Source organism: Lipophrys pholis (assembly GCF_963383615.2).
Source record: "Lipophrys pholis genome assembly, contig: SCAFFOLD_57, whole genome shotgun sequence".
Taxonomy (NCBI): domain Eukaryota; kingdom Metazoa; phylum Chordata; class Actinopteri; order Blenniiformes; family Blenniidae; genus Lipophrys; species Lipophrys pholis.
The window spans coordinates 95001-157500 of NW_028291938.1; the positions used below are offsets into that span (position 1 = coordinate 95001).

A 62500-nucleotide genomic window follows, 5' to 3' on the forward strand; every position below is an offset into this window, starting at 1 on the left:
CACCTGAAACCTGACGCCCTACACCTGAAACCTGACGCCCTACACCTGAAACCTGACGCCTGACACGTGATCCAGCCCACAATTCCGAGGCCCCATTTCCACGACTTGTTTTTCTATTTACGTAATTTTTGTGTTTATGTTTCCAAAAAGTTTCACATCCACGCCGAAATATTTTATGCATTTAAAAAAAAAAAAAAAGCGAAAGTGAAAGTGGAATATTTTTCCTTTGGTTCTAAAACCATCCTGCGTGTGCAGCACAACGTTTCAAAGAAGAACAAGTCACTGGTTTCTGAAAACTTTTGCATTTACACAACATTTCCCACAAATTGGTCATTTTGTTTTTTTTTAATCCAAAAGTTTTTATGCAACCGGGCGGCGCGGGCAAAGGCGACTCAGCAGAATCCTCGGCCTCAACACCTGGTGTCAGTCCGCCTGCGGAGTCCAGGACTTGGTTTTTATCGACAATTTGAATCTGTTTTGGACCGTCCGTCTCTTTTGGGGAGACATGGGGTCCTCCTGGATCGGCTGGGCAGCCGGATGCTGGTGGACAACATCCAGCACGCTGTCCAGACGGCTCCTCGGGCTGACTGTTGACCTTCCAGGCCCCGCCTCCTGCGCCCCGCGCTTGTCACTTCCTCCTTACCTACCAGGTCTTCCACGCGCCCCCCCCCCCCCCCCCCCCCCCCCCCCTTTCCAGGCTTTCCAGACTTGTGGTTCCTGGTTCTCTCGCCCAGCTGACAGGGATCTTAATGCTAAAACTGTAAATGTTCCCGATGCCATTGCTCACATTAAGGTGAAGCTCATGTCTGGTAAGAGAATGTCTCCATGGAGAAAAGCCACTCTGGTCAGAAATAACAAAAGAGAGCGCAGATTCATTATGAACGCTGACAATGTCCAGCTGAAGACCGCAGGACAGTCCTAGTTCACTGATAGAATCACCAAACAGTCACAATGCACACGCCTTATTTACTACTGACAGGCTGACAAACCCTCCTGTGTCAGCAGCCTTGAGTGTCAGCAGCCTTGAGTGTCAGTAGCCTTGAGTGGCAGTAGCCCCTGAGTGGCAGTAGCCCCTGAGTGGCAGTAGCCCCTGAGTGGCAGTAGCCTTGAGTGTCAGTAGCCTTGAGTGGCAGTAGCCCCTGAGTGGCAGTAGCCTTGAGTGTCAGTAGCCTTGAGTGTCAGTAGCCTTGAGTGTCAGCAGCCTTGAGTGGCAGTAGCCTTGAGTGTCAGCAGCCTTGAGTGGCAGTAGCCTTGAGTGTCAGTAGCCTTGAGTGGCAGTAGCCCCTGAGTGGCAGTAGCCTTGAGTGTCAGTAGCCTTGAGTGTCAGTAGCCTTGAGTGTCAGCAGCCTTGAGTGGCAGTAGCCTTGAGTGTCAGCAGCCTTGAGTGTCAGCAGCCTTGAGTGGCAGTAGCCTTGAGTGGCAGTAGCCTTGAGTGTCAGCAGCCTTGAGTGGCAGTAGCCTTGAGTGGCAGTAGCCTTGAGTGTCAGTAGCCTTGAGTGGCAGTAGCCTTGAGTGGCAGTAGCCTTGAGTGTCAGCAGCCTTGAGTGTCAGATCTACATTACAATGTCCCCAGGAGACCATGGTCCAATACAGGCACTGGGTCAATGAGCAGAGAAATGAGTGGACGTGCCAGAACTTTCTTCAGTTAAATAAAGACAAAAGTGAAGTACTGGTGGAGAAAAGGAGGGGTGATAAAGGAGGGGTGATAAAGGAGGGGTGATAAAGGAGGGGTGATAAAGGAGGGGTGATAAAAAGTGAGCTCAGAGCTAAAAACCACAGACCAGACCAGAAGTCTGGGTGGACTGATGGACTCACACCTCAGTTTTATAAAACACATCAAAGCAATGACAAAGTCAGCCTACTGTCCCTTGAAAGATCTCTGAAGGATGAAAGGACTGATGTCTCAGCAGGACCTGGAAGAGCTTGTCCACGCATGTCTCTTCAGTCGGCTCCATTACTGTAACAGCATCTTCACAGGTCGACCTGGACAAACAAGGAGATACCTGCAGATGCTTGAGACCTCTGCTGCTGGAGTCCTCATGAAGACGAAGACAGTAGATCACATCAGTCCAGTTCTGAGGTCTGTGCACCGGCTCCTAACTGGGTCTGAACCAACTGGACCACTCAGGTCCTCTGGACCAGGCCTTCTATCAGAACCAAACATGGAGAAGGTGCGTTCAGCTTCTAGGCTCCACAGATCTGGAACAAAGTCTCAGCACATTGAAGACAGGGTTGAAGACTCACCTGTCCTCAGCTGCCTTTGACTAAAGGATTTGATCCATTACGTTAAGTCTTATTTTGACTCAAACTCTGGTTTTAATCCTTTTAATCTTTTTAATTGTTAAATTTTAATGACTTCTTTTAATGATTTTAAAAGTGTGTTTCTAATGTGTTTTTATCTGCTGCTTTAATGTGTTAGTGAAGTACTTTGAAGCACCTTGTTGAAATGTACGATACATAAAACCTTGCTTTGCTTTTACAAAGGTACAATGATAATAAAGGAATTCTGATTCTGATTCTGAAAATGTTAAACAACACACTGTAGGCTCCTCCTCCATTCTGTAGGCTCCTCCTCCAATCTGTAGGCTCCTCCTCCATTCTACACACCAATCTGTAGGCTCCTCCTCCAATCTGTAGGCTCCTCCTCCATTCTGTAGGCTCCTCCTCCATTCTACACACCAATCTGTAGGCTCCTCCTCCAATCTGTAGGCTCCTCTTCCATTCTACACACCAATCTGTAGGCTCCTCCTCCAATCTGTAGGCTCCTCCTCCATCCTGTAGGCCCCTCCTCCATTCTGTAGGCTCCTCCTCCAATCTGTAGGCTCCTCCTCCATTCTACACACCAATCTGTAGGCTCCTCCTCCATTCTACACACCAATCTGTAGGCTCCTCCTCCATTCTGTAGGCTCCTCCTCCATTCTACACACCAATCTGTAGGCTCCTCCTCCAATCTGTAGGCTCCTCCTCCGTTCTGTAGGCTCCTCCTCCATCCTGTAGGCTCCTCCTCCATTCTACACAGCAATCTGTAGGCTCCTCCTCCAATCTGTAGGCTCCTCCTCCGTTCTGTAGGCTCCTCCTCCATCCTGTAGGCTCCTCCTCAATTCTACACACCAATCTGTAGGCTCCTCCTCTAATCTGTAGGCTCCTCCTCCATCCTGTAGGCTCCTCCTCCATTCTACACAGCAATCTGTAGGCTCCTCCTCTAATCTGTAGGCTCCTCCTCCAATCTGTAGGCTCCTCCTCCGTTCTGTAGGCTCCTCCTCCATCCTGTAGGCTCCTCCTCCATTCTACACAGCAATCTGTAGGCTTCTCCTTCAATCTGTAGGCTCCTCCTCCGTTCTGTAGGCTCCTCCTCCATCCTGTAGGCTCCTCCTCAATTCTACACACCAATCTGTAGGCTCCTCCTCCAATCTGTAGGCTCCTCCTCCATTCTACACACCAATCTGTAGGCTCCTCCTCCAATCTGTAGGCTCCTCCTCCATTCCGTAGGCTCCTCCTCCATTCTACACACAAATCTGTAGGCTCCTCCTCCAATCTGTAGGCTCCTCCTCCATTCCGTAGGCTCCTCCTCCATTCTAAACACCAATCTGTAGGCTCCTCCTCCAATCTGTAGGCTCCTCCTCCATTCCGTAGGCTCCTCCTCCATTCTAAACACCAATCTGTAGGCTCCTCCTCCATTCTACACACCAATCTGTAGACTCCTCCTCCAATCTGTAGGCTCCTCCTCCGTTCTGTAGGCTCCTCCTCCATTCTACACACCAATCTGTAGACTCCTCCTCCAATCTGTAGGCTCCTCCTCCAATCTGTAGGCTCCTCCTCCATTCTACACACCAATCTGTAGACTCCTCCTCCAATCTGTAGGCTCCTCCTCCATTCTACACACCAATCTGTAGACTCCTCCTCCATTCTGTAGGCTCCTCCTCCATTGTACACACCACCCGAGGCATTCCATGCAGGACAGCTCTAGCTGAACTAGTCCATCAGTGGCATTAGATCCTCCCTGGTGGGGAGAATCATGGGGCGGGTGGGATATGAGGCTCGGGGTGTCGCTACGGGCCCCCCCACAACAGTTCCGGTCACACCCGGTGGACCAACCACACACACACACACACACACACACACACACACACACACACACACACACACACACACACACACACACACACACACACACACACACACACACACACACACACACACTTCCACTCCTCACTAAAGGTGCTTCTGAAGTTGCTTGTTCTCTGTCATCATTTGTTTAAAGTCTCAAAATCATGTTCCTCTTTTGTTGTTGCTTCTTTGTTCATTCATGTTCCTGCTTCATGTTACTGTCTAGATAGAGCTGCTCAGGCTGGTTAAATCTAGAAAATCATGTTAATGTCTAGATAGAGCAGCTCAGGCTGGTTAATCTAAGAAATCATGTTAATGTCTAGATAGAGCTGCTCAGGCTGGTTAGTCTAGAAAATCATCTTACTGTCTCGATAGAGCTGCTCAGGCTGGTTAATCTAGAAAATCATCTTACTGTCTAGATAGAGCTGCTCAGGCTGGTTAATCTAGAAAATCATGTTCCTGTCTAGATAGAGCTGCTCAGGCTGGTTAATCTAGAAAATCATGTTCCTGTCTAGATAGAGCTGCTCAGGCTGGTTAATCTAGAAAATCATGTTCCTGTCTAGATAGAGCTGCTCAGGCTGGTTTAATCTAGAAAATCATCTTACTGTCTAGATAGAGCTGCTCAGGCTGGTTAATCTAAGAAATCATGTTAATGTCTAGATAGAGCTGCTCAGGCTGGTTAATCTAGAAAATCATCTTACTGTCTAGATAGAGCTGCTCAGGCTGGTTAATCTAGAAAATCATGTTCCTGTCTAGATAGAGCTGCTCAGGCTGGTTAATCTAGAAAATCATGTTCCTGTCTAGATAGAGCTGCTCAGGCTGGTTTAATCTAGAAAATCATCTTACTGTCTAGATAGAGCTGCTCTGGCTGGTTAATCTAGAAAATCATCTTACTGTCTAGATAGAGCTGCTCAGGCTGGTTAATCTAGAAAATCATGTTCCTGTCTAGATAGAGCTGCTCAGGCGGGTTAATCTAGAAAATCATGTTCCTGTCTAGATAGAGCTGCTCAGGCTGGTTAATCTAGAAAATCATGTTCCTGTCTAGATAGAGCTGCTCAGGCTGGTTAATCTAGAAAATCATGTTACTGTCTAGATAGAGCTGCTCAGGCTGGTTAATCTAGAAAATCATGTTACTGTCTAGATAGAGCTGCTCAGGCTGGTTTAATCCAAAAACAGTTGGAAAGTATTTGGATCAGTGTGATAACTGCAAATAATATGTAGCACAACAAGGATATTGTATGTTATCCCCCTCCCCCCTCCCCCTTCCCCTAAACTTCTCTCTCTTCTCTTCTCTCTCTCTCTGAGTGTTCCCCCCCGGTCGTGTCCAGCAGCCATACCAACTCCTAATAAAGCAGCAACAGGAGGAGACTCCAGGTCTCTCCCTGTTCAAGACCAAAAACTGTTCTGACTCCGAAGGTTCTAGATCACATCATATTGTTGGCCCAAGCTGCCGAACAGGACAAGGGCAAAAAAATTAAAAGAAAAAAAAAGATCCTCCCTGGTGTCGTCAGAGGAAATGGTTTGGCACCTGGTTTGAGCTTGATGGAAAATGCCTGGCGAACCTCCCCTAGTCCCCTGAAGAGGATAGTTCTCCCAGTCTGCAGTTCACAGACCTCCCGGGCCACGCAGTGTGCACCACCTCCTCCATCTCTTCCTTTCCCTTGGTCCTCAGCAACAGCTTGGCCACTATTGAAAGTCAATGTTGACCCTCCAAGGATCACCATTAGTCTATCACTGCCCTGGGACCTCCAGAACAGCGTTTGAGGCTTTACCACATGTTTCTAGTGAGCCTTTCGTCCACAAGCAGGACCGTTCCCATGGTTGGTAGGACAGTCATGTTCTGCATGTGATGGAGAGCTTCCACATTTCTGACTCTCTGACTGTGCCTCCTTGTCCTCGTTACTGTGTTGGCTTTGTTTTAGCAGGCTTACTACTTCCTTAACATGGAGGCGACGGCTATCCTGCGAACAACAGACAGACTTTGCGTCTGCCATGGAGGCTGTAGAAGGGGACGGCGCTTTCTAAACAGAGACTGTGACTAGTGGAGGTCATTCAGCATCCCTATCGTGCACTGAGCATCCCGGTGCCTCAGGCCATAAAGAGCCACTCTACTAGAGGCAAGGCTGCATCATGGGCCGCCTTGAGGGGCGTTCCCCTGCAGGACATCTGAGCTGCAGCGGCCTGGTCCTCATCCTGGAACTTTGGACGTTTCTATAGGGTGAATGTTGCTGGTGTCCAGCCTGTGGCAGTGGCTGTACTGTCTGGTACCTACACCTAGACCGTTCCCCCGTGGGCTCACCACCTGCAGGAAGATTCTTAATGGGTGCAATGTGATCTGGGTGACACCCCCACCACCACCACCCGGAAATGGATAAGAGGGAGAAGATGGATGGATGGATGAATATTTCTGTGTAAAAATATAACAATCGTAAATAAAAGGGAAGGTGTGAGATCCGAGCACAGACTGTTACAAACCAGTGAATGATGAGGATGAAAGGGTGTAATGACATTTAACGTCCACCAGGTGAAGGCCTGTGAAGGTCAATGTGAGTGGGTGTAAGGACCTCAAACGTCCACCAGAGGGAGGTAGACATCAGGTTCGATGTGATGACCGTGACGTCCAGTGGGTGTGTGCTGTGTGTGTGTGTGTGTGTGTGTGTGCTGTGTGTGTGTGTGTGTGTGTGTGTGTGTGTGTGTGTGTGTGTGTGTGTGTGTGTGTGTGTGTGTGTGTGTGTGTGTGTGTGTGTGTGTGTTTAAGGGGGTGGGGAGTTGTCACCAAAACAATGTGTTTTTTTTACCAATTCATAGAGTCGGTACACAGCCCACTGCTACGTGTGTATCAGTAAAAGGGAAGTTAACATACAGTATCTATCGATCGATCGATCGATCGATCGATCGATCGATCGATCGATCTATCTATCTATCTATCTATCTATCTATCTATCTATCTATCTATCTATCTATCTATCTATCTATCTATCTATCTATCTATCTATCTATCTATCTATCTATCTATCTATCTATCTATCTATCTATCCACCCATCTATCCATCCATCCATCCATCCATCCATCCATCCATGTAAACAGTGTGTGAGTGTGTCTATAAAGAGTTGAACAAAGCAAGGGAGAGATTTTAATGAGAGGAGACTCATGATGCTCACAGCTTTATGCAGCATATCAAAGACTGACATCATCAGACTGAGGTTAACTTCCAGAGAAATACTGAGGAAGGTCCACTGGTAGGCGCTCTTCAGATTCCTTTACCATTTTGTGAACAAAACACGGACAACGTTGCTCGTTCTGCGTAAGTCCTGTTGACTCCAGTGCTACTGGAGAGCGAGGTGCCCGCTCCAATATGGCGGCGACGCTGCATCACTCTCCAGCACGGAACCAGGCGTCTACAGTTTAACAGTCAGGCATTAATCGGGACAGCCCTGAACTCTGCGGGGTCCTCAGACTTTGTTGTTTCTACAGACAGGGGAGCTAACTGGCTAACAGCTAACTCTACCGAAAACCTTCTTTTTCTTCTTCTTTTTTTTTTTTTTTTTATAGCAAAACCAGCTAAAAGTGTACATTTATGCGTTTTGAGCTTCATTCTGCAGCAGTGTTACCTTTAAACGGACAGTTTTTTCGACATTTTTTTATCTTCTTCGTAGAAACCACACGGTGAGTTAACCCACAACGACTAAAACTAACGACTTCAACTAACTTCTACCTTTTACCGACACGCACCGGCGCTGTGATCCGGGAGAAGCGCGCTAAAGTATGGCTTGGAGTTTGAACCGAGAGAGGCTCGGGTTTTGGGTATAAAGCGGCTTAAATAATGCGATTTTTGAATGGAGTTCTGGGAGGGGATTCGTTCATTCATTCATTCGTTCATTCATTCATTAGTAGGAACTAATAGATAAGGTCTCCAGTGAAAACTTCAGAAGTAACGATTGATAAACTTTCTTATGAAAAACCTCTGTAGTAATGATAGATAAGGTTCTTTGTGAAAACTTAGGTAGTAACGATAAGGTTTCTAGTGAAAACTTAGGTAGTAACGATAAGGTTTCTAGTGAAAACTTAGGTAGTAACGATAGATAAGGTTTCTAGTGAAACCTTAGGTAGTAACGATAGATAAGGTTTCTAGTGAAACCTTAGGTAGTAACGATAGATAAGGTTTCTAGTGAAACCTTAGGTAGTAACGATAGATAAGGTTTCTAGTGAAACCTTAGGTAGTAACGATAGATAAGGTTTCTAGTGAAAACTTAGGTAGTAACGATAGATAAGGTTTCTAGTGAAAACTTAGGTAGTAACGATAGATAAGGTTTCTAGTGAAAACTTCCGTAGTAACGATAAGGTTTCTAGCCTTTGACCATTACTTGGAGTGCTTGACTCGTGTCCCTCATCTCTTTTCTTTTTCTGTTTTCTTCTTTTCTTCCTTCATGTCCCTTCCTGTGTGTGACTCGTTCATTGTCTGCTTAGTCGTTCTGTGTCTGCAAGGGACTCCTCTATAGTGAGTTCAGTGTCTACAGTGAGTCGTTCAGTGTGTGCAGTGACTCCACTACAGTGAGTTCAGTGTCTACAGTGAGTCGTTCAGTGTGTGCAGTGAGTCGTTCAGTGTGTGCAGTGACTCCACTACAGTGAATCGTTCAGGGTCGACGGTGAGTCGTTCAGTGTCTACAGTGAGTTCAGTGTCTACTGTGAGTTCAGTGTCTACAGTGAGTTCAGTGTCTACAAAGACTACAGTGTCTACAATGAGTCGTTCAGTGTCTACAGTGAGTCGTTCAGTGTGTGCAGTGACTCCCCTACAGTGAATCGTTCAGGGTCGACGGTCAATCGTTCAGTGTCTACTGTGAATCGTTCAGTGTCTAATGTGAGTCGTTCAGTTTCTACAGTGAGTTCAGTGCCTACAGTGAGTCATTCAGTGTGTGCAGTGAGTTCAGTGTCTACAGTGAGTCATTCAGTGTGTGCAGTGACTCCACTACAGTGAATCGTTCAGGGTCGACGGTGAATCGTTCAGTGTCTACAGTGAGTCGTTCAGTGTCTACAGTGAGTCGTTCAGTGGCTAATGTGAGTCGTTCAGTTTCTACAGTGAGTTCAGTGCTGACAGTGAGTCATTCAGTGTGTGCAGTGAGTTCAGTGTCTACAGTGAATCGTTCAGTGTCTACAGTGAGTCTTTCAGTGTATGCAGTGAGTCGTTCAGTGTACAGTGAGTCGTTTAGTGTCTACTGTGAGTCGTTCAGTGTCTACAGTGAGTTCAGTGTTTACAGTGAGTCATTCAGTGGCTACAGAGAGTCGTTCAGTGTGTGGAGTGACTCATCTAAAGTGAGTCGTTCAGTGTCTACAGTGAGTCGTTCAGTGTGTGCAGTGACTCCACTACAGTGAATCGTTCAGGGTCGACGGTGAATCGTTCAGTGTCTACAGTGAGTCGTTCAGTGTCTACAGTGAGTCGTTCTGTGGCTACTGTGAGTCGTTCAGTTTCTACAGTGAGTTCAGTGCCTACATTGAGTCATTCAGTGTGTGCAGTGAGTTCAGTGTCTACAGTGAATCGTTCAGTGTCTACAGTGAGTCATTCAGTGTGTGCAGTGAGTCGTTCAGTGTACAGTGAGTCGTTCAGTGTCTACTGTGAGTCGTTCAGTGTCTACTGTGAGTTCAGTGTTTACAGTGAGTTCAGTGTTTACAGTGAGTCGTTCAGTGGCTACAGTGAGTCGTTCAGTGTCTACAGTGAGTCGTTCAGTGTCGACCGAGTTGTTCAGTGTGTGGAGTGACTCATCTAAAGTGAGTCGTTCAGTGTCTACAGTGAGTCGTTCAGTTTGTGCAGTGACTCATCTCCAGTGAGTCGTTCAGTGTCGAGAGTGAGTCGTTCAGTGTGCAGTGACTCGTCTACAGTGAGTCGTTCAGTATCGACAGTTAGTCGTTCAGTGTGTGCTGTGACTCGTATACATTGAGTCGTTCAGTGTGTGCAATGACTCGTATACAGTGAGTTGTTCAGTGTCGACAGTGAGTCGTTCAGTGTCTACAATGAGTCATTCAGTGTGTGCAGTGACTCGTATACAGTGAGTGCAGTGACTCGTATACAGTGAGTCGTTCTGTGTCTACAGTTAGTCGTTCTGTCGGCAGTGAGTCATTCAGTGTCTACAGTGAGTCGTTCAGTGTCTACAATGAGTCATTCAATGTCTGCAGTGACTCGTATACAGTGAGTCGTTCTGTGTCTACAGTGAGTCATTCAATGTCTACAGTGACTCGTTCAGTGTCGACTGAGTCATTCAGTGTGTGGAGTGACTCGTCTAAAGTGAGTCGTTCAGTGTCTACAGTGAGTCGTTCAGTTTGTGCAGTGACTCGTCTCCAGTTAGTCGTTCAGTATGCAATGACTCGTCGACAGTGAGTCGTTCAATTTGTGCAGTGACTCGTCTACAGTGACTTGTTCAGTGTCTACAGTGAGTCGTTCAGTTTTTGCAGGGACTCGTCTACAGTGAGTTGTTCAGTGTCTTCAGTGAGTCATTCAGTTTGTGCAGTGACTCCTCTACAGTGAGTCGTTTTACCTCTGCAGATGGAGCTGGCCTATGTCTGTGAGTGGGAGAAGCGTCCTCAGCCCAGCCACTGTCCCTCCGTCCCCCTGGTTTGTTCCTGGTCCTGCAGGAACCTGCTGGCCTTCAGCACCGACCTCAAGAACCAGGACCAGCACAACAAAGGTCTGCTGACCCCTGACCCCTGTGTGTGATTCTGACCCCCGACCCCTGTGTCTGATTCTGACCCCCGACCTCTGTGTCTGATTCTGACCCCTGACCCCTGACCCATGTGTCTGATTCTGACCCCTGACCCCTGTGTCTGATTCTGACCCCCGACCCCTGTGTCTGATCCTGACCCCGGACTCCTGGCTCCTGGCTCCTGGCTCCTGACTGTCTTGACTGCTGACTACTGACTGCTGACTGCTGACTCCAGACTCCAGACTCCAGACTCCAGACTCCAGACTCCAGACTCCAGACTCCAGACTCTCCAGACTCTCCAGACTCTCCTGACTCCAGCCTCCTGACTCCAGACTCCAGACTCCAGACTCCAGACTCCAGACTCCAGACTCCAGACTCTCCTGACTCTCCTGACTCTCCTGACTCTCCTGACTCTCCTGACTCCAGCCTCCTGACTCCTGACTCCTGACTCATGACTGCTGACTCTCTTGACTCTTGACTCTTGACTCCAGACTCCAGACTCCTGACCCCTGACCCCTGACCCCTGACTCCTGACTCCTGACTCCTGACCCTCCTGACTCATGACTGCTGACTCTCTTGACTCTTGACTCCAGACTCCAGACTCTCCTGACTCCAGACTCCAGACTCCAGACTCCAGCCTCCAGCCTCCAGCCTCCAGACTCCAGACTCCAGACTCCAGACTCCTGACCCTCCTGACTCCAGACTCCTGACCCTCCTGACTCATGACTGCTGACTCTCTTGACTCTTGACTCTTGACTCTTGACTCCAGACTCCAGACTCTCCTGACTCCAGACTCCAGACTCCAGCCTCCAGACTCCAGACTCCTGACCCTCCTGACTCCTGACTCCTGACCCTCCTGACTCATGACTGCTGACTCTCTTGACTCTTGACTCTTGACTCCAGACTCTCCTGACTCCAGACTCCAGACTCTCCTGACTCCAGACTCCAGACTCCAGACTCCTGACTCCTGACTCCTGACTCCTGACTCCTGACTCCTGACCCTCCTGACTCCTGACCCTCCTGACTCCTGACTCCTGACCCTCTTGACTCTTGACTCCAGACTCCAGACTCCAGACTCCAGACTCCAGACTCTCCTGACTCAAGACTCCAGACTCCAGACTCCAGCCTCCAGACTCCAGACTCCAGACTCCTGACCCTCGATCCTCCTGACTCATGACTGCTGACTCTCTTGACTCTTGACTCCAGACTCCAGACTCTCCTGACTCCAGACTCCAGACTCCTGACTCCTGACCCTCCTGACTCATGACTGCTGACTCTCTTGACTCTTGACTCCAGACTCCAGACTCTCCTGACTCCAGACTCCTGACTCCTGACCCTCCTGACTCATGACTGCTGACTCTCTTGACTCTTGACTCCAGACTCTCCTGACTCTCCTGACTCCAGACTCCAGACTCCAGACTCCTGACCCCTGACCCTCCTGACTCATGACTGCTGACTCTCTTGACTCCTGACTCCTGACTCCTGACTCTTGACTCTTGACTTTTGACTCCTGACTCTTGACTCTTGACTCCTGACCCTCCTGACTCATGACTGCTGACTCTCTTGACTCCTGACCCCTGACTGCTGACTCTCTTGACCCCTGACTGCTGACTCCTGACTGCTGACTCTCTTGACTCTTGACTCCTGACCCCTGACTGCTGACTCTCTTGACCCCTGACTCCTGACTGCTGACTCTCTTGACTCCTCACTCCTCACGCCTCACTCCTGACTCCTGACTCTCCTGACTGCTGACTCCTGACTTTTGACTCCTGACTCCTGACTGCTGACTCTCATGACCCCTGACTCCTGACTGCTGACTCTCTTGACTCCTCACTCCTCACTCCTGACTCCTCACTCCTCACTCCTGACTCCTGACCCTCCTGAGTCATGACTGCTGACTCTCCTGACGTCTGACTCTCTTGACTCCTGACCCCTGACTGCTGACTCTCTTGACCCCTGACTGCTGACTCTCTTGACCCCTGACTCCTGACTGCTGACCCTTGACTGCTGACTCTCTTGACTCCTGACTCCTGACTGCTGACTCTCTTGACCCCTGACCCCTGACTGCTGACTCTCTTGACCCCTGACTCCTGACTGCTGACCCTTGACTGCTGACTCTCTTGACTCCTCACTCTTCACGCCTCACTCCTGACTCCTGACTCTCCTGACTGCTGACTCCTGACTTTTGACTCCTGACTCCTGACCCTCCTGACTCATGACTGCTGACTCTCATGACCCTTGACTCCTGACTGCTGACTCTCTTGACTCCTCACTCCTGACTCCTCACTCCTCACTCCTGACTCCTGACCCTCCTGACTCATGACTGCTGACTCTCCTGACGTCTGACTCTCTTGACTCCTGACCCCTGACTGCTGACTCTCTTGACCCCTGACTGCTGACTCTCTTGACCCCTGACTCCTGACGGCTGACCCTTGACTGCTGACTCTCTTGACTCCTGACTCCTGACCCCTGACTCCTGACCCTCCTGACTCATGACTGCTGACTCTCTTGACCCCTGACTCCTGACTGCTGACTCTCTTGACCCCTGACCCCTGACTGCTGACTCTCTTGACCCCTGACTCCTGACTGCTGACCCTTGACTGCTGACTCTCTTGACTCCTCACTCTTCACGCCTCACTCCTGACTCCTGACTCTCCTGACTGCTGACTCCTGACTTTTGACTCCTGACTCCTGACCCTCCTGACTCATGACTGCTGACTCTCATGACCCTTGACTCCTGACTGCTGACTCTCTTGACTCCTCACTCTTCACGCCTCACTCCTGACTCCTGACTCTCCTGACTGCTGACTCCTGACTTTTGACTCCTGACTCCTGACCCTCCTGACTCATGACTGCTGACTCTCATGACCCTTGACTCATGACTGCTGACTCTCTTGACCCCTGACTCCTGACTGCTGACTCTCTTGACTCCTCACTCCTGACTCCTCACTCCTGACTGCTGACTCCTGACTCTCCTGACTGCTGACTCCTGACCCTCCTGACTCATGACTGCTGACTCCTGACGTCTGACTCTCTTGACTCCTGACCCTTGACTGCTGACTCTCTTGACCCCTGACTGCTGACTCTCTTGACCCCTGACTGCTGACTCTCTTGACCCCTGACTCCTGACTGCTGACTCTCTTGACTCCTGACCCCTGACTGCTGACTCTCTTGACCCCTGACTCCTGACTGCTGACTCTTGACTCCTCACTTCTGACTCCTGACTCCTCACTCCTGACTCCTGACTGCTGACTCCTGACTCCTGACCCTCCTGACTCATGACTGCTGACTCTCCTGACTGCTGACTCTCATGACTGCTGACCCCTGACTGCTGACACTCCTGACTGCTGACTCCTGACTGCTGACTGCTGACTGCTGACTCTCATGACTGCTGACTGCTGACCCCTGACTGCTGACTGCTGACTCTCCTGACTGCTGACTCTCATGACTCCTGACTGCTGACCCTTGACTGCTGACTCTCTTGACTCCTCACTCCTCACGCCTCACTCCTGACTCCTGACTCTCCTGACTGCTGACTCCTGACTTTTGACTCCTGACTTCTGACCCTCCTGACTCATGACTGCTGACTCTCATGACCCGACTCCTGACTGCTGACTCCTCACTCCTCACTCCTGACTCCTGACCCTCCTGACTCCTGACTGCTGACTCTCTTGACTCCTCACTGCTGACCCTTGACTGCTGACTCTCTTGACTCCTCACTCCTCACGCCTCACTCCTGACTCCTGACTGCTGAGTCCTGACTTTTGAGTCCTGACTCCTGACCCTCCTGACTCATGACTGCTGACTCTCATGACTCCTGACCCTCCTGACTGCTGACTCTCCTGACGTCTGACTCTCTTGACTCCTGACGTCTGACTGCTGACTCTCTTGACCCCTGACTCCTGACTGCTGACTCTCTTGACTCCTCACTCCTGACTCCTCACTCCTGACTCCTGACCCTCCTGACTCATGACGTCTGACTCTCTTGACTCCTGACCCCTGACTGCTGACTCTCTTGACCCCTGACTGCTGACTCTCTTGACCACTGACCCCTGACTGCTGACTCTCTTGACCCCTGACTCCTGACTGCTGACTCTTGACTCCTCACTTCTGACTCCTGACTCCTCACTCCTGACTCCTGACTGCTGACTCCTGACTCCTGACCCTCCTGACTCATGACTGCTGACTCTCCTGACTGCTGACTCTCATGACTGCTGACCCCTGACTGCTGACTCTCTTGACTCCTGACTGCTGACTCCTGACTCCTGACTGCTGACTCTCCTGACTGCTGACTCTCATGACTGCTGACTGCTGACCCCTGACTGCTGACTCTCTTGACCCCTGACTCCTGACTGCTGACTCTCTTGACTCCTCACTCCTGACTCCTGACTCTCCTGACTGCTGACTCCTGACCCTCCTGACTCATGACTGCTGACTCCTGACGTCTGACTCTCTTGACTCCTGACCCTTGACTGCTGACTCTCTTGACCCCTGACTGCTGACTCTCTTGACCCCTGACTCCTGACTGCTGACTCTCTTGACTCCTGACCCCTGACTGCTGACTCTCTTGACCCCTGACTCCTGACTGCTGACTCTTGACTCCTCACTTCTGACTCCTGACTCCTCACTCCTGACTGCTGACTCCTGACCCTCTTGACTCATGACTGCTGACTCCTGACGTCTGACTCTCTTGACTCCTGACCCTTGACTGCTGACTCTCTTGACCCCTGACTGCTGACTCTCTTGACCCCTGACTCTCTTGACTCCTGACCCCTGACCGCTGACTCTCTTGACCCCTGGCTCCTGACTGCTGACTCTTGACTCCTCACTTCTGACTCCTGACTCCTCACTCCTCACTCCTCACTCCTGACTCCTGACTGCTGACTCCTGACTCCTGACCCTCCTGACTCATGACTGCTGACTCTCCTGACTGCTGACTCTCATGACTGCTGACTCTCTTGACCCCTGACTCCTGACTGCTGACTCTCTTGACTCCTCACTCCTGACTGCTGACTGCTGACCCCTGACTGCTGACTGCTGACTCTCCTGACTGCTGACTCTCATGACTCCTGACTGCTGACCCTTGACTGCTGACTCTCTTGACTCCTCACTCCTCACTCCTCACGCCTCACTCCTGACTCCTGACTCTCCTGACTGCTGACTCCTGACTTTTGACTCCTGACTTCTGACCCTCCTGACTCATGACTGCTGACTCTCATGACCCGACTCCTGACTGCTGACTCCTCACTCCTCACTCCTGACTCCTGACCCTCCTGACTCCTGACTGCTGACTCTCTTGACTCCTCACTCATGACTCCTGACTGCTGACCCTTGACTGCTGACTCTCTTGACTCCTCACTCCTCACGCCTCACTCCTGACTCCTGACTGCTGAGTCCTGACTTTTGAGTCCTGACTCCTGACCCTCCTGACTCATGACTGCTGACTCTCATGACTCCTGACCCTCCTGACTGCTGACTCTCCTGACGTCTGACTCTCTTGACTCCTGACGTCTGACTGCTGACTCTCTTGACCCCTGACTCCTGACTGCTGACTCTCTTGACTCCTCACTCCTGACTCCTCACTCCTGACTCCTGACTCCCCTGACTGCTGACTCCTGACCCTCCTGACTCATGACGTCTGACTCTCTTGACTCCTGACCACTGACTGCTGACTCTCTTGACCACTGACCCCTGACTGCTGACTCTCTTGACCCCTGACTCCTGACTGCTGACTCTTGACTCCTCACTTCTGACTCCTGACTCCTCACTCCTGACTCCTGACTGCTGACTCCTGACTCCTGACCCTCCTGACTCATGACTGCTGACTCTCCTGACTGCTGACTCTCATGACTGCTGACCCCTGACTGCTGACTCTCTTGACCCCTGACTCCTGACTGCTGACTCTCTTGACTCCTGACTCCTGACTGCTGACTCTCCTGACTGCTGACTCTCATGACTGCTGACTGCTGACCCCTGACTGCTGACTCTCTTGACCCCTGACTCCTGACGTCTGACTCTCTTGACTCTTGACTCCTGACTGTTGACTCTTGACTTGTGTGTCTGTCTCATTTAGATGTGAGTCACATGATCCACATTCTGGACACGGAGCATCCCTGGGACGTTTTCTCCATTAACTCGGGCCACGATGATGTCATTTCGTGTCTGGAGTGGGACCAATCAGGTCAGTGTGCAGTATTTGCTCATCAGCGGGGGAGGGGTCTGTAGTTCACTTACCTTAGTAATTGACGCATTTGGGCAGCAACCAGTGCTAGTGAAATATATTTTTTGGGTTATTACTATACAATCATAACATCAAATATGAAATAAAAATAAACAATTGGAGCAGACAGCAACACCCCCACACACACACAGACACCCGGAACTTTTGAAAAAAATAGACCTTAAATGTGCATAATGCATTGTGGAGGACTAAATACTGCATTTTGACGATATTGAAGGAACCAAACACCAAATTATATATTATGGAAGAAACATACTTATTGAAAAGCACATAACTGAACCAGTATAAAGATGTATACTATATATACATGTATATAATATATACAAAGATGTAAACAAAATAAATACTAAATGAAATTTGACTTCAGGAGCCACATACTTTAAAGTCTTTCTTTGTTGTGGTTGTACGTGATGAAACTGTCTAGAATTTTGCCAGCTCAAACAATTATTACTGAAAATTACTACAATCTCAACATAAAGTCCATTTTAATAAAACATTCTCCTGCAAAATCCAGTGAAATGTAAAGAACCCTCCTATAAATCCTGTGTAACCTCCTTGCTTGGTGTTTTGGTGGATTGAAGTCTTTAGCGGACGCTTTTGGTCCACAGGCCTTTGGTTTGACTCCAGGTGTATTTAAAGTAGGGATGTCCTGATCCGATATCCACCGATCGGATCGGGACATCCCTAATTTAAAGTGCCGATGACACTCAAACATTTTTGACAAAAAGCAATACAAAATAAAAGTATTTTTATTATAAAACGTTTTTGTCATATTGCCGTCATCTGTAAGTAAAAAAAACATAAAACGAGTGAAATTAAGTGGTGATACTCCATCCCCACCCATCGAGCTTTCTCCACTTCCTCCATCTTCCTGTGACGTAGGAGGAGTAGCAGGCTCCAGCAGTAACAGGCTCAACTCAGCGGCAGACGCACATAAAAGTGAAGAAACAGAAATATTTTCTGACATTTCACACTGTCCATCAGTAGTTGAAGACTTTTTTGAAAGAAGAGGAAGAAAGTGTTGGCGGGAGCGGTGGAGGTCAGACCCAACAGATTTGGGCAAATATTGACGGATCAACCCAGCAAGGACAGCACAGATTCAGACAATCTGAAGACGAGACGCCAACAACGATCATCAGGGAGACGGGATTGAGTCCATATCAGTTACCGTGGAGATGACAGGATAAAGACTGTAGATCTGATGTGGTAATACATGTTCCTCTCACCACGTCCTGAATCCACAGAGTCCACAGCCTCAGGGACTTTTAATAAACTAAGTCTGCCGTCAATCTGTCCCGTATATTGAATGTGTGCTCCAACGAGCCTACAGCGTAGACATACGCTAGTAGATCCTTCATTATACGTAGAGCCTCTAGTCTACACCATATAGCGGATGATCTACTGGAGCAGGGGTCTAAAATCCTACAGGAAGTAGTCTCAGTCACTATCAATATCCTCCTTTAGGATTTTAGAACTAAAGGAAGGTTGGATATTGATGCTCAATGACTGAAACTACTTCCTGTAGGATTTTAGAACTAAAGGAAGGTTGGATATTGATATTGATGCTCAGTGACTGAAACTACTTCCTGTAGGATTTTAGAACTAAAGGAAGGTTATATATTGATGCTCAGTGACTGAAGGTTTGGTTAGGTCTTTTAAGAAGAGGTTTAACAACAGCAAACTTAAAGGCTTGTGGTACTTAACCTGTTATTAGAGATATGTTGATGTGATCTAGTACTGATGTTCTAATCACGGGGGAAATATATGTAAACAGTTTAGTGTGGAATGGATCTCGTAGGCAAGTTTTTGGTTTAGACCAGGGGTTCTCAATTCCGGGGCTCGAGGGCCGGTATCCTGCATGTTTCAGGTTTCTCCCAGTGGCAACACACCTGAATCCAATAAGGGGCTGGTCACTTGGCTTTTTTACAAGCTAGATGATGACATCAACATCAGATCGAGGTGTGCTGAAGCTGGGAGAGGACAAAAGCGTGCAGGACACCGGCCCTCAAGACCCAGAATTGAGAACCCCTGGTTTAGATGAAGCCACGATTGAGGATAACTCAAAGAGCTCTATAGGGTGGAAGCTGGATAACTGGAAATCAGGCTCCACTAACCAATCAGAAGATTTGGTTGATCGATCTGCAGCAGCTTTGGGCAGTGAGTCTTTTATTTCTTTACCTAATAGTTAGAATTTTGTCATTAAAGAAGCTTACAAAGTCATTACTGCTCAAGGTTAAAGGGATATGAGGTTTGACAGAGCTGTGACTTTTTGTCAGCCTGGCTTTAGTACTGAAGAGAAATCTAGGATTGTTCTTATTTTCTTCTATTAAGGAGGAATAGGAGGTATTTCGGGTTTTGTGAAGGGATTTTTTTTATAGTGTAGCGTCACCAGGGGACGTCCCTAGCAGCAGATGACAGGGACGGGAGACCAACGACACTGAGACAGTTCTGGTTTTCAAACAAAAGATCCGGGCTTTATTTCTTCCCGTACCGGCCAGTTAATCCAAAAGAAAAACAGTAAGATCTTAACTCAAATCCAGGCTTTCAAACTCCAGCATCCTTTCTTAGCCTCCAACATAAATAGTCCTTTCCAAAACGTCTTCCTTGGTTGTCCAGAGATCTTGCTTCTCTCAGCTCCAGCCCAGCTCTCTCTCCTCTCCCTTCCAACCCTCCCTCTTCACTCAACCCCAATCATGGGCACCTGACAGCCTCCAGTGTGGCTGCAATGCCTTCTGGGTGCTGTAGTCCCCTTTAGCCGCCATTTTGCCCATTACTGGTTCTCTGTGGAAGGGAATGTACCTCCCTTCCACCACACAGCCTCTGGTGATGCCACAATAGATTAATAGACTTCCTCTCCAGGCTGTTCGAAATACTTCTGAGTCAAGTGCCATTTCTTCTCTACATTTTCTGCTGATTTCTTTAAAGTTCACAAACTTTAAAATGGGTGTAAGGGAAACAAAAGATGCTTCTGTAAGAAAGATCAACGCAAGCCTAACTGCATTTGTTTTCTCACTTCCACTCGACACTTCTACTCGACGCTTCTACTCCGTCAGTCACCCGTGCGCCCAAAGAAAAACAAATCTTCCATTGTGTTACGGTGCATTCAGGTTCCTTCATGTTACAGTGCGTTCAGGTTCCATGTTACAGTGCGTTCAGATTCCTTCATGTTACAGTGCGTTCAGGTTCCTTCATGTTACAGTGCGTTCAGGTTCCATGTTACAGTGCGTTCAGATTCCATGTTACGGTGCATTCAGGTTCCTTCATGTTACAGTGCGTTCAGGTTCTTTCATGTTACAGTGCGTTCAGATTCCATGTTACGGTGCATTCAGGTTCCTTCATGTTTCGCTGCTTTCAGGTTCCTTCATCTTACAGTGCGTTCAGGTTCCATGTTACAGTGCGTTCAGATTCCATGTTACGGTGCATTCAGGTTCCTTCATGTTTCGCTGCTTTCAGGTTCCTTCATGTTACAGTGCGTCAGGTTCTTTCATGTTACGGTGCGTTCAGATTCCATGTTACGGTGCATTCAGGTTCCTTCATGTTTCGGTGCATTCAAGTTCCTTCATGTTAAGGTGTGTTTAGGTTCCATGTTACTATGTTTTCAGGTTATATGTTACGGTGTGTCAGGTTCTTTCATGTTGCGGTGCATTCAGATTCCATGTTACGGTGCGTTCAGGTTTCATGTTACGGTGCGTCAGGTTCTTTCATGTTGCGGTGCATTCAGATTCCATGTTACGGTGCGTTCAGGTTCCTTCATGTTACGGTGTGTTCAGGTTCCTTCATGTTACGGTGCGTTCAGGTTCTTTCATGATACGGTGCGTTCAGGTTCCTTCATGTTACGGTGTGTTCAGATTCCATGTTACGATGCGTTCAGATTCCATGTTACGGTGCATTCAGGTTCCTTCATGTTATGGTGCGTTCAGGTTCCTTCATGTTAGGATGTGTTTAGGTTCTATGATATGATCCATTCAGGTTCCTTCATGTTACCGTGCGTTCAGGTTCCATGTTACAGCACGTTCAGGTTCCATGTTACAGCACATTCAGGTTCCATGTTACAGTGTGTTCAGGTTTCATGTTACGGTGCGTTGAGTTTCCTTCATGTTACAGTGCGTTCAGGTTCCATGTTACGGTGCATTCAGGTTCCTCCATGTTTCGGTGCATTCAGGCTCCTTCATGTTACGGTATGTTGAGTTTCTTTCATGTTACCGTGCGTTCAGGTTCCATGTTACAGCACGTTCAGGTTTCATGTTATGGTGAGTTCAGTTTCCATGTTACCGTGCGTTCAGGTTCCATGTTACCGTGCGTTCAGGTTCCTTCCTGTTACGGACAGTTCAGTTTCCATGTTACGGTGCGTTCAGGTTCCATGTTACGGTGCATTCAGCTTCCTTACTGTTACGGACAGTTCAGTTTCCATGTTACGGTGCGTTCAGGTTCCTTTCATTGGTTTTGTTTTTTTGTGTGAGGTGTGTATTAGTTAGTAAGTGTTTTCGTGGTGTTGTGTTCAGGGTCCCGCCTCCTCTCGGCAGACGGCGATGGTCAGATCCGTTGCTGGGCGGCGGTGGATCACCTGGTGAACCGCTGGCAGCTCGTCCTCAGCAGCTCGCTGGATGGAGATCCCATCGTGGCGCTCAGCTGGCTGCACAACGGCGTCAAGCTGGCGCTGCACGTCGAGATGGTAACCACAGCAACCACCACACGTCCACAACCACTCAGGAACCGCCTGACTCATGTCCCTCCTGCAGTCCGGCTCCACCAACTTTGGCGAGAAATTCTCCCGGGTGAAGTTCTCTCCGTCGCTCACGCTGTTCGGCGGGAAACCCATGGAAGGCTGGCTGGCGGTGACGGTGAGCGGCCTGGTCACTGTGTCGCTACTGAAACCGGGCGGCGCCCTGCTGACTGCCAGCGAGAGTTTGTGCCGACTGCGCGGCCGTGTGGCGCTAGCCGACATCGCCTTCACCGGTGGCGGGAACATCGTGGTGGCGGCGACGGACGGATCCAGTTCATCTCCAGTACAGTTCTATAAGGTGAGGCTCCACCCCCGGGCCAGTGCTAAGGGGAGGCTCCGCCCCAGTTTAGTGCTATATACTGAGGCTCCGCCCCCTGTCTCCTGTCGCCAGGTGGTGGTCAGCGTGGTCAGCGAGAAGTGTCGGATCGACACAGAGCTGCTGCCCTCGCTCTTCCTGCGCTGCACCACCGACCCCCTTAGGAGGGACAAGTACCCCACCGTCACCCACCTCAAGTTCCTGACCCGGGAGAACTCCGAGCAGGTAACCATGCCAACCACCACATCTACCCTAGCAACCATTGCAAGCGGGTCTACCAGTTTGAGCAGGTTCTTCCTCGTCCTCCAGGTCCTCCTGGTTGCGTCTAATCAGAGCGGGAGCATCGTGGAGTGCTGGTCCCTGAGGAAGGAGGGACTTCCTGTCAACAACATCTTCCAGCACCGGTCCCCAGTGGGTGAGGCCTGGTCCTGGTCCTGGTCCTGGTCCTGGTCCTGGTTCTCTTCCTCTCTTCAGAAAGTTTGATTTCCCTCCATTTCCATTAAGACGGAGTCAGACCGTTTTCCAAAACAGTTTCCACGCTATGAAATGTTCCACTTCAAAACGTTATGATTGTACGATCCAAAGTTTTTGCGTGTAACTGTGTTGTGGCCAGTGGGGGCGGAGCAGCCCACCATCCTGGAGTTTAAGGTGTAAACGTACGATGAAAAGCTCAAGTTAGTTTGTGATTGTTGTGGCCAGTGGGGGAGAAGCAGCCCACCATCCTGAAGTGGAGGATTCTGACGACCACCAACGAGCTGGAGAGAGTCTCTGCTGTCGCTCTGCCCAAATTGCCCATCTCCATTTCCAACACTGACCTGAAGGTGGCGACAGACACCAAGTTCTGTCCTGGGCTGGGTGAGACTCACACACACTCACACACACATATTAACCTCCTGAGACCCGAACCCAGATCTAGACAAAGCTAAATTATGTCCACGTAGGTGGACACCAGGTCCTAGGAGGTCTTAAATCTACCAAAGTGGATGCTTTGCACTGAAGTAGGGGTGGACAGCCTGCAGCTCTGTGGTCCCTCTGCTGTGGCTCCTTCTATGTAGGCGGGGTTGTGAACGACACAGGGATGTAACGTCATTACGCGACAATAGTGGCGTGAAGAATGTGGAAGTGGAAGGGGGATGGAGGCCTCGGCCTCTGGTGGAGTAGACTGGGGGATGGAGGCGTCGGCCTCTGGTGGAGTAGGTGGGGGATGGAGGCGTCGGCCTCTGTTGGAGTAGGCTGAGGGATGGAGGTGTCGGCCTCTGGTGGAGTAGGCTGGGGGATGGAGGCGTCGGCCTCTGGGGAATGGAGGCGTCGGCCTCTGGTGGAGTAGGCTGAGGGATAAAGGTATCGGCCTCTGGGGGAGTAGGCTGAGGGATAAAGGTATCGGCCTCTGGGGGAGTAGGCTGAGGGATAAAGGTATCGGCCTCTGGGGGAGTAGACTGAGGGATAAAGGTATCGGCCTCTGTTGGAGTAGGCTGGGGGATGGAGGCGTCGGCCTCTGTTGGAGTAGGCTGATGCTGAGGGATAGAGGCGTCGTCCTCTGGTGATGGAGGCTGAGGAGCGGCTCCCTGGTCACTGCTCAAAGCGATAGAAAAACTGGATGTTCTGGTGGTATTTGTGCTTGGCTTGGTTGATGCCCCTCCTCAGGTTCCTCTTGGATGTTCTGGTAGGATTTGTGCTTGGCTTGGTTGATGCCCCTCCTCAGGTTGCTCCTGGATGTTCTGGTGGGATTTGTGCTTGGCCTGGTTGATGCCCCTCCTCAGGTTCCTCTTGGATGTTCTGGTAGGATTTGTGCTTGGCTTGGTTGATGCCCCTCCTCAGGTTGCTCCTGGATGTTCTGGTGGGATTTGTGCTTGGCCTGGTTGATGCCCCTCCTCAGGTTCCTCTTGGATGTTCTGGTAGGATTTGTGCTTGGCTTGGTTGATGCCCCTCCTCAGGTTGCTCCTGGATGTTCTGGTAGGATTTGTGCTTGGCCTGGTTGATGCCCCTCCTCAGGTTCCTCCTGGATGTTCTGGTGGGATTTGTGCTTGGCCTGGTTGATGCCCCTCCTCAGGTTCCTCTTGGATGTTCTGGTAGGATTTGTGCTTGGCTTGGTTGATGCCCCTCCTCAGGTTGCTCCTGGATGTTCTGGTAGGATTTGTGCTTGGCCTGGTTGATGCCCCTCCTCAGGTTCCTCTTGGATGTTCTGGTGGGATTTGTGCTTGGCCTGGTTGATGCCCCTGGCACTCCTGTCGGCCTGCTGGTCCCCTGATCTGAAAGTGGAGTGACGTGCCCTGAGGAGGGCCTCAGGTGAACCATGGCCTCTGATTGGGCAGCACTTCCTGGTCTCTGTCACACACTCAGTGCAGAAGGTGATGTAGTCTCGCTGATGTGAGTCCATCCAGGTCTGTCCCCTCAGAGAAACCCTCCATCCTGCAGGGCTGAGGTGACGTCCTCCCTCCAGACTCTGACTGTCTTAGTGGTTGGTTTGTGTCCCACAAGAGGTCTATATGCTGGAGTCAGACACAGGGACAGTAGGTGGGACAGACCCAGGTGAGGTAGTCCTCCCTGATGGTGCTGTAGACCTGAGCTATTGTATTTTTCTCTCTTGTGGGGAATTTTACATATTTGTGGAACTTGGGTAGGACAGACTTCAGGTCCCCAGTTGCTATGACGACGCTGTCTGGTTGTGCCGCAAATTGCCGGTTGATGGCGAGGTGTAGCTTCTCCATAGCTAACCTAGCATTAGCCTGCGGCGGCTGTGAGGACCATTAAGATTGCCCGGCTCAGCCAGAAGAACAGGGTGGAGGAGGGAAACCTCCGCCCAGCCCACCAGGGTCTCAAGAGAAGGTCTGCTGTGAACACAACCACCAACATCCCTGGCAGCACCTCAACATCTCTCCCCACCCACCTGAACTCCTTCTACTCCAGATTCCACATCAACAACTCCACCCAGGTAGTGACCATCACACCTGGCGACCCCCATCACCTTCCCCACCATGGACGCTGTCAGAGCCCTGAAGAGGTCTGAGGCCAGCAGCACACCTGGAGCTGATCACATCAGTGGCCGTTTCCTCAGACACTAGGCTGACCAGTTAGGAGGGTTTTCCACAACCTGATCCAGACCTCCATCAGCACTGGAATGTCCCCCTAGTCCTGGAATCACTCCTCCATCACCCCAATTCCTAAGAGGAACCCCCCATGACCCTGAGTGACCCCCGCCCGGTGGTGCTCTCCTCCCAGGTGATGAAAGCCATGGAGAGGCTCGTCAAACAGCACATCCTCACTGCTCCACCTTCTCCTCCTCCTCCTCCTCCTCCTCCACGTCCTTCTCAAACAGCACATCCTCACCCTGACCGACTCACTGCTCCACCTCCTCCTCCTCCTCCTCCTCCTCCACCTCCACCTCCACCTCCTTCTCAAACAGCACATCCTCACCCTGACCGACTCACTGCTCCACCTCCTCCTCCTCCTCCTCCTCCTCCTCCTCCTCCTCCACCTCCACCTCCACCTCCTTCTCAAACAGCACATCCTCACCCTGACCGCCTCACTGCTCCACCTCCTCCTCCTCCTCCACCTCCTTCTCAAACAGCACATCCTCACCCTGATCGACTCACTGCTCCACCTCCTTCTCCTCCCTCCTCCTCCTCCACCTCCTTCTCAAACAGCACATCCTCACCCTGACCGCCTCACTGCTCCACCCCCTTCTCCTCCTTCTACACCTCCTTCTCAAACAGCAAATCCTCACCCTGACCGCCTCACTGCTCCACCTCCTTCTCCTCCCTCCGCCTCCTCCACCTCCTTCTCAAACAGCACATCCTCACCCTGACTGCCTCACTGCTCCACCTCTTTCTCCTCCCTCCTCCTCCTCCTCCTTCTACACCTCCTTCTCAAACAGCAAATCCTCACCCTGACCACCTCACTGCTCCACCTCCTCCTCCACCTCCTCCTCCTCCCTCCTCCACCTCCTTCTCAAACAGCAAATCCTCACCCTGACTGCCTCACTGCTCCACCTCCTCCTCCACCTCCACCTCCTCCTCCTCCCTCCTCCCTCCTCCTCCACCTCCTTCTCAAACAGCAAATCCTCACCCTGACCGCCTCACTGCTCCACCTCCTCCTCCTCCTCCTCCTCCTCCTCCACCTCCTTCTCAAACAGCACATCTTCACCCTGACCGCCTCACTGCTCCACCTCCTTCTCCTCCCTCCTCCTCCTCCTTCTACACCTCCTTCTCAAACAGCACCATACTATACATATACTGCTCTAGGCCAGCTCCAGGTTAGCTCCAGGCTACCTCCAGGCTAGCTGGATGCTAGCGTCCGGGGTGTCCCTGTCCAGCCACGTCTCTGAGATGATCCTCACACAGTAATCCAGCCTGTGTCAGGTGACCCGCAGGCGGAGCTCCTCCGTCTTGTTGTTTATGGACCAGGTGTGATGGTCCTGGTCCAGGAAGACACTTGGGACGGATGGTTTGAAGGGGTTAGCTGTTAGTCTAGCGGCGAGCCCCCCTTGCGTCCCCAGCTATTGTTTTCTTTTGCGTCCTAATTGTTCTCTAAATTGAGAAAGCGGATTTTGCCCGTGGCGCCATTAGCCAAGCTCTGCTGTACTGGCGGCTGGCAGTCGGGTGAAGAGCTGCCAGAACATGAGGAGCTGGGAGCCACAGCGTCTACGCGCGCCGCCATCTTGTCGGACAGAACGAGAACAAGAACGTGAACTAGCTAACATGCTGAGGTTTGTGCGTTGTGTGCAATAGTGTGTGTTTACAGTGTGTCCCTGTCCCTGTCCCTGTCCCTGCAGGCCTGGCTCTGTCCTTCCAGGATGGCAGCATCCAGGTCCTGCACCGTCTGTCCCTGCACACCATGGGGGTTTTCTACGGCTCCCCCTCCCCTGAGGAGCCCCCCCCCGTCAAGAGGACCAGACCGGGTCCTGGACCGGGATCCGGACCGGGTCTGCACTTTAAGGCCCTGCAGTTCTCATGGACCTCGCTGGCTCTGGCTGGGGTGGACAACCAGGGCAAGGTAACACACACGCACACGTCTTCATTCTGTTGCCACAGTAACCTCCTCCTGTTTGATCTGTTGCCATAGTAACCTCCTACTCCTCCTACTCCTCCCTGTTTGATCCGTTGCCATAGTAACCTCCTCCTCCCCCTCCAGCTTCACATGCTGCGGGTTTCCCCCTCCATGGGCCAGGTGCTGGACATGAACACGACGCTGCGCCACCTGTTGTTCCTGCTGGAGTACTGCATGGTGACCGGGTATGACTGGTGGGACGTGCTGCTACACGTGCAGCCTGGGATGGTGCACAACCTGGTGGAGAAGCTGCATGAGGAGTACATGCGGCAGAACCAGGCGCTGCAGCAGGTGCTGGCCACGCGCATCGTGGCAGTCAAGGCGTCGCTCTGCAAGCTGTCGGCCGCCACGGCGGCACGGGCCTGCGACTTCCACGCCAAGCTGCTGCTGATGGCCGTCAGCTCCACGCTCAAGTCGCTGCTGCGGCCGCACGTCCTCAACACGCCTGACAAGAGTCCCGGAGACCGGCTGAGCGAGATCTGCTCCAAGAACACAGACACCGGTAAGTGCCGCCACCACTCAAACATCACCGCTAGTTACCGCCGCCGCTCAAAGAACACCGCCGCCACCAGCTACTGCCGCCACTCCAAGAATACCGCCGCCACTCGCTACCGCCGCCGCTCCAAGAGCACCGCCGCCATTAGCTGCCATCAAGCGGGAGAAACTGCCAGACTTTATCCTGCGCCCTCATCTCGCTTCCTCATTCTTAACCGTTCCACCGTTTCCATGGAGATCAACAGCCTTTTCAAAACGTGAAAAACACAAAAGCTACATATTTTCATTTTAAATGCAAAACATTTTGTAAACAAAAAGTCAAACTTTTGCATTTTCACTTGAAACATGAAACCTTAAATAAAAACAGCTTTTCCACTTGCGGCTGGGTGGCTCTGGCGGCGCAGGGAAACGGGCTCCCAACATTTGGAGATAAAACTTACCCACTACAGCTCCAATGTCTTTAAAACTTTACGCAGAGGTGGATTTAGGATTGTGGGTCTTGAGGACGCCTAAGAGACAGCCGAAAAAGACAAGACAGTCGGGGTTGGTCGAGAGAGACAAAGTTAGCCAGGAGCTGCTAGCGAGCAGATTAATGGCGGACGACACGCGGTCGGGCGATAACGAGGAGCCGCTGGAGGAACCGGACCTGGGTCTCATATTGAAAGAACTGACAGAGTTCAGGAGAGACAGCAGTCAGCAGCTGGAAGACATACCACAGGAAGTAAACAAAACCAACTCAAGAGTCGAGGAGGCTGAGACCCGGATACAAGTGACGGAGGATGTGGTGACGGAGCTGCTGAAGCTCCAGCTTCACCTCGATGAAAAGCTGTCGGACCTGGAGAGCTCCACCCAGATCGCTGCAGCCGCTGGCCTGGCAGAAGCACCATGGCGCCGGAGCCGTTAACAAACAAGGGGAATATGCAGAAGAGAACTCGGTGCTAAAAGAAGAGAAGATCCGATTCCAGAACCCTTTCCCGACCCGGTTCCCAGTTTTCTATTCAGAGCGAACGGTACTGTATGGATCGGCGGGGGAGGGGGTTCCCGGTGGAGGTTATTAAACAGCCGGAGTCCCTGATGGAGCAGATCAGAGTCCTCATCACACACCGGGGGGGGGGGGGGGGGATTTTTTTAGACAAATATTGAATTTGATGACAGCTGAATCTCAAGGTGTTTTGATTTGTGGGGGGATGACAGCTGAATCTCAAGGTGTTTTGATTTGTGGGGGGGTCTCAATATATGTCTGGGGAATAGATGTCTGGGGAGAGGCAAACCCTTGAAAAGAGAGGTTCTTCTAATCCGCTCGGTAGATTCAAGGATGGAGTCTTTTTTCCAGCGGGTTGGTGACTGCAGCATGGGGGGGGGGGGGGGGGGGGGGGGGGGGGTATGGACCTGTCAGACCATGGCCCTCTGTACCTGGAACTGCTTTTAGAACAATACCAGAGAAAGACCTTCTGGAGATGAAACATTCATATATTGAATCATATGAAGGACCGAATAAACAAAGATATCACAGAGGTTCTGGAACAAAATGATAATGGCGAGGTTCCAGACGGGTTTTCTTCAGACTGGTACAGGGTGCTGGTACTGGTACTGGTATAGGGTACTGGTCCAGGGTGGTGGTGCTGGGTGCTGATACTGGTACAGGGTGATGGTACAGGTCCAGGGTGCTGGTGCTGGTGCTGGCACTAGTATAGGGTACTGGTCCAGGGTGATGGTACTGTCCAGGGTGCTTGTGCTGGTACTAGTATAGGATTCTGGTACTGCTACAGGGTGCTGATACTGGTACAGGGTGCTGGTGCTGGCCCAAAGTGATGGTACTGGTACAGGGTGCTTGGCACTGGTACTGGTCCAGGGTGCTGGTCAAGGGTAATGGTAATGGTAAAGGTCCAGGGTGCTGGTACAGGGATAGGGTACTGGTGCAGGGTGATGGTACTGGTATAGGGTGATGGTACAGGTACAGGGTGCTGGTATTGGTCCAGGGTGATGGTACAGGTCCAGTGTGCTGGCACTGGTCCAGTGTGCTGGCACTGGTACTGGTACAGGGTACTGGTCCAGGCTGATGGTGCTGGTCCTGGTACAGGATACTGGTCCAGTGCGATGGTACTGTTCCAGAGTGCTGGTACTGGTCCAGGGTGATGGTACTGGTACAGGGTGATGGTACTGGTACAGGGTACTGGTCCAGGGTGATGCGGTCTCATTGGTCCCTATGTTGCAGTCTACCTTTAAAGGTAGAGGAGCATCACACCCCCTCCTGGAGAGAAGTGGTAATGTCACTTCTTCCAAAGGAGGGAAGGATCCATGTGACTGTGGTAGTTAGAGACCGGTTAGTGTTTTGGACCAGGACTAGAACCTTTCCACACACATAGGAGCCAGGAGAGGGACTGTTACCAGCCATCATCAGCTTGGATCAAACGGGACTTAGACGTCAGAGACAAACCCAGGACAACATGAGACGGACCTTCCATGTAAGACGTCCCATGAGGGACAGGACCTAGTCAGCAGTACCAGTCGGGTTCCAGGGAGAACAGCCTTGTCACTGCGTCAACTGGTCTTTTCTGTTTAGAGGTTTGGAAGAATTTGGATTCCAGAATTGTTTTATTAGGACAAGACAGGCACTTTATGATAACCTGAAGACAGGATGGACATCAGTGGAGCAGGTTCAGACCCGGTTCCATTGGAACCTGGAACCAGGCAAGGACGCCCCAGGAGACCACTCTTATTTTGATCCAGCCCCTTTGTCAGTGGATTAATCCAAATAAAGATATGGAAGGAATATGTATGAAGGGAGGAGAGGGACAGACGGTCTATAGTTCCAGCTGTCCAGCCCAGGAAAGTCTCTCATACTATTGGTGTCTCTTTTGGAACAACGTGGATCTTGTTCAGGTCGAATGTCTCATAGACATCCATCTTCATTTGAATTACAATTAAAGACAAGTTACAACCCGGCAGCTCTAAGCTGAATCCATGAGATATCTGGGGGGTGATACACCTAAAAACCGGGCAACTTTAGTCTCAGTCAACTTTGTCTCTCTGAACAACAAAATGAGAGAAGACATGAGGAGACGGGATTCAAAGGCTTTTCTTAATTTGGGGTCTCGTACTGAATCAGTAGAAATGATGATTCTGCAGAGACTGTTGAGTCTCTTCCAGTCCCTTCCAAGAGACGTGTCTGACCAACAAGTTCAGGAGTGGGACACACTTCTGTCCAGATCCATTTGGGAAGGACGAAGACCAGGAATGAAATATCAGAGTTAACTATTGGCAAACGATGGGGGGTGGGGGTCGCACTCCCATGTCTGAAAGATTGCTGTGTGGCTGCACAACTGAGACCAATAATATGTTGGTGTAATCCAGAGGACAGGGCAGGACGGAAGGACATTGAGGAGGACATGACGGGGACGTCCCAATTCAAGCAGCCAGCAGTAGGAGATAAAGGGTGGAGGAATACGTTAAAGGAAATGTGCCACTTCGCCTGTGGAAGGAGGTAACAGCTCCAAACCATGTGAGACAAGATGGTGCCTGGACATGGTGTCATGTGACCCACAGCTGGTGTCATATGACCCAGAGCTGGTGCCTGGACATGGTGTCATGTGACTCACTGCTGGTGTCATATGACCCACAGCTGGTGTCATATGACCCAGAGCTGGTGCCTGGACATGGTGTCATGTGACCCAGAGCTGGTGCCTGGACATGGTGTCATGTGACCCAGAGCTGGTGCCTGGACAGGGTGTCATGTGACCCAGAGCTGGTGCCTGGACATTGTGTCATGTGACCCAGAGCTGGTGCCTGGACATTGTGTCATGTGACCCAGAGCTGGTGCCTGGACATGGTGTCATGTGACCCAGAGCTGGTGCCTGGACATTGGGACGGGAGGTTCAGAGGACGGTTTAACCACATCCTGATCTTTTATGAAAAAGGGGGAAGTGAACAACTTTCCAGACTTTAAGAGAAAATTCAATTTGAATAATGATGATTTCTGTAGATTTCTACCGGCTCGTCATTATATTGAACAAATTAAAAAAGTTCCACACCAATGGGACAGTATTTCATTAAAGTGTTTATGGGACAGTATTTCATTAAAGTGTTTATGGGACAGTATTTCATTAAAGTGTTTATGGGACAGTATTTCATTAAAGTGTTTATGGGACAGTATTTTATTAAAGTATTTATGGGACAGTATTTCATTAAAGTGTTTATGGGACAGTATTTTATTAAAGTATTTATGGGACAGTATTTCATTAAAGTGTTTATGGGACAGTATTTTATTAAAGTATTTATGGGACAGTATTTCATTAAAGTGTTTCTAGAAGCTGATACTTCAGGCCCAAACCCAAAAACCATCTCAGACTTTATCGGGTTCTAGAACAAAAGAACTGCAGCTCATTGATGTAGAACAGAAACAGGAAGGGAACTTGGTTCTGACTGCTGAAGACGGGGGACAGTTGTGTAAAACGTCCGATTGAAGACGATGGAGACAGTTTGGCTGGAAAAGCCTCGTCAGACTTTTAGAACACCAACTCATCTGCCTGTTGGAGACAAATCATTTCCACATGTCCTGGTCCTGGACAGTCTCGGGCCTTTTGGACGGAGCTTTCTAAAGTCATGCTGAGCATCTTTAGGACAGTTTGTCTCTCTGTGTCTCGGGGCCCTGTGTCCTCTAAGGATCCACATCTCGTTCAGACTCTTGGTGCTGCAGCAGGAAGTGGATCAAACTAGAGAAACCAGCAGTGACGATGGATTCATTTCATATTTGAGGTTTTTAAGATGGAAGATGTCCTGCAGTCTAATTTACTATAAGACTGCAACAAAATGTGTTTTTGAAAAGATGAAAGAAGTATATTAAACCAGTGAGGCTGTCTTCTGTCTCATGTTAAAGGGTTTGGTTCCTTTCTCATGTGCTGTCCAGGTTCTCTTCCTTCTATCTTTATTTTGTAATCCCAGTATGTTCCCATGGTTCCCTGTACTAGGGGCAGGAGGTACTTAGTGGTGGGATGTTAGTAAGAGTGAGTATTCTAAGATGGTGGAAGAACCAGTCATTCATGTACTTTGTATACAGGTTTGGTTGTTCTGTGGAGATTTTACTGTGATGGACAGAATGTTGAAGGAAAAATGTTCTGTGGAGAATTTTGTGAACCATGAAAATACCAATAAAAGAAGAAAAAAAACTGCTTTTCACTTTTGACGCTAAACTCTTCTGGAACAAACAACCCATTTTCACTATATTCTACGTCATGTACACATGGAGCTTCTGTAACCCTAACGTTGGGTGACGGTGTTGTTGTTGTTTACGTTGTGGGCAGACATCGACAAGGTGATGATCAACCTGAAGACGGAGGAGTTCGTGTTGGACGGTCCGCCACTCCAGTCGCTGCAGCAGCTCATCCAGTGGGTCGGAGACTTCGTCCTGTACCTGCTGGCAAACCTGCCCAACCAGGTCCTGTGTGTGTCACTATCTCAATGTGTGTGTTAGTCTGTGTCTCTGTGTGTGTCACTGTGTGTGTCACTATCTCAATGTGTGTGTTAGTCTGTGTCTCTGTGTGTGTCACTGTGTGTGTTACTGTGTCAATGTGTGTGTTAGTCTGTGTCTCTGTGTGTGTTACTGTCAATGTGCGTGTTAGTCTGTGTGTTACTGTGTGTGTTACTGTGTCAATGTGTGTGTTAGTCTGTGTCACTGTGTGTGTCACTGTGTGTGTTACTGTGTCAATGTGCGTGTTAGTCTGTGTCTCTGTGTGTGTTACTGTGTGTGTTACTGTGTGTGTCACTGTCAATGTGCGTGTTAGTCTGTGTGTGTCTCTGTGTGTGTTACTGTGTCACTGTGTGTGTCACTGTGTGTGTCACTGTGTCAATGTGCGTGTTAGTCTGTGTGTGTCTGTGTCACTGTGTCTGTGTGTGTGTTACTGTGTTACTGTGTGTGTTACTGTGTCACTGTGTGTCACTGTATCACTGTGTGTCACTGTGTGTTACTGTGTGTGTCACTGTGTGTTACTGTGTGTGTTACTGTGTCAATGTGTGTGTTAGTCTGTGTGTCACTGTGTGTGTCACTGTGTGTGTCACTGTGTGTGTTACTGTGTGTGTTACTGTGTCAATGTGTGTCACTGTATCACTGTGTGTCACTGTGTGTTACTGTGTGTGTTACTGTGTCAATGTGTGTGTTAGTCTGTGTGTCACTGTGTGTGTCACTGTGTGTGTTACTGTGTGTGTTACTGTGTCAATGTGCGTGTTAGTCTGTGTGTGTCACTGTGTGTGTCACTGTGTGTGTCACTGTGTGTGTTACTGTGTCAATGTGTGTGTTAGTCTGTGTGTGTCACTGTGTGTGTTACTGTGTGTGTCTCTTTGTGTGTTACTGTGTCACTGTGTGTGTCACTGTGTGTGTTACTGTGTGTGTCTCTTTGTGTGTCTCTTTGTGTGTTACTGTGTCACTGTGTGTGTCACTGTGTGTGTCACTGTGTGTGTTAGTCTGTGTGTGTCTCTTTGTGTGTTACTGTGTGTGTCACTGTGTGTGTCACTGTGTGTGTTACTGTGTCACAGTGTGTGTTACTGTGTGTGTTACTGTGTGTGTCTCTGTGTGTGTTACTGTGTCACTGTGTGTGTCACTGTGTCACTGTGTGTGTCACTGTGTGTGTTACTGTGTCAATGTGTGTGTCTGTGTGTGTGTTACTGTGTGTGTTTGTGTGTGTGTTACTGTGTTACTGTGTCACTGTGTGTGTTAGTCTGTGTGTGTGTTACTGTGTTACTGTGTGTGTTAGTCTTTGTGTGTGTTACTGTGTTACTGTGTGTGTTTGTCTGTGTGTGTGTGTGTGTTACTGTGTCTGTGTGTTTGTTACTGTGTCACTGTGTGTGTTAGTCTGTGTGTGTTACTGTGTTACTGTGTGTGTTACTGTGTGTGTGTTACTGTGTTACTGTGTGTGTTAGTCTGTGTGTGTCTGTGTGTGTGTTACTGTGTGTTACTGTGTCTGTGTGTGTGTTACTGTGTTACTGTGTGTGTTACTGTGTTACTGTGTGTGTTAGTCTGTGTGTGTTACTGTGTTACTGTGTGTGTTACTGTGTTACTGTGTGTGTTAGTCTGTGTGTGTTACTGTGTGTGTTACTGTGTGTGTTACTGTGTTACTGTGTGTGTGTTACTGTGTCACTGTGTGTGTTAGTCTGTGTGTGTTACTGTGTGTGTTACTGTGTTACTGTGTGTGTGTTACTGTGTCACTGTGTGTTAGTCTGTGTGTGTTACTTTGTGTGTTAGTCTGTGTGTGTTACTGTGTTACTGTGTGTGTGTTACTGTGTCACTGTGTGTGTTAGTCTGTGTGTGTTACTGTGTGTGTGTTACTGTGTTACTGTGTGTGTTACTGTGTGTGTTACTGTGTCTGTGTGTGTTACTGTGTCAATGTGCGTGTTAGTCTGTGTGTGTGTGTGTCACTGTGTGTGTTAGTCTGTGTGTGTGTTACTGTGTCACTGTGTGTGTTACTGTGTGTGTCAATGTGTGTGTTACTGTGTCAGTGTGTGTGTTACTGTGTGTGTCACTGTGTCACTGTGTGTGTTAGTCTGTGTCTCTGTGTGTGTTACTGTGTTACTGTGTGTGTTAGTCTGTGTGTGTGTTACTGTGTTACTGTGTGTGTTAGTCTGTGTGTGTCTGTGTGTGTGTTACTGTGTCACTGTGTGTCACTGTGTGTCACTGTGTGTGTTACTGTGTCAATGTGTGTGTTAGTCTGTGTCTCTGTGTGTGTTACTGTGTGTGTCACTGTGTCAATGTGTGTGTTACTGTGTGAGTCACGGTGTTTCACTGTGTGTGTTACTGTGTGAGTCACTGTGTTTCACTGTGTGTTACTGTGTGTGTTACTGTGTGAGTCACGGTGTTTCACTGTGTGTGTTACTGTGTGTAGTAACACACAGCAACACACAGTGACACACACAGTAACGCACAGTAACACACAGTGACTCAGAGTACTGAGTCACTGTGTGTTACTGTGCGTTACTGTGTGTGTTACTGCGTGTGTTACTGTGTGTTACTCTGAGTCACTGTGTGTTACTGTGTGTGTTACTGTGTGTGTCACTGTGTGTGTCACTGTGTGTGTCACTGTGTGTTGCTGTGTGTTACTGTGTGTGTTACTGTGTGTTACTCTGAGTCTGTGTGTGTTACTGTGTGTGTCACTGTGTGTGTCACTGTGTGTCACTGTGTGTGTTGCTGTGTGTTACTGTGTGTGTCACTGTGTGTGTTACTGTGTGTCACTGTGTGTGTCACTGTGTGTTACTCTGAGTCACTGTGTGTTACTGTGTGTGTTACTGTGTGTGTCACTGTGTGTTACTGTGTGTGTCACTGTGTGTGTCACTGTGTGTTACTCTGAGTCACTGTGTGTTACTGTGTGTGTTACTGTGTGTGTCACTGTGTGTCACTGTGTGTGTTGCTGTGTGTTACTGTGTGTTACTGTGTGTGTCACTGTGTGTCACTGTGTGTGTTGCTGTGTGTTACTGTGTGTCACTGTGTGTGTCACTGTGTGTGTTGCTGTGTGTTACTGTGTGTGTCACTGTGTGTCACTGTGTGTGTTGCTGTGTGTTACTGTGTGTTACTGTGTGTGTCACTGTGTGTCGCTGTGTGTGTCACTGTGTGTGTTACTGTGTGTGTCACTGTGTGTGTGTCACTGTGTGTGTCACTGTGTGTGTCACTGTGTGTGTCACTGTGTGTTACTGTGTGTGTCACAGTGTGTGTTACTGTGTGTTACTGTGTGTGTTACTGTGTGTGTCACTGTGTGTGTTACTGTGTGTGTTACTGTGTGTGTCACTGTGTGTGTCACTGTGTGTGTTACTGTGTGTGTCACAGTGTGTGTTACTGTGTGTGTTACTGTGTGTGTCACTGTGTGTTACTGTGTGTTACTCTGAGTCACTGTGTGTCACTGTGTGTGTCACTGTGTGTTACTGTGTGTTACTGTGTGTGTTACTCTGAGTCACTGTGTGTCACTGTGTGTTACTGTGTGTGTTACTGTGTGTGTTACTGTGTGTGTTACTCTGAGTCACTGTGTGTTACTGTGTGTGTTACTGTGTGTGTTACTGTGTGTTACTCTGAGTCACTGTGTGTTACTGTGTGTGTTACTGTGTGTGTTACTGTGTGTGTTACTCTGAGTCACTGTGTGTTACTGTGTGTGTTACTGTGTGTTACTCTGAGTCACTGTTGTGTTACTGTCTTTGGTTCTAACTAGTTCAAATTTTTTATAACGGGATCTAACGGGTTCTAAATTGTCCGAACTCGTTCTAATGGGATCTAACAGGATCTTAAGGGTTCTAACCCTAATTGGTCCTAAGGGATTTTACTGTCCCCCAGCCAGCTCAGTAGGTAGAGCATGAGACTCTGTCTCAAGGTAAGAGGGTTCAAGTCCCACGACGGGCGTCACCTTCCTGTGGGCTCTCCACCTTCCTGTGGGCTCTCCACCTTCCTGTGGGCTCTCCACCTGCAGGAAGGTTCTTAATGGATCAATGTGATCTGGGTGACGGTGCTCAGACTGACACCACCATCACCCGGGAACGGAGAAGAGGGAGAGGATGGATGGATGGATTGATGGATGGGTTTTAACGGGTTCCAACTTGTTCTAAGTGTTTCTAAAGGGTTGTGGTTCTGTCCTCAGGGCTCGGCGGTCCGTCCCGGGTTGGGGTTCATGAGGGACGGGTCCTCTCTGGGTCTACTGAGGGAGCTGCTGGTGATGATCCGGATCTGGGGCCTGTTGAAGCCCGGCTGCCTGCCCTCCTTCACCGCCACCTCTGATACCCAGGACAGTCTGCAGCTGCTGTTCCGCCTGCTGACCCGCCTCTGGCTCTGCTGTAAGTCCTGGTCCTGGTCCTGGTCCTGGTCCTGGCGCTGGTTCATGTTCATGTTCATGTTCTGGTTCTGTTCCTGGTCCTGGTCCTGGTCCTGGTCCTGGCGCTGGTTCATGTTCATGTTCATGTTCTGGTTCTGGTTCTGTTCCTGGTCCTGGTTCTGGTCCTGGTCCTGGTCTCTAAGTAAAAAAGAGTAAATTTAACATTATTTTAATATTTTCGTTTCAGAAAAGTTCAGCGTGAAAAGGTTGTTTTAGGAAGGTTTTGCGTTAAAAGTGAAAACGAGTCATTTTTGTGTGTTCGACACGTTTCAAGTGAAAAAGAGTCAATGTGGTGTTTTCATTTTTGCGTTAAAAGTGAAATTGAACAATTGAATCAAGTTTCATGTTGGAACAACGTTACCAGGTAAAGACCCTAACCCCAACCATAACCCTGACCCTAACCCTAACCCTAACCCTATAACCCTGACCCTATAACCCTGACCATAACCCCAACCCCGACCCTATAACCCTGACCCTATAACCCTGACCCTAACCCTATAACCCTGACCCTATAACCCTATAACCCTGACCCTATAACCCTATCACCCTAACCCTATAACCCTGACCCTAACCCTAACCCTATAACCCTGACCCTATAACCCTGACCCTAACCCTGACCCTATAACCCTATAACCCTGACCTTAACCCCAACCCGACCCTATAACCCTGACCCTATAACCCTGACCCTATAACCCTATCACCCTAACCCTATAACCCTGACCCTATAACCCTGACCCTAACCCTATAACCCTGACCCTATAACCCTAACCCTATAACCCTGACCCTATAACCCCAACCCTGACCCTATAACCCTGACCCTAACCCTATAACCCTGACCCTATAACCCTAACCCTATAACCCTAACCCTATAACCCTGACCCTATAACCCTAACCCCAACCCTGACCCTATAACCCTGACCTTAACCCCAACCCCGACCCTATAACCCTGACCCTAACCCTATAACCCTGACCCTATAACCCTAACCCTGACCCCATAACCCTAACCCTGACCCTAACCCCAACCCTATAACCCTGACCCTATAACCCTGACCCTATAACCCTAATCCTATAACCCTAACCCAGGTTCAGGTTATCGTGGGAACATGGTTCAGGTTATCTAGGGAACATGGTTCAGGTTATCTAGGGAACATGGATCAGAAGTTATCTAGGGAACATGAATTATCTAGGGAACATGGATCAGCGGTTTTTTACGGAACATGGATCAGAGGTTATCTAGGGAACATGGATTATCTAGGGAACATAAATCAGAAGTTATCTAGGGAACATGGATTATCTAGGGAACATGGATCGATCAGAGGTTATCTAGGGGACATGGTTCATCTAGGGAACATGGATCAGAGGTTATCTTGGGAACATGGATCAGAGGTTATCTAGGGAACATGGATCAGAGGTTATCTAGGGAACATGGGTCAGAGGTTATCAGGGGAACATGGATTATCTAGGGAACATGATTCAGAGGTTATCAGGTGAACATGGATTATCTAGTGAACATGGATCAGAAGTTATCTAGGGAACATGGATTTTCTAGGGAACATGGATCAGAAGTTATCAGGGGAACATGGATTATCTAGGGAACATGGATTATCTAGGGAACATGGATCAGAGGTTATCAGGGGAACATGGATTATCTAGGGAACATGGATCAGAAGTTATCAGGGGAACATGGATTATCTAGGGAACATGGATCAGAAGTTATCAGGGGAACATGGATTATCTAGGGAACATGGATTATCTAGGGAACATGGATCAGAGGTTATCAGGGGAACATGGATTATCTAGGGAACATGGATCAGAAGTTATCAGGGGAACATGGATTATCTAGGGAACATGGATCAGAAGTTATCAGGGGAACATGGATTATCTAGGGAACATGGATCAGAAGTTATCAGGGGAACATGGATTATCTAGGGAACATGGATTATCTAGGGAACATGGATCAGAAGTTATCAGGGGAACATGGATTATCTAGGGAACATGGATTATCTAGGGAACATGGATCAGAAGTTATCAGGGGAACATGGATTATCTAGGGAACATGGATTATCTAGGGAACATGGATTATCTAGGGAACATGGATCAGAGGTTGTCCACAGCTGATCATATTCATATGGAGTACTCACAAAATGAAATGGGGGGAAAATGGGACACTTGTACTCAAAGTAGCATTGTTGCCCTACGATCTTTATCTACTCTGTTTGGATGTTGTACCTCTTGTAAACTCCCCAGTTTGTTCAATTAGTGTTTGTTTCAATTTAGTAAAATTTGTAACAACTTAAATAAAAATGAAGCACCCAAAAAAAAAAGCGTAGTTTTATTACGGCTAAGTGCGTTAAAAGTGAAACTGTGTTTTGTTTTGAAAAATGTTTTGTGTTAAAAGTAAAAATGTGCCATTTCTGTTTTTTGGTTCTGGAAAACTTTTGCATCAAAAGTGAAAATGTGTCTTTTATTTATGGGAAGTGCATTAATGTAACCTTAGTAACGGTAAAAACCTTTCCTGGCCGTGGCCTGGCGTCCCGACATGCTCACGTTGTGGTTGTGTGTCCGTCAGCGCGAGACGAGTCGCCGCCTCAAGACCCTGACGAGTCTCTCATTGACGAGTGCTGCCTGCTGCCGAGTCAGCTGCTGGTGCCGGCTCTGGATTGGCTACCGGTCAACGACGGCGCCATCGTGAGGCTGCAGGGCAAACTGCCGCTCAGGCTGCAGTTCGGGAAGTCATCGTCACTGCCCGGAACCGCCGCCGCTGCCGGAACCGCTGCCGCCGCCCCGCTGGACGTCTTCAGCAGGTACCCAAATAACCTTGTTTTTGCATTTTTGTTTACAGTAGTTTTGCTTTTACACAATGTTTATGTGAAAATGCGTTTTTCTTTACTTTCCCCCTTGTCCTGTTCGGCAGCTTGGGCCAACAATATGATGTGATCTAGAACCTTCTGGAGTCAGAACAGTTTTTACTCTTGAACAGGGAGAGACCTGGAGTCTCCTCCTGCTGCTGCTTTATTAGGAGTTGGTATGGGGGGGGGGGGGCGCTCAGAGAGAGAGAGAAGAGAAGTTGAGGGGGGAGGGATAACATACAATATCCTTGTTGTGCTACATATATTATTTGCAGTTATCACACTGATCCAAATACTTTATAACTTTTCTAGATTAACCAGCCTGAGCAGCTCTATCTAGACCGTATCATGTGTTAATTAATCTACGTGTATTGTTAGTGGAGTGGTCTATAAGATGAATTAATCTACGTGTATTGTTAGTGGAGTGGTCTATAAGATTAATTAATCTACGTGTATTGTTAGTGCAGTGGTCTATAAGATTAATTAATCTATGTGTATTGTTAGTGCAGTGGTCTATAAGATTAATTAATCTACGTGTATTGTTTGTCCAGTGGTCTTTAAGATTAACTAATCTACGTGTATTGTTAGGGGAGTGGTCTATAAGATTAATTAATCTACGTGTATTGTTAGTGGAGTGGTCTATAAGATCAATTAATCTACGTGTATTGTTAGTGCAGTGGTCTTTAAGATCAATTAATCTACGTGTATTGTTAGTGGAGTGGTCTATAAGATTAATTAATCTACGTGTATTGTTAGTGGAGTGGTCTATAAGATTAATTAATCTACGTGTATTGTTAGTGGAGTGGTCTATAAGATTAATTAATCTACGTGTATTGTTAGTGGAGTGGTCTATAAGATTAATTAATCTACGTGTATTGTTAGTGGAGTGGTCTATAAGATTAATTAATCTACGTGTATTGTTAGTGGAGTGTCGTCCTTTAATGAACTCAGTTTGATCAGGGTGTATGATGTGGGGTGAGATTATTTGCAGTCTGCTTGCTAATGTTTTACTAATTATTTGAAGATCTACATTGATTAGTGATATCGGCCGATAGCTAGATGGTAGTGAAAATGCGTTTTGCTCCAAGAAAAAAATTGCATTTTGGTTCAATTGAAACATGTCGTTTTTGCGTTTGTTTCAGGAAACGTTTGCGTTTCCACGGTAACGTTTCACATTAGAAATGCATGGTTTTTATGTTTTAGTTCACGTCAAGTTTTGCGTTTCCACTGTTTTCAAACTTTATTTATTTGAGGTTTTAGAGAAATTGTACAAAATGTACATTTTAATACAATCGTCAAAAACAAGGTCATACTGAGTACCTGTACAATTCCTTTAAGAAAAAACAAAAAACAACCAAAACACCAATCAATCATGAACAAATTAAAAACAGTGTTACAGTTAAATAAGCACGTGTCCAGAATGAAGAAGGAACACATAGAACAGGAGAACCTCCAGAGACAGATTAAAGAAAAACACTACTACTAATCTGGGACAGATTAGTTCATTTGTTTAGCAGGTTGAAGCAATGGATGCCACATCTGCTTACAGTTTTCAGAAGAGCCATGGAGTGTCCTCCTTATCTTCTCAAGTTTAAGAAAATATAAAGGTCCCTAAGCCACTGAGTAAAGGACGGGGATCGGGAGGACGTCCACTTCAGCAAAATCACCCGTCCTGCCAGAAGGGTCATAAAAGCAAAAGAGTCTGCTGGTGAAGGGGGGGGGCTACAAACCCCCCAAACAGTGCACCAGAATGCTTCGGGTCTATTTTCCTCTCAATGACTTTTGAAATAAAACTGAAACTTTCAGTCCAGTGGTTGTGGACATAGTCAATAGTGAACATAGTCAATAGTGGACATAGTCAATAGTGGACATAGTCAATAGTGGACATAGTCAATAGTGGACATAGTCAATAGTGGACATAGTCAATAGTGAACATAGTCAATAGTGGACATAGTCAATAGTGAACATAGTCAATAGTGGACATAGTCAATAGTGGACATAGTCAATAGTGAACATAGTCAATAGTGGACATAGTCAATAGTGGACATAGTCAATAGTGAACATAGTCAATAGTGGACATAGTCAATAGTGGACATAGTCAATAGTGAACATAGTCAATAGTGGACATAGTCAATAGTGGACATAGTCAATAGTGAACATAGTCAATAGTGGACATAGTCAATAGTGGACATAGTCAATAGTGAACATAGTCAATAGTGGACATAGTCAATAGTGGACATAGTCAATAGTGAACATAGTCAATAGTGGACATAGTCAATAGTGGACATAGTCAATAGTGAACATAGTCAATAGTGGACATAGTCAATAGTGGACATAGTCAATAGTGAACATAGTCAATAGTGGACATAGTCAATAGTGGACATAGTCAAAACGTGTTGGCATCTGTCACATGCGGGTGAGACGTTGGGATCTATTTTGGATCAGCGAGATTCTGTGTAATAAACACGATGGAGAAACTTCCACTGTATAAAACAATGTCTCGCACAAATGGAAGCCTTGTGAACCCATTTTAGACTCCGGGACTAGAGCTCGTCAGATATAGTTTCTCCCAAATCCCCTTCCAAAGCACTTTAATGGAAGTTTCCACTGTTTAAGTGAAAACGCAGCTTTGTTTGCACTTTGGTTCCTGAAAGGTCTGGTTTGTTCTAGTGGTGGTGGGTTTAGTTTGCAGTGTGGAAGTGAAAGCTTCCAGAAGGTTCTCTTGACAGGCCGCTGGTGTGTTTTCTCTTGAAGCGTTATGTGTAAACAACAACAAGCAGTTTCTCTGGATCCAGGTTCTGACCTGGTCCCTGTGTTTGTAGGAGTCCCGGCTCCCAGAAGATGGACCACCTGCGTTGTGTCCACATGGGGGTCCGGCCCACCGAGGAGAGCAAGGCCTGCACCAGGTGAGTCCTCGCCCCCCTGTGGTGTCACCAGGAGGGCCCCCCCCTTGTGGTGGCACCAGGTGAGTCCTCGCCCCCCCTGAGGTGTCACCAGGAGGGTCTCCCCCCCCCCTTGTTGTGGCACCAAGTGAGTCCTCGCCCCCCCTGTGGTGTCACCAGGAGGCCCCGCCTCCTGTGGTGTCACCAGGAGGCCCTGCCCCCCTGTGGTGTCACCAGGAGGCCCCGCCCCAAAATAATAAATAAAACTTTTCTGAAGTGAAACGATGCATTTCCACATAAACATCATGTACATCAAAAATGCAAAAACCAGCAGTTTTTACTTGAAGCGTCATGGAAACGCAAAGTGTCTGGAGCAATGTAGGAGGCAGAAGAACAATGTAGGAGGCAGCAGAACAATGGAGGAGGCAGCAGAACAATGGAGGAGGCAGGAGAACAATGTAGGAGGCAGGAGAACAATGTAGGAGGCAGCAGAACAATGTAGGAGGCAGGAGAACAATGGAGGAGGCAGGAGAACAATGTAGGAGGCAGCAGAACAATGTAGGAGGCAGGAGAACAATGTAGGAGGCAGGAGAACAATGGAGGAGGCAGCAGAACAATGGAGGAGGCAGGAGAACAATGTAGGAGGCAGGAGAACAATGTAGGAGGCAGCAGAACAATGTAGGAGGCAGGAGAACAATGGAGGAGGCAGGAGAACAATGGAGGAGGCAGGAGAACAATGTAGGAGGCAGCAGAACAATGGAGGAGGCAGGAGAACAATGTAGGAGGCAGGAGAACAATGGAGGAGGCAGGAGAACAATGTAGGAGGCAGCAGAACAATGTAGGAGGCAGGAGAACAATGGAGGAGGCAGGAGAACAATGTAGGAGGCAGGAGAACAATGTAGGAGGCAGCAGAACAATGTAGGAGGCAGGAGAACAATGTAGGAGGCAGGAGAACAATGGAGGAGGCAGGAGAACAATGGAGGAGGCAGGAGGAGAACAATGGAGGAGGCAGGAGAACAATGGAGGAGGCAGGAGAACAATGTAGGAGGCAGGAAGAGAACAATGTAGGAGGCAGGAGAACAATGGAGGAGGCAGGAGAACAATGTAGGAGGCAGGAAGAGAACAATGTAGGAGGCAGGAGAACAATGTAGGAGGCAGGAAGAGAACAATGTAGGAGGCAGGAGAACAATGGAGGAGGCAGGAGAACAATGTAGGAGGCAGGAGGAGAACAATGGAGGAGGCAGGAGAACAATGGAGGAGGCAGGAGGAGGAGAACAATGTAGGAGGCAGGAAGAGAACAATGTAGGAGGCAGGAGGAGAACAATGTAGGAGGCAGGAGAACAATGTAGGAGGCAGGAGGAGAACAATGTAGGAGGCAGGAGGAGAACAATGTAGGAGGCAGGAGAACAATGTAGGAGGCAGGAGAACAATGGAGGAGGCAGGAGAACAATGGAGGAGGCAGGAGAACAATGTAGGAGGCAGGAGGAGGAGAACAATGGAGGAGGCAGGAGGAGAACAATGGAGGAGGCAGGAGAACAATGGAGGAGGCAGGAGAACAATGTAGGAGGCAGGAGGAGAACAATGGAGGAGGCAGGAGGAGAACAATGGAGGAGGCAGGAGGAGAAAAATGTAGGAGGCAGGAGAACAATGGAGGAGGCAGGAGGAGAACAATGGAGGAAGCAGGAGGAGAACAATGGAGGAGGCAGGAGGAGAACAATGGAGGAGGCAGGAGGAGAACAATGGAGGAGGCAGGAGGAGAACAATGGAGAAGGCAGGAGGAGAACAATGGAGGAGGCAGGAGAACAATGGAGGAGGCAGGAGGAGAACAATGCAGGAGGAGAACAATGGAGGAGGCAGGAGAACAATGGAGGAGGCAGGAGAACAATGGAGGAGGCAGGAGGAGAACAATGGAGGAGGCAGGAGAACAATGGAGGAGGCAGGAGGAGAACAATGGAGGAGGCAGAAGAACAATGGAGGAGGCAGGAGAACAATGTAGGAGGCAGGAGGAGAACAATGTAGGAGGCAGAACAATGGAGGAGGCAGGAGGAGAACAATGGAGGAGGCAGGAGGAGAACAATGTAGGAGGCAGGGGAACAATGGAGGAGGCAGGAGGAGAACAATGGAGGAGGCAGGAAGAGAACAATGGAGGAGGCAGGAGAACAATGTAGGAGGCAGGAGAACAATGGAGGAGGCAGGAGGAGAACAATGGAGGAGGCAGGAGGAGGAGAACAATGGAGGAGGCAGGAGAACAATGGAGGAGGCAGGAGGAGGAGAACAATGTAGGAGGCAGGAGGAGAACAATGGGGGAGGCAGGAGAACAATGGAGGAGGCAGGAAGAGAACAATGGAGGAGGCAGGAGGAGAACAATGGAGGAGGCAGGAGAACAATGGCGGAGGCAGGAAGAGAACAATGGAGGAGGCAGGAGGAGAACAATGGAGGAGGCAGGAGGAGGAGAACAATGTAGGAGGCAGGAGAACAATGGAGGAGGCAGGAGGAGAACAATGTAGGAGGCAGGAGAACAATGGAGGAGGCAGGAGGAGAACAATGTAGGATGCAGGAGGAGAACAATGGAGGAGGCAGGAGAACAATGGAGGAGGCAGGAGGAGAACAATGGGGGAGGCAGGAGAACAATGGAGGAGGCAGGAAGAGAACAATGGAGGAGGCAGGAGGAGAACAATGGAGGAGGCAGGAGAACAATGGCGGAGGCAGGAAGAGAACAATGGAGGAGGCAGGAGGAGAACAATGGAGGAGGCAGGAGGAGAACAATGGAGGAGGCAGGAGGAGAACAATGGAGGAGGCAGGAGAACAATGGAGGAGGCAGGAGGAGAACAATGGAGGAGGCAGGAGGAGAACAATGGGGGAGGCAGGAGAACAATGGCGGAGGCAGGAAGAGAACAATGGAGGAGGCAGGAGGAGAACAATGGAGGAGGCAGGAGGAGAACAATGGAGGAGGCAGGAGAACAATGGAGGAGGCAGGAGGAGAACAATGAAGGAGGCAGGAGAACAATGTAGGAGGCAGGAGGAGAACAATGGAGGAGGTAGGAGGAGAACAATGGAGGAGGCAGGAGAACAATGGAGGAGACAGGAGGAGAACAATGGAGGAGGCAGGAGAACAATGAAGGAGGCAGGAGGAGAACAATGAAGGAGGCAGGAGGAGAACAATGAAGGAGGCAGGAGAACAATGGAGGAGACAGGAGGAGAACAATGCAGGAGGAGAACAATGGAGGAGGCAGGAGGAGAACAATGGAGGAGGCAGGAGAACAATGCGTTTGTACTGTTGTGGTGTAAATGTGAACCTTTTCTGAAACAAGGCAGAAAAACCTTCCAAAGCAGGAGTTTGAACCCTGAACAGTCCAGTTTCACTCATGCCTTCAGGTTTTACTCACGATCTCTAGAACCCTGAGATGACCTGTCTGTAGCGCCACCATCAGGTCAACTTTAGCTTTCACACTTTGTGTTTGTATCTTAACAGAGCTTCTATTTTCTAGGGACGTCCCGATACCGATCCGATTTTTCAGAATTGAGTATCGGGCGATACCGATACTTTCCCGATCCGATACTTACATTACTATTACAAAGATACTCAATTGTGTATTTCTGGAGCGACTAAGACGTCTGAAGCTAAAAGCACTATTGGCTTTGTTTACCTAGAAATTATTGTAAAACTCACTTATTGAATCAAGATTCTTCTCTTTCTCTTTAGTTGTTGTTGTAAGCTGAGGAACATCCACACAACAATAAAACGATCTTTGTCCTCCCTGGTCTTCTACCAAACCTCCGTCACCCCTCACTATGAACACGGCTCAACACCAGGCTTCAGGGCATGTAGTACACCTGCCAGGCCTGTAGGGGCGCTGTGACTCACCAAACAACAAAAACACAGAAGAAGACAGACCACATAGAGATGTAGAAGTAGACTCCTGAACATAAACACATATCCCACTATATATCACTCTAGTTTTATAGCTCTATGTCTCATTCTGGTCCATTTTGTTTGTTTGTTTGTTGTTCTCAGATCAAGTAGTTTTATTTTTAGAATGATAAACATTGAATAGGGACCAATTGAGCCCGAGGATAATCAGGGTGAACACAAAGTGATTGAAGAAAAATTACGACTTTTCACTTTTAATGCGAAACATTTCTGAAACAAAAACACAAAAACATCCATCCACCCATCCATCCACCCACCCATCCATCCACCCATCCATCTCTCCATCCATCCATTCATCCACCCATCCATCAATCCATCCATTCATCCACCCGTCCATCTCTCCATCCACCCACCCATCCATCCACCCATCCATCTCTCCATCCATCCATCCACCCATCCACCATCCATCCATCCATCCATCTACCCATCCATCCATCCATCCACCCATCTCTCCATCCACTCATCCATCCATCCACCCACCCATCCACTTATCCATCCATCCACCCATCCATCCATCCATCCATCCATCCACCCATCCACCCATCCACCCACCCATCCATCCATCTCTCCATCCACTCATCCATTCATCCATCCATCCATCTACCCATCCATTCATCCATCCATCCATCCATCTACCCATCCATCCACCATCCATCCATCCATCCACTCATCCATCCACCCATCCATCCATCTACCCATCCATCCACCCACCCATCCATCCATCTCTCCATCCACTCATCCATCCATCTACCCATCCATCCATCCATCCATCCATCCATCCAATCCATTCACCCACCCATCCATCCACCCATCCATCTCTCCATCCACCCATCCATCCATCCATTCAGCCACCCATCCATCCACCCACCCATCCATCCACCCATCCATCCATCCATCCACCCACTCATCCATCCATCCATCCATTCAGCCACCCATCCATCCATCCATCCACCCACCCACCCATCCATCCATCCACCCACCCACCCATCCATCCACCCATCCATCCACCCACCCATCCATTCACCCATCCATCCATCCATCCACCCACTCATCCATCCATCTATCCACCCATCTCCTCCCTCTTATCCATTCCCGGGTGATGGTGGTGTCAGTCTGAGCACCGTCACCCAGATCACATTGATCCATTAAGAACCTTCCTGCAGGTGGAGAGCCCACAGGAAGGTGGAGAGCCCACAGGAAGGTGGAGAGCCCACAGGAAGGTGGCGCCCGGCGTGGGACATGAACCCTCTACCTTGAGACTGAGAGTCTCATGCTCTACCTCCTGAGCTGGACGGGGGACATGAACCCTCTACCTTGAGACTGAGAGTCTCATGCTCTACCTCCTGAGCTGGACGGGGGACATGAACCCTCTACCTTGAGACTGAGAGTCTCATGCTCTACCTCCTGAGCTGGACGGGGGACATGAACCCTCTACCTTGAGACTGAGAGTCTCATGCTCTACCTCCTGAGCTGGACGGGGGACTCTACCTTGAGACTGAGAGTCTTTAGACTAAACAAAAATATGTTTTCACTTAAATGTTGTGTCACTACAAACGTGAACAAAAACGCCACATTTTCACTTTTAAAGTGAAAATGTTCTGGAATGAAAATGCAAAAATTCTGCGTTTTCACTTGAAGCGTGAAAGTCTTTTGTTGTCATGTGACCGTGTGGCCCCGCCCCTGCTGTGTCATGTCTCCATCTGAGGGCCCGTCCCTCTGACATCACGGTGTGTCCCCGCCCCCTCAGGTGCGGCTGTGTGACCATGCTGCGGTCGCCAAACACGACCAGTGCCATGAAGCAGTGGGAGCAGCGCTGGATCAAGAACTGTCTGTGTGGAGGCCTGTGGAGGAGGATCCCCCCCACCACCTCCTAGACCAGGACCAGGACCACTGGAGACCGGGACCACAGTGGTCAAATCTGTTGCTTTGTCTTTGTAAATAGTTTTTAGTTTTTCAATAAAATAGTCAAATTTCATCATATGAGTTGAGAGAGTGTCTGTCTGCCTGCCTCTGCCTGCCTGTCTGTCTGTCTGTCTGTCTGTCTGTCTGTCTGTCTGTCTGTCTGTCTGTCTGTCTGTCTGTCTGTCTGTCTGTCTGTCTGTCTGTCTGTCTGTCTGTCTGTCTGTCTGTCTGTGTGCGTTTCAGAATGTAGCTGTGACACAAGATCAATCTAATAATCTGAATTGGAGGAAATCACAGGATGAAAAATGTGTGAGCCAAATATGATCATTCACCCAATTCACCTAAAAGTGAGAGTGAGCTTGGTGTGACCTTTTCTGGCCTGCTGCATCTAACTGGTGATAATTAGCACATTTTCCTCACAAATAAGGTGATATAAGTGAGGACATTATGTTTTATTGTTGCTGGATGTTGTTATGGCAGTACTACCTGCTACCTAAAGGTAGTATGTCTGAATGACTCTATAGCAGTACTACCTGCTATATAGTCATTCAGACATACTACGTAAAGGTAGAAATAGTAAGCTTTCTTACTATCGCTCCCTTGTTTGATTTGGACCAGTTTATGACCTGATACCAGTTCTAGTGCATGTTTCACTTTTAGCAAATGTCTGCTGGGATGTTTTATGGCAAGAGGGGGTGAGTGTTGTCATGACACCAGTGATGATGAGGAGGAGGAAGATGACGATGTGGCAGACCCTGATTTTGTCCCACCCACCCAAATGACATGGGCCCCTCTGCCAAAAAGAAATGCCAGCAGCCTGCAGAGCAGGTGCTTCAGAACAGTGAGAGTGAGACTGAGAGTGAGAGAGTGAGGACAGCGATGATGAGCAGATCTGGAAAGCCACCACGTGGCACAAAACTGACCTGAACAACACAGCTTGGCCAGAATACCACTACTCTCTCCCTGACTACAGTGACCTGCCTTTTGAGTACTTTAGGAGGTACTTTGGTCCCCAAATGATCACGCATATACAGTAACATACCAAACTAACTTATGTGCAGCTCAGAAAGACATCAACACCACTTTCACCACTAATGAGAATGAAATGAGGACCTTTCTGGCCACCCTCCTCTATATGGGGGTTGTTGAGCTCCCGTCTCTTGAAGATTACTGGGTCATGGGAACCAGGGTCCCTCAAGTTGCTGACCTGATGTCATCAAAGAGCTTCAGGCTGCTGAGAAGGGTTATCCACTTCAATGACAACACTGAGATCCACTGCACAAATGATGGCTTCTTCAAAGTCCGGCCGCTGTTCAGCTTTCTCACTACTGCCTTCAGACATGAGCCACAGACCCCTAAACAGTCTGTAGATGAAGTGATGGTTGCCAGACAAGCCAGACCAGGGGGTTTTAAGTTGTTCGCCAGGGCCTCTGAAGATGGCTTCATCCATGACATGGTGCTTTACCAGGGCAAGACAACCCTGGAGGCCCATGGTGTTCCCCTGACACCTCAACAAAAAGCCTTGGGTGCCACCAGCCAGGTTGTTGCTGTCCTGGCTAGTACGATGTCCTCCCCCACCACCACAGCCATTTTTGCTGACAACTTTTTCACCAGTCTGGAGATCGTGCTGTACCTCAGAGGCTTGGACTGCAGGTACACAGGGACAGCCAGGGACAAGAGAATCAAAAATCCTCCACTCAAGACCGTCAAGGAGATTGATAAAAAGGTTGTCCCCCGTGGTACATATGTCACCAGTGATGATGGGATACTGGCCATCAGGTGGAAGGACAACAAAGCTGTCACTCTGCTGTCAACAGACATGGGGGTAGAGCCGGTGTCCTCAGTTATCAGGGACTGCAGTGAGACCAAGATGAAAGAGCCAGTGAGCTGTCCAGCTGTCATCAAGAGCTACAATGCCAGCATGCAGCTAGCAGGCCACACTTTGCTCCGCTGGGACAGGACTGTGGACTCCGGTAAGAGCCGAGGAGGGGGTCTCTGTATGTACGTACATGATAACTGCTGAAACAACGGGACAATCATAGACCAGCACTGTTCCCCAGACCTCCAGTACATGTCTGGAAGATGCCGGCCTTTTTTTCTACCGAGAGAGCTAACGGTAGTGATCGTCACGACTGTTTACATCCCACCTGAGAGCTAACTGTAGTGAGACTGTTTACATCCCACCCGAGAGCTAACTGTAGTGATCGTCACGACTGTTTACATCCCACCTGAGAGCTAACTGTAGTGAGACTGTTTACATCCCACCTGAGAGCTAACTGTAGTGAGACTGTTTACATCCCACCCGAGAGCTAACTGTAGTGATCGTCACTACTGTTTACATCCCACCCGAGAGCTAACTGTAGTGATCGTCACGACTGTTTACATCCCACCTGAGAGCTAACTGTAGTGATCGTCACGACTGTTTACATCCCACCTGAGAGCTAACTGTAGTGAGACTGTTTACATCCCACCCGAGAGCTAACTGTAGTGATCGTCACGACTGTTTACATCCCACCTGAGCGCTAACTCTAGTGATCGTCACTACTGTTTACATCCCACCCGAGAGCTAACTGTAGTGATCGTCACGACTGTTTACATCCCACCTGAGAGCTAACTCTAGTGATCGTCACGACTGTTTACATCCCACCTGAGAGCTAACTGTAGTGATCGTCACTACTGTTTACATCCCACCTGAGAGCTAACTGTAGTGAGACTGTTTACATCCCACCTGAGAGCTAACTGTAGTGAGACTGTTTACGTCCCACCCGAGAGCTAACTGTAGTGATCGTCACTACTGTTTACATCCCACCCGAGAGCTAACTGTAGTGATCGTCACTACTGTTTACATCCCACCCGAGAGCTAACTGTAGTGATCGTCACGACTGTTTACATCCCACCTGAGAGCTAACGGTAGTGAGACTGTTTACATCCCACCCGAGAGCTAACTGTAGTGATCGTCACGACTGTTTACATCCCACCTGAGAGCTAACTGTAGTGAGACTGTTTACATCCCACCCGAGAGCTAACTGTAGTGATCATCACGACTGTTTACATCCCACCTGAGAGCTAACTGTAGTGAGACTGTTTACATCCCACCCGAGAGCTAACTGTAGTGATCGTCACGACTGTTTACATCCCACCTGAGAGCTAACTGTAGTGAGACTGTTTACAGCCCACCCGAGAGCTAACTGTAGTGATCGTCACGACTGTTTACATCCCACCCGAGAGCTAACTGTAGTGATCGTCACTACTGTTTACATCCCACCTGAGAGCTAACTGTAGTGATCGTCACTACTGTTTACATCCCACCTGAGAGCTAACTGTAGTGAGACTGTTTACATCCCACCTGAGAGCTAACTGTAGTGAGACTGTTTACGTCCCACCCGAGAGCTAACTGTAGTGATCGTCACTACTGTTTACATCCCACCCGAGAGCTAACTGTAGTGATCGTCACTACTGTTTACATCCCACCCGAGAGCTAACTGTAGTGATCGTCACGACTGTTTACATCCCACCTGAGAGCTAACGGTAGTGAGACTGTTTACATCCCACCCGAGAGCTAACTGTAGTGATCGTCACGACTGTTTACATCCCACCTGAGAGCTAACTGTAGTGAGACTGTTTACATCCCACCCGAGAGCTAACTGTAGTGATCATCACGACTGTTTACATCCCACCTGAGAGCTAACTGTAGTGAGACTGTTTACATCCCACCCGAGAGCTAACTGTAGTGATCGTCACGACTGTTTACATCCCACCTGAGAGCTAACTGTAGTGAGACTGTTTACAGCCCACCCGAGAGCTAACTGTAGTGATCGTCACGACTGTTTACATCCCACCCGAGAGCTAACTGTAGTGATCGTCACTACTGTTTACATCCCACCTGAGAGCTAACTGTAGTGATCGTCACGACTGTTTACATCCCACCCGAGAGCTAACTGTAGTGATCGTCACTACTGTTTACATCCCACCTGAGAGCTAACGGTAGTGATCGTCACTACTGTTTACATCCCACCCGAGAGCTAACTGTAGTGATCGTCACGACTGTTTACATCCCACCTGAGAGCTAACGGTAGTGAGACTGTTTACATCCCACCCGAGAGCTAACTGTAGTGATCGTCACGACTGTTTACATCCCACCTGAGAGCTAACTGTAGTGAGACTGTTTACATCCCACCCGAGAGCTAACTGTAGTGATCGTCACGACTGTTTACATCCCACCCGAGAGCTAACTGTAGTGATCGTCACGACTGTTTACATCCCACCCGAGAGCTAACTGTAGTGATCGTCACGACTGTTTACATCCCACCCGAGAGCTAACTGTAGTGATCGTCACTACTGTTTACATCCCACCCGAGAGCTAACTCTAGTGATCGTCACTACTGTTTACATCCCACCCGAGAGCTAACGGTAGTGATCGTCACTACTGTTTACATCCCACCCGAGAGCTAACTGTAGTGATCGTCACTACTGTTTACATCCCACCCGAGAGCTAACTGTAGTGATCGTCACTACTGTTTACATCCCACCCGAGAGCTAACTCTAGTGATCGTCACTACTGTTTACATCCCACCCGAGAGCTAACTGTAGTGATCGTCACGACTGTTTACATCCCACCCGAGAGCTAACTGTAGTGATCGTCACTACTGTTTACATCCCACCCGAGAGCTAACTCTAGTGATCGTCACTACTGTTTACATCCCACCCGAGAGCTAACTGTAGTGATCGTCACTACTGTTTACATCCCACCCGAGAGCTAACTGTAGTGATCGTCACGACTGTTTACATCCCACCTGAGAGCTAACGGTAGTGAGACTGTTTACATCCCACCCGAGAGCTAACTGTAGTGATCGTCACGACTGTTTACATCCCACCTGAGAGCTAACTGTAGTGAGACTGTTTACATCCCACCCGAGAGCTAACTGTAGTGATCATCACGACTGTTTACATCCCACCTGAGAGCTAACTGTAGTGAGACTGTTTACATCCCACCCGAGAGCTAACTGTAGTGATCGTCACGACTGTTTACATCCCACCTGAGAGCTAACTGTAGTGAGACTGTTTACAGCCCACCCGAGAGCTAACTGTAGTGATCGTCACGACTGTTTACATCCCACCCGAGAGCTAACTGTAGTGATCGTCACTACTGTTTACATCCCACCTGAGAGCTAACTGTAGTGATCGTCACGACTGTTTACATCCCACCCGAGAGCTAACTGTAGTGATCGTCACTACTGTTTACATCCCACCTGAGAGCTAACGGTAGTGATCGTCACTACTGTTTACATCCCACCCGAGAGCTAACTGTAGTGATCGTCACGACTGTTTACATCCCACCTGAGAGCTAACGGTAGTGAGACTGTTTACATCCCACCCGAGAGCTAACTGTAGTGATCGTCACGACTGTTTACATCCCACCTGAGAGCTAACTGTAGTGAGACTGTTTACATCCCACCCGAGAGCTAACTGTAGTGATCGTCACGACTGTTTACATCCCACCCGAGAGCTAACTGTAGTGATCGTCACGACTGTTTACATCCCACCCGAGAGCTAACTGTAGTGATCGTCACGACTGTTTACATCCCACCCGAGAGCTAACTGTAGTGATCGTCACTACTGTTTACATCCCACCCGAGAGCTAACTCTAGTGATCGTCACTACTGTTTACATCCCACCCGAGAGCTAACGGTAGTGATCGTCACTACTGTTTACATCCCACCCGAGAGCTAACTGTAGTGATCGTCACTACTGTTTACATCCCACCCGAGAGCTAACTGTAGTGATCGTCACTACTGTTTACATCCCACCCGAGAGCTAACTCTAGTGATCGTCACTACTGTTTACATCCCACCCGAGAGCTAACTGTAGTGATCGTCACGACTGTTTACATCCCACCCGAGAGCTAACTGTAGTGATCGTCACTACTGTTTACATCCCACCCGAGAGCTAACTCTAGTGATCGTCACTACTGTTTACATCCCACCCGAGAGCTAACTCTAGTGATCGTCACTACTGTTTACATCCCACCTGAGAGCTAACTGTAGTGATCGTCACTACTGTTTACATCCCACCCGAGAGCTAACGGTAGTGAGACTGTTTACATCCCACCTGAGAGCTAACTGTAGTGATCGTCACTACTGTTTACATCCCACCCGAGAGCTAACTGTAGTGATCGTCACTACTGTTTACATCCCACCCGAGAGCTAACTGTAGTGATCGTCACTACTGTTTACATCCCACCCGAGAGCTAACTGTAGTGATCGTCACTACTGTTTACATCCCACCCGAGAGCTAACTGTAGTGATCGTCACGACTGTTTACATCCCACCCGAGAGCTAACTGTAGTGATCGTCACGACTGTTTACATCCCACCCGAGAGCTAACTGTAGTGATCGTCACGACTGTTTACATCCCACCCGAGAGCTAACTGTAGTGATCGTCACTACTGTTTACATCCCACCCGAGAGCTAACTCTAGTGATCGTCACTACTGTTTACATCCCACCTGAGAGCTAACTGTAGTGATCGTCACTACTGTTTACATCCCACCCGAGAGCTAACGGTAGTGAGACTGTTTACATCCCACCCGAGAGCTAACTGTAGTGATCGTCACTACTGTTTACATCCCACCCGAGAGCTAACTGTAGTGATCGTCACGACTGTTTACATCCCACCCGAGAGCTAACTGTAGTGATCGTCACTACTGTTTACATCCCACCCGAGAGCTAACTGTAGTGATCGTCACGACTGTTTACATCCCACCCGAGAGCTAACTGTAGTGATCGTCACGACTGTTTACATCCCACCTGAGAGCTAACTGTAGTGATCGTCACGACTGTTTACATCCCACCCGAGAGCTAACTGTAGTGATCGTCACTACTGTTTACATCCCACCTGAGAGCTAACTGTAGTGATCGTCACGACTGTTTACATCCCACCTGAGAGCTAACGGTAGTGAGACTGTTTACATCCCACCCGAGAGCTAACTGTAGTGATCGTCACGACTGTTTACATCCCACCCGAGAGCTACCTGTAGTGATCGTCACTACTGTTTACATCCCACCCGATGCCAACGTAAACACAGCGCTCTCTCTCCTGCTGAACACCATCAACGAACAGCAGCGGCTCCACCCGGAGGGGGTTCACATTATTGCAGGGGACTTTAATAAGGCCAACTTGAAGACAGTACTGCCGAAGTTTTTCCAACATGTGAAGTGTTCTACCAGGGGAGAGAACACTCTGGATCATGTTTACACCACCATCAAGCACGCATACAGAACCACACCCCTCCCCCACCTCAGACAGTCAGACCATCTTTCCCTCCTGCTCTCTCCAGCCTACACCCCCCTCAGACGCAGAGACAGACCCTCCATAAAGACAACCTGGCCTGAGAATGCACTTTCAGACCTACAGGACTGCTTCAGCCGAACAGACTAGGACTTATTTGAACACCAGGAACTGGAGACTGACACAGGAACGGTACTGGACTACATCAAGTTCTGCATCGGGAATGTGACTGTCGACAAAACCATCCGGGTTTTCCCAAACCACAAACCCTGGATGACCAGCCAGGTCCGCTCTCTCCTCAGGGCCCGCGGCGCTGCCTTCAGGTCAGGTGACAGAGTTCTGTACAGGGCTGCTCCAGCTGACCTGAAGAAAGGAATCAAAAAAGCTAAAGCGGACCACAGGTTGAGAATAGAGTCCCACCTGTCCAGCAACAACCCAGGAGAGGTGTGGCGGGGCCTCCATCACCTCACCAACTTCAGAGGCTGTGATGTAACAACAGCAGACCCGAGTGTGCTGCTAGCAGAAGAGCTTAATAGATTCTTTGCTCGCTTCGAGACACCACAGCAGCACTCATCTGTTCCAGCCCTGCCTCCACCCCCACCAGGCTCCCCCACCCCTCCACTGACTGTACAGGAGCATGAGGTCAGGCGGGTGCTCCTGACAGTGAACCCCAGGAAAGCTGCGGGCCCAGACGGAGTTCCTGGCAAGGAGCTCAGAGCATGCGCCAACCAGCTCACCACCACCTTCACCAGGATCTTCAACCTCTCCCTGGCCCAGGCAGTCATCCCGTCCTGCCTCAAATCAACCACAATAATCCCTGTGCCGAAGAAGTCTCCCGGCACCACCCTGAATGACTACCGTCCGGTGGCCCTCACCCCGGTAATCATGAAGTGCTTCGAGAGGCTAGTTCTACAGCACATTAAGGACCATCTCCCCAAAGATCTCGACCCCTACCTTTTCGCATATCGGGCGAACAGATCCACTGAAGATGCCATCGCTGCAGCTCTCCACCATGCTCTGCACCACCTGGAGCAACAGCAGAGCTACGTCAGGATGCTCTTTGTGGACTACAGTTCTGCCTTTAATACAATAATACCGGACATCCTCATCACAAAACTAGACACTCTTGCCCCCCCCCCCCCCACCTTGGATTAAGGACTTTCTCTCCAACCGGCCCCAGACAGTGAGACTCGGCCCCCACCTCTCCTCCACCCGCACGCTGAGTACCGGCTCCCCACAAGGCTGTGTGCTGAGCCCTCTCCTGTACTGCCTCTACACCTACGACTGCAGTCCGACCCACAACAACAACCTCATAGTGAAGAAGACGACACTACGGTGGTCGGACTCATCTGGAGGGGGGACAAGACAGCCTACAGAGAGGAGGTCCGGAAGCTGGCAGACTGGTGCTCAGAGAACCACCTCGCTCTGAACACCAAGAAAACTAAAGAGATCATCGTCGACTTCAGGAAACACAGCACCGACCCAGCCCCCCTCTACATCAACGGCGAGTGTGTGGAGAGGGTCCACTCCTTCCGGTTCCTTGGCGTCCTCATCTCCAACAACATCTCCTGGACAGAGAACATCACTGCAATCACCAAGAAGGCTCAGCAGCGGCTGCACTTCCTGAGAGTTCTCAAGAAGTACAACCTGGACTCCAACCTGCTGCTGACCTTCTACCGCTCATCCATCGAGAGCCTGCTGACATACTGTATTACAGTATGGTACGGCAGCTGCACCGCTGCAGACAGGGAGAGGCTCCAGAGAGTGGTAAAGGCAGCACAGAGGATCGTCGGCTGCTCTCTCCCCTCCCTGAAGGACATTTACACCTCCCGCTGCCTCAGCAGAGCTACGAACATTATCAAGGACAGCTCCCACCCTGGCTCTGACCTGTTTGACCTGCTGCCCTCGGGAAGGCGCTACAGGGTCATGAGATCAAAAACAAACACAAAGAAATAGAAAATTACTGCCGCAGCTGCCCTGACTGCCAAATGACGGCTCCAAGGCCGCACTACAAGAACCCCTTAATTCCTCTTCCAATCATTGAAACCCCATTTGATAGAGTTGGAATGGATATTGTGGGCCCCCTCCCAAGAAGTTCGAAGGGCTACCAATACATTCTGGTTATAGTGGATTATGCTACCCGCTACCCGGAGGCTATTCCTTTAAGGCGAGCCACCGCTAAAGCCATAGCCAAGGAGCTGTTCCTTGTGTTTACTCGGGTGGGTCTGGCCAAGGAAATTCTGACGGATCAAGGAAGCCCCTTTATGTCAAGAGTGATGAAAGACCTGTGTACCCTCCTAAAGGTCAAACAAATAAGGACCTCTGTGTACCATCCACAAACAGATGGCCTGGTAGAGAGGTTCAACAAAACTCTCAAATCGCTACTCAAAAAGGCAAACGGCCAAGATGGAAGACACTGGGCTCAGTTGCTACCATACTTGATGTTCGCCGTGAGGGAAGTACCCCAAGCATCCACAGGGTTTTCACCTTTTGAGCTCTTGTACTCACACAAACCCAGGGGGCTACTAGACATTGCAAAAGAGGTCTGGGAACAACAGCCCTGCCCTTATAGGACAGTGATCGAGCACGTGGGAGAAATGCAGGAACAGATGAGAGCAGTGATGCCCGTGGTGAGGGAGTTTATGGAGAAGGCTCAAAAAGAACAGAGTGCAGTATATAATCGCCATGCGCACCCGAGGCAGTTCAAACCAGGGGATAGAGTGCTGGTGTTGATACCAACGGTGGAATGCAAATTCCTCGCGACATGGCAAGGGCCGTTTGAGATCATCGACAAGGTGGGGGAGGCGAATTACAAAGTCCGCCAGCCAGGGAAGCGCAAGGGGGAGCAAATATACCATGTGAACCTGTTAAAAAAATGGCATGACCGAGAAGCAATGTTCGCGTCGCAAACCAGAACCGAACTAGCAGAGGGGGTCCGGGAGGTTCCATTGGGCCCTGACCTGTCACCCCACCAGCTTCAGCAAGTCAGGGAGTTGGTAGACAGGAACCAAGATGTCTTCTCGTCCCTGCCCGGTGAAACCCACCTCGTGGAACATGACATCCGAACCTTACCTAGAAAGGTGGTACACCAAAGACCCTACAGAGTGCCAGAGGCCCACAGAAAGATAATAGATGAGGAGGTCGAGAAAATGCTGAAACTGGACATCATTGAAGAATCAAAAAGTGCCTGGTCCAGTCCTATTGTTTTAGTCAGCAAGCCGGATGGGTCCGTCCGGTTTTGCAATGATTTCAGAAAACTCAATGAGGTGTCTGAGTTTGATGATTACCCCATGCCCAGAGTAGACGAACTCATTGAAGGCCTTGGGAAAGCTCGTTTTATAACTACCTTAGACCTCACCAAGGGCTACTGGCAGGTACCAATGTCCGGAAAAGCGAAGGAAAAAACGGCATTTGCAGTCTGTGGACGGTTATGGCAGTACAAAAAACTCCCCTTTGGACTCTGTGGAGCCCCGGCCACATTCCAACGCTTAATGGACCTGGTTCTGAGGCCTCATAGGCAATATGCTGCAGCCTATTTAGACGATGTGGTCATCCAAAGTGAGACGTGGGAAGATCACCTACCGAGGGTACAAATGGTACTTGATGCATTAAGGCAAGCTGGACTGACCGCTAACCCAAAAAAATGCAAATTAGCCTTCAATGAAACCAACTATTTGGGATACACCATTGGAAGAGGTCTGGTCAAACCACAGGACGCCAAGCTCAAGGCCATCCAGGAGTGGCCAAAACCGGTCACGAAGAAACAGGTGAGATCCTTCCTTGGCCTTGCCAACTACTACCGAAGATTTATTCCACACTTTTCGGCCATAGCCTCTCCCTTCACTGACCTGACTTCCAAGAAACAATCCACAATGGTGCGGTGGAACCCAGCTGCCAACGAAGCATTTGTGAAGTTAAAGCAGGCACTCTGTTCCCATCCAGTCCTAACTGCCCCGAACTTTAACAGAGACTTTGTGGTCCAGGCAGATGCCTCTGAGGTGGGTCTCGGAGCCGTGTTGTCCCAAGTCCATACGGGTGAGGAACATCCAGTCATGTACTTGAGTAGGAAGTTGTTGCCCAGAGAGAAGAACTACTCAACAGTGGAGAAGGAAGGTTTGGCGATAAAGTGGGCATTGGACACACTAAAATACAATCTGTTGGGACGAAAGTTCACCCTTGTGACGGACCACTCGCCCCTGCAATGGATGGCTAAAAATAAGGAAACAAATAGCCGGGTTGCTAGATGGTTCTTGACTCTCCAACCTTATCAGTTTTCTCTTCTCCATAGGCCTGGACGAAGCCATGGGAATGCAGACGCCTTATCTCGACGACATGCCTTCTGCTCATGGGGCCCCCTGCCGAGGGCATCAGGGCCGAGAGGGGGGATGTGTGGCGCCACCAGAGGCTGTGTGGTGGAAGGGAGGTACATTCCCTTCCACAGAGAACCAGTAAAGGGCAAAATGGCGGCTAAAGGGGACTACAGCACCCAGAAGGCATTGCAGCCACACTGGAGGCTGTCAGGTGCCCATGATTGGGGTTGAGTGAAGAGGGAGGGTGGGAAGGAAGAAGAGGAAAGAGCTGGGCTGGAGCTGAGAGAAGCAAGATCTCTGGACAACCAAGGAAGACGTTTTGGAAAGGACTATTTATGTTGGAGGCTAAGAAAGGACGCTGGAGTTTGAAAGCCTGGATTTGAGTTAAGATCTTTCTGTTTTTCTTTTGGATTAACTGGCCGGTACGGGAAGAAATAAAGCCCGGATCTTTTGTTTGAAAACCAGAACTGTCTCAGTGTCGTTGGTCTCCCGTCCCTGTCATCTGCTGCTAGGGACGTCCCCTGGTGACGCTACAAAACAGATTTAAAAAACAGTTTTTCCCCAGAGCCAGAACCACTGGGAACTCTAGTATGCACTGACTTTACAGATTACCCCCATAATGTGCAATATAATTTTTATAGTTTTTATTTATTTCCTGTAAATACACTCTGTACTCCTGTAAATACACTGTGTACCGTTCACAGGACTGGACCGTGCACCTTACCCCCTACACTCCCCACCCTCCTCCTTGCACTATATTCTGCCCTTTCTAACTGCTGCACTGTCACTGGAGTTGTTTTTAATCTCACTGTACCTGTACATGTGACAATAAAAGGCATTCTATTCTATTCTATATGGGGGGCATGCTGGTACACCTCCACCGCACCCCGATGAAGTCCAAGAGGTGGTACCTGCGTCTGTTTGCATATGTCATTGATGTCAGCCTCACAAAGACCTGGGTCATGTACAAGCGGGCCTGCAAGGCCCTTGGTCTGAATACCCAGTCTCTGAAAGAGTTCAGAATCCAGGTATTCCAGGGAGCCAGCAGCCAGAGGCCAACCACACCCAGCTCCAGAAGAAGTTCCTCTTCATCTGACAGCCTGGCCACCACTGCTGACGTCCCTACGCCTGTCTGAGGACACCGCAGCCACACTCCAAATGAAGCTGTGTGGTTTGACCTCTCCCTCTCCCTCTTCCATGCTCCTTTACATGCCAAACGGCCGACCTGCAAGTACTGCAGCAGGAACGGCAAGATTCTCCGGTCAAATGTGGTCTGTAGGGTCTGCAAGGTCCACCTCTGCATGGACAGTGAGCGTAACTGTTTGTTCCTTGAAGAAGAGTCCTAATGTTGTCTACAGTGACACTGTGTATGTTTGCAGGTGTGCATCAGCACTAATGTTGTATTGTTCTAAAAGTTGTTCTGTTACAGAAATACATGTTCCTTTTAACATACATGTGTTTTTTCTATACAAACTTCAGTTCAATTCAATTTTATTTGTAAAACTCTAAATCACATCAACAAACATCTCAGAACCTCTTACAATGATAGAGAACAACAGAACCCAACTAAACCTTCCAGAACCTCTTACAATGATAGAGAACAACAGAACCCAACTAAACCTTCCAGAACCTCTTACAATGATAGAGAACAACAGAACCCAACTAAACCTTCCAGAACCTCTTACAATGATAGAGAACAACAGAACCCAACTAAACCTTCCAGAACCTCTTACAATGATAGAGAACAACAGAACCCAACTAAACCTTCCAGAGCCTCTTACAATGATAGAGAACAACAGAACCCAACTAAACCTTCCAGAACCTCTTACAATGATAGAGAACAACAGAACCCAACTAAACCTTCCAGAACCTCTTACAATGAT

At 49.1% G+C, this 62500-nt stretch overlaps 2 protein-coding genes across 10 annotated transcripts in view; both read left to right on the forward strand.

Annotated features, from left to right (window-relative positions):
* Window positions 1-632, forward strand: part of misp (mitotic spindle positioning) — a gene marked incomplete at its 5' end in the record, with an annotated part of 6248 nt that extends 5616 nt beyond the window's left edge. The window contains one exon of the mRNA XM_080494057.1: window positions 1-632. This exon is cut by the window's left edge and continues 1353 nt beyond it.
* Window positions 633-7553: 6921 nt separating this feature from the next.
* med16 (mediator complex subunit 16) lies at window positions 7554-49101 on the forward strand. 9 transcript variants are annotated; one of them, XM_080494051.1, is made up of 16 exons: window positions 7554-7774; window positions 8576-8754; window positions 10644-10785; window positions 16874-16981; window positions 21544-21713; window positions 21781-22062; window positions 22156-22305; window positions 22390-22495; window positions 22780-22935; window positions 26852-27072; window positions 27211-27628; window positions 32922-33055; window positions 37227-37419; window positions 40027-40261; window positions 43129-43212; window positions 48867-49101. In XM_080494051.1, exons 3-16 carry the CDS (start codon window positions 10644-10646, stop codon window positions 48991-48993), a joined length of 2526 nt encoding a protein of 841 aa, XP_080350177.1. In that variant the 5' UTR covers window positions 7554-7774; window positions 8576-8754; the 3' UTR covers window positions 48994-49101. The 9 variants fall into 9 exon arrangements, with proteins under 9 accessions (XP_080350177.1, XP_080350178.1, XP_080350176.1 ...); XM_080494052.1 differs by having other exon boundaries at window positions 8576-8659; XM_080494050.1 differs by having other exon boundaries at window positions 8576-8606; window positions 48283-49101.
* The last annotated feature ends 13399 nt before the right edge of the window (window positions 49102-62500 follow it).

Coding starts and splice junctions, on each gene's coding strand:
- med16 (XM_080494047.1), top strand. CDS start 7,686: ATGCGTTTTGAGCTTCATTCTGCAGCAGTGTTACCTTTAAACGGACAG. Junction 21,714..21,780: donor TGGCGCTGCACGTCGAGATG/GTAACCACAGCA, acceptor TCCCTCCTGCAG/TCCGGCTCCACCAACTTTGG. Junction 22,063..22,155: donor CTCCAGTACAGTTCTATAAG/GTGAGGCTCCAC, acceptor TCCTGTCGCCAG/GTGGTGGTCAGCGTGGTCAG.